General features: G+C 41.5%; 1 protein-coding gene and 1 long non-coding RNA gene across 2 annotated transcripts; both read right to left on the bottom strand.

Moving 5' to 3' along the window:
* Positions 1-14,366: 14,366 nt before the first annotated feature.
* Positions 14,367-15,608, bottom strand: LOC117482114. Its single transcript, XR_004555826.1, has 3 exons — positions 15,546-15,608; positions 15,389-15,468; positions 14,367-14,391 (listed from the first exon to the last, which is right to left on the bottom strand). It is a non-coding gene; the product is annotated as an uncharacterized LOC117482114 (long non-coding RNA).
* A 6,416-nt stretch (positions 15,609-22,024) lies between these two features.
* LOC117482006 (protein NLRC3-like) lies at positions 22,025-61,184 on the bottom strand. Its single transcript, XM_034129951.1, has 14 exons — positions 61,122-61,184; positions 55,909-57,695; positions 54,917-55,087; positions 52,483-52,656; positions 51,225-51,402; positions 49,206-49,210; positions 32,757-32,932; positions 31,773-31,813; positions 31,290-31,336; positions 26,559-26,776; positions 25,568-25,827; positions 25,101-25,217; positions 24,840-24,981; positions 22,025-23,404 (listed from the first exon to the last, which is right to left on the bottom strand). Exons 1-14 carry the CDS (start codon positions 61,182-61,184, stop codon positions 23,070-23,072), a joined length of 3,714 nt encoding a protein of 1,237 aa, XP_033985842.1. The 3' UTR covers positions 22,025-23,069.
* Positions 61,185-72,089: the final 10,905 nt, after the last annotated feature.

Below are 72,089 nucleotides of genomic sequence, written 5' to 3'. Positions count from 1 at the left end.
TGCAGTTGCTCCATGACCTCCGTGAGACTAACCCCATCATTGGAATGGCTACATCATTGGATATAGACAATGAGGAGGAATACCCCGGGCACCCTCCACCCTTCTCCCCACATACCGAGTGTGACAACGAGGACTGCAGGCAGGTGATGCTGGAAAATGTGGCATTGAGGGCTCAGAAGGATGCCCTCAATGATGAGGTGAAGACCCTGCGCTCCAGGCTGAAAAAGGAGCTAAAACCCAGGAAGCAGAGTGCTGCTGTTCTTGAGGAAGAGGACGAATGTATACGATTTAAGGGCCTGGCAATCCCAAGTACCTCCGGCATAAACACAGTAGCCTCAGGCAGCAATACCCCTGTGAAGAGCCCGGTGAAGACTGTCATGCAGTCCCCAGTAACCTCCGGTAGCGAGACCCCTGTGAGGAGCCCGGTGAAGACTGTCATGCTTGCAGTAGCCTCCGGTGGGAAGAGACCGGTAAAGAACCCTGTGAAGAGCCAAGTGAAGACTGTCATGCTTGCAGTAGCCTCCGGTGGAAAGAGACCGGTCAAGAACCCTGTGAAGAGCCCAGTGAAGACTGTCATATTACCAGTTTCCTCCGGTAGCGAGACCCCTGGGAAGAGCCCGGTGAAGACTGTCATGTTTGCAGTAGCCTCCGGTAGCGAGACCCCTGTGAAAAGCCCGGTGAAGACTGTCATGTTTGCAGTAGCCTCCGGTAGCGAGACCCCTGTGAAGACCCCGGTGGAAACTGTCATGTTTGCAGTAGCCTCCGGTAGCGAGACCCCTGTGAAGACCCCGGTGGAAACTGTCATGTTTGCAGTAGCCTCCGGTAGCGAGACCCCTGTGAAGACCCCGGTGGAAACTGTCATGTTTGCAGTAGCCTCCGGTAGCGAGACCCCTGTGAAGACCCCGGTGGAAACTGTCATGTTTGCAGTAGCCTCCGGTAGCGAGACCCCTGTGAAGACCCCGGTGGAAACTGTCATGTTTGCAGTAGCCTCCGGTAGCGAGACCCCTGTATGCCGGAAGACCCGTGCCTCTAAGCTGGCTAATGACTTGCCCTCTCCCTCAAATGACTGGTCCACTGGGTGTGGACGGGGGAATACCATGCGTGAAATCACGTTGCCTAGAAGCATGGAGGCGTACCTTCAGACATACTTGGATCACTGTTTGGGTGTCGCTCCGACAGTAAAACAGAAAGACAATGTTGTGTCGAAGATCAGCCGGATAAAGAACTTCATAGTATACATGGCCCATGGTGTTAACCGCCTGTCAGACTGGCTGTTCCTAAGAAACATGAAGTTGATCCGTGGCTGGAGCGAGTATATTGTAAAGCCGGGCCGGGCAGTCACAACATCAGAGTTCTTCCTGAAGAATGTGCACCAGTTCATGGGGTACATGTGTGAGTAAAAGCCCCGGGGGTGCAAGCTCACCCAGTCTGATATGACCCACATAATGAGAGAGGTGAAAGCCAACATGAAACACTTGAATAAGGCAGTCACTCTACATCAGTTTAAGGTGAAGAGGAACAAACTGGATCGTCTGCCGAGCCAGGCGGAGCTTCTCGCCGCCATGGCGGCCGCTGAGAAGCGCATCCCGGAGCTCCTCGACCTGATGGCCGGCACGCCGACCTCAACCACCCAGAAGCTTCTCTATGGCTATCTCACCCTCCATTGGAGCCTCCTGTATGGCCACCGTACGGGCGTGTACGCAAACATGAAAAACAGTGAGGTCTTAGAGGCAGCCATAAGGGGAACTGCTGAGGGCTACATCATCCATGTGCAGGATCACAAGACGGCCAAGACATGTGGCGAAGCACAGCTGGCGCTTACAGTAGAGGAGTTTAGCTGGGTCATGCGGTGGATGGGGATTAAAGAGGCATTGCTGGGTCCTCAGAATGAATTCTTCCTTTTCACAAGGGGGAATCGGGCCTCCAAGAACCTGAACGCTCACTTGAAGAGGGCATGGGCTGATGCTGGGCTAGAAACAGCCGTCACCTTCATAATCCTGCGCACTGCCCTGGCTGACAATATCAAGCATCACCAAGATCCAGAAAGCCGGTCGATTCTCGCCAGGTTTATGTGTCACGACGTAACCACGGCGGACCGGTTCTATGCGAATGCGCCAGGAATAAAGGAGGCATTGAGAATCCGCTCCATGTTCAGGGCGTCATCAGATGCGGCAGCAGCTGCATCATCATCAGAAGGATGTCTACCGCTGTCAGATGGGGAGACCTCCGAAGAGGGCTGCTATAACAGTACTGCTCTATCATCTTCACCTGATGGGTCATTGGAGCGGCAGCAGCAGCGGAAGCGGAAGCGGGAGGGAAAGAGGCCAATGAAGTCGGGACCGGGGCTGGTTGACACTCCTGATGATGGGGCAGGGGCCGTGGACTCAACCTGTTTGCCCTGGTGCACCGTAAGAATTAGACGCCTAATTTGGTCCCCTGAATCCCGCTAAACATTGTGAATATGTATACCGTGTATATAATTATTATTATAATCCTGTGTATACATTTTGTAAATAGTACAATATCTCCAGGGCGCATAACTGCACTTTACAAGCCAGGGAAGGTGCCAGAATCCTGGGCATACATTTTGTTAATAGTGCAACACCTCCAGGGCGCATAACTGCACTTTAAAACGTAGGTTAAGAAATGTAGTAGTACTGTTATAGCAGCAGTAGTACGTGTAAATAGTTGATGTTTTAGGCTCTGTGTACTGTGGTTTTTGTTCAAATAAAAAAAAAAAAAAAAAAAAAAAACAATAACCTTGATGGTTACCAGGGGCAGATAAAGTGCCACTTTCCATCAGCACCGGGGAGGCACTCTCCTTGGTGCTGAACCCTGTGATGAGCGCTCAAGTGTTGGCGGAGGAGGTGTAAGCCAGAGGAGGGTGAACAAAAGTTAAAGTGTTTGAACCTCCAGCCCGGAAGGGGGGTGGTGGTGCCAATAAGAAGGCCGAATTTGGATGCTGATGGGCAGACATAAAAGCACCACAAAATCCACCCCCTTTAGGGTCACCAGGGGCACGAGAATACCCTCCACAGAAGGGGGGCTGGTGTAATGAAGAAGGCCGAATATGGATGCTGATGGGCGGACATATAAGCACCATAAAACCACCCCCTTGTAAGACCACCAGGGGCACGAGAATACCCTCCACAGAAGGGGGGCTGGTGTAATGAAGAAGGCCGAATATGGATGCTGATGGGCAGACATATAAGCACCATAAAACCACCCCCTTGTAAGACCACCAGGGGCACGAGAATACCCTCCACAGAAGGGGGGCTGGTGTAATGAAGAAGGCCGAATATGGATGCTGATGGGCGGACATATAAGCACCATAAAACCACCCCCTTGTAAGACCACCAGGGGCACGAGAATACCCTCCACAGAAGGGGGGCTGGTGTAATGAAGAAGGCCGAATATGGATGCTGATGGGCGGACATAGAAGCACCATAAAAACCACCCCCCTTGTAGGGTCACCAGGGGCACGAGGTTCTGGTGGGTGTGAATACCTGTGTTTAGTCCGTGGGGGAGTGCTTAACTGTGGGGGCCCGGGGACTCAGGGTGTGCAAGGTTATGGAGGTCCCACTGTTATGGGGACATGCTGGAGGTCTCGAGTCCGTCCTTCGGTGCTCTGTGAGCGGGCAGAGAGAGGTGATTTTCCCCTGGTCTCTGCTGGAGCTGTGAAAGAAACAGAGTCGCACTGTTATGGGGACATGCTGGAGGTCTCGAGTCCGTCCTTCGGTGCTCTGTGAGCGGGCAGAGAGAGGTGATTTTCCCCTGGTCTCTGCTGGAGCTGTGAAAGAAACAGAGTCCCACTGTTATGGGGACATGCTGGAGGTCTCGAGTCCGTCCTTCGGTGCTCTGTGAGCGGGCAGAGAGAGGTGATTTTCCCCTGGTCTCTGCTGGAGCTGTGAAAGAAACAGAGTCCCACTGTTATGGGGACATGCTGGAGGTCTCGAGTCCGTCCTTCGGTGCTCTGTGAGCGGGCAGAGAGAGGTGATTTTCCCCTGGTCTCTGCTGGAGCTGTGAAAGAAACAGAGTCCCACTGTTATGGGGACATGCTGGAGGTCTCTAGTCCGTCCTTCGGGGCTCTGTGAGCGGGCAAAGAGAGTTGGTTTTCCCGGTCTCCGCCCTGGAGGTGTGAATGCAGGTGCCTGCATTTAAACAGATTCACCAGTTTCTAACATTACTTTAGCCCTGTTCAGAGCCCTGTTTTATGGGTAAGAAAGCGATGTGCTGTACCCTGGGTCTATGGCTCTCTGAGACCCTGCTAAAAGCAGTGCCTATGCTGCCTGCATTTAAACAGATTCACCAGTTTCTAACAAGACTTTAGCCCTGATCAGAGCCCTGTTTTCTCAAATCGTATTTTCAGAATCTGACCCTCTGCCGTAACTCCGCTCCCCGAGGTCCTAGAGACTCGGCGATAGTACCGTTGGATGCGGGGTACGTAGAAATGGGGGGGTACAAAAAAAGCCTGAACCGAACAGAGCTTGTTATCAAAAGTTATGGATTAGTAGCAAGATTTCACAATGGAGCTCTCCGGGGTGCTGGAGGTCTCTAGTCCATCCTTGGGGGCTCTGTGAGCGGGCAGAGAGAGGTGATTTCCCCCTGGTCTCTCCTGGAGGTGTGAAATAAACAGAGTGCTACATTTTGTAAATAGTGCAATATCTCCAGGGCGCATAACTGCACTTTACAAGCCAGGGAAGGGGCCAGAATCCTGGGTATACATTTTGTAAATAGTGCAATACCTCCAAGGCGCATAACTGCACTTTACAAGCCAGGGAAGATGCCTGAATCCTGGGGTAAACATTGTTTAATTGTTTAAGTGTTTTTAAATGTATGGAACAGTGTTTTGTCTCTTTCAAAACTCTCCCGTCATTGGCCGGATACATGGGGACGATTTTATATTCACTATGACCGTTACTATTCCAGTGAGACGAAGTACGTCCGGTGACGGGAGTGATCCCATGTTAATTTTGTCCAAAAACCAGAGCATTCCCTTATCTACGTTATCATTATCATCATACTGTACTCATCAACCCATTCAACATCCTGTATGTGATTCCACATCAAGCATGATGTATTCCGTGTTGATGATCAGAACCAAGCTAATATAAAGTCCAAAGACTGTACTTCCTGTCTCCGTGTCAACTCTCTAACCGGAGTGCTGTTTTGGATAAAGCGGCTCCAGCACAAACATCACAAAACACATAAGATTCCCCAATACTATGTGTTCTGATGTTAGTAACTATGTAGGCTAACATTAGTTAGGCTATGTGTTGTGGACTAATGCATTCAAGTTAGTTCACATTTTAGTTGTTATTGCCCCTGCTGACAATTGTGTGGATAATATGTAGCCTACAGTCAATGGCATTTCACATTTTGCTCTCCAGTGTATGTTATTTTAATGTTGACCCATAATACTATATATCTATATATTTTACAGGAGCATTGTTGAAATTCATAGGTCGAACTAAGCCTGCAGAACCACAAGTCAAGAGGACAGAGAAGCCAGATAGCAGTGGTGACTGAGACAGAATAAATAAGGAGAGAGGGCCCATGCAGAGGCAGACATCAGTAGTGAGGAATCAGATCCAAAAGTCACGAGGACAGAGGAGCCAGATCGCAGTGGTAAGGAACGCACTGTCATTTAATTTCACTGTAATTTTACTTTTCACATATCACTTTATTCACTATTCAGCTTAGTTATCCTTGCCATGAAGGAGTGAATGATTGAATGGATGAATGTTCTATATTATTTTAATGACAGATTGAACCACAGCAATATTGTTTTAGAGATTTTATATGTTTAACTGCTATGCCTGTCATCTCTGCTCTGTGTCATTGTGTTGTCTCCTGGGTTCTGTAGTGCCCGGAGTCTGTCTTTTTATTTTTTTCCTCCCAAACCCCATCCCCTCAGGACACCTTTTGCCTCCTGTCAGGTCATCATTGTAATAAGAATTTGTTCTTAATTGATTTTCCTGGCTAAATAAAGGTTCTACTACTATTTATTCAGTTATTTTATTACTGGTACTGCTAATTGCATTATGCGTATTGTTGTATATTGTATATACGTATGTATTTACTACTACTACTTACACAATCGAGGGTTGTAGCTTTGTGTCAGTACATATTTCAGGGTTTTTCTATGCCTTTGTTAATCTAAATTCTAATACTCATAGGCGACTACCACTCCTGCCGATGCCGAGGCCCAGTTCTCCCTTCCCACCACCCCAGGCTCATTGTGCTAGGTAAAACTCTCATTCAATAAAAGTAGTCTTTTAAAGGTGGGGTAGGTAATTTTGGAGAAACCAGCTCGAGTGCGCTAGAATTTGAAAATACACAGCCGGAAAAAATGTGCCACTTCCTTAAGGCCCCTACACACCAGGCTGATATCGGCCGTCTTGCGTTGTTGGGCGAAAACGGGTTCCTTGTCGCCCAAAGTCAATTTGGTGTGTCCCGAACCCTCGGCCGTGACACGCCTTATTTGGCCTTTCACGATCGACACCCGGCCGATTCAACATGTTGAATCGGCCGGGTGTTGGACACAAGCTATCGGGCCAAGAAACCACTCTGATCAGCTGTTCAGCTAGCAAATGAGAAGCGAAACGGAAGTGAGGGACGTAAACAAACGATTTAAATGTCCTCTCTTACCTCCCACACATAGCAGGGACATCTCTGATATCGGCGGGAGCGTCCCCGGCTGTCCTCTGCTGAGAGCTCCGTGATTTGTTTGGTCAAGTCCGGTTTTTCATCTCATCGTAAATTTAGCAAGAAGTGGCCATTATTACATTGCTGACTCAATAAACTACACACCCGCCAGAACACTGCGATCATCAGATGCAGGTCTATTAACTGTGATTTTATAGTATGTCTGCACTTTATGTGCTCATTTCATCATGCATGTATTTTTATATTCTAAAACATGTTTCGAACGGCACCCGCTATTTGTTTGTATATCAGTCTGTTCTTCTTCTCTGTCTTCCGGTTGTTGCCTATTTTGAATGACGAATACACACTACCGCCGCCTGCTGGTAAGGAGAGTTATTGCCACAGCCGGGCCGGCTAAAATGATTGGTTGTGCTTTTTACAGTACCACGGCTTCCACAGATGACATTTTTTTATGGATTTTTTGTCAAAGCACTTCAGATATTCATTGCTATCGGGATGTTAAGAGCATTCCATGGAATATAACAAAAAGTGTATCTCGAGCCGGTTTCTCAAACTTACCTACCCCACCTTTAAAGATGAATGCAATTACATTTAAAAAAGTTTTAAACAGAACTGTTACAGATGCAGATGCTTGGTCCAAATTCCATAAAATATACCAACCAGTAGCGCCACACTCAGACGAAAATGTACAAAGCCTATTCTTCCACTATTTGTATTCCCACATTATTCACCAAGCCAGCCCATGCTTTAATATAGATATTATGGATATTGTTATAATTCCTGCTGTCTTTTGTGAACTTCTAATTATTTGTAATTGTTCTGTTCCACAGATGCTGTAGTAAACCACCATCCAGGGACCAAGACATCAGATATAAGAACATCCATTAACACAAGAATTTGTGAGTAAAGGCACGAAAAAAACAAGATTGACGATCAAATAGGGTACAAGACTGTTTTTTTGGCCCTGTTCCAGACCTTGTTTTAATGAGTGATCAGCTCATGTTTAAAGTTGTCACCAGGTGAAACAAAAAACAAGATTGTTAAATAGGATAACAGACTGCTCTTTTTGGCCCTGTATGAAATAACAATGCATCATTTATTAACTATACCTATGCAAAATGTAATACATTTTCCCTTCATTATGTAATAACACCTCCTTTTGTAATAATTTGCCCATTATGTAGTAAACAAGTTCAATGCAAATATGTAATACATGTCGCCACATTTTGAAATATATTATTACATATTGCTGTGGTTATTACAAAATGAGTTGCAAACAATAACATTACAACTGTTTATTTATTTATTCAACCATGAATCATCCTTACTCATAATTTAAAAATATTTCAGTAGAATATCTTTCATTGGCCAAAACTAGATCAAGTGTTACCATATTCATTAGCCAACATGTATATCAACATCAATTTTGGGATATATTTACAGTTTGGTTATGGTTACATAATGAATATTACAGTTTTTTAAAAGGGCAACTCATGCATTTTGTAATAACCATTGCAAAATGTAATAATTTATTACAAAATGCAGGGAAATTTATTTTATATTGCGTTCAGGCTGTTACAGAATGCAGCAGATTATTACAAAATGTGGGTTTTATTACATAATTACATGAAAATGTTCTTGAGTCATTACATAATGTGTTGTTTATAGGCCTTTTCTTTTATTATTTCCTTGTCCTTCTTTTAATGAGTATTTTGATAACTGTTACACATTGATAGAAAAAAACAAATTAAGCTTCTCATTATTCAGACTCAGCTCTCAGCGCTTAAGCTTCTTTTAAATGTTGATAAAACCAAGGTAATGCTCTTTTCAAAAACTAAAAAAGACACCAGAGCCTGTTTTAGATATTGTAATTACACAAGGAATAAAACTTGAAGTGGTTACCTGTTACAAATACCTTGGTATCTGGCTTGATGATTGTCTCACTTTTAAACTTCATGTCAATAACCTGCTTAAAAAACTGAGGGTTAGGCTAGGTTTCTTTTCCAGGAACAAGTCCTGTTTCTCACTTGAGGCCAGAAAAAGGCTAGTCACTGTGACCTTTTTACCTGTACTGGACTATGGTGATCTGATCTATATGAATGCACCTGCCAATTGCCTGGTCAAGTTAGATGCCGCCTATCACAGTGCACTGAGATTTGTGACAAACTGTAAAGTATTAACCCATCACTGTACCCTGTATGCAAGGGCAGGTTTGCCTTCACTAACTGTACGGAGGCTCAGTCACTGGTAAATTTTTATATACAAAGCCATGTTAGGGAAACTTCCTTCCTACGTCTGCTCCCTGATCTCACGGCGAATTGTAAGTGGCTACTGCCTGAGATCGAATGTTGTGATTTTATTAAATGTGCAAACTGCTAGGACTGTCTTAGGGGAGATAGCATTTAGATGCGCAGTTCCGCTAACTTGGAACAGTCTGAGCAATTTGGTTCCACTAAATGTTTTTAAAGCAAGGATAGATATTATCCAATCGGAAACTGTTGGAACCTGTAAATGTTACTAGCTATGTAAACTGTAGTCACTGTAAATATGCTGTATGATGTCCTTTTTTGTTTTTCTGTTATGTTTATATGTATTCATGTGGAACCTACTTGCAGCAGGTCACCCTTGAAAAAGAGATCAATGATCTCAATGGGATTCACCTGCATAAATAAAGGTTTGAAATGAAATGAAAGATTTTTTTTATCAGAACATGCATTTCTCCTCATTGTGAACATATATTGCACTCATGTTCAGAATATATGGTACGTACATGGTCTTTTATAAATCTGAATATATATAGTGCATACATGTCCCCATATAATTGTGAATATATATAGCGCATACATGTCCCCATATAATTGTGAATATATATATATAGTACATGTCCCCATATAATTGTGAATATATTCTACATACATGTCCCCATATAAATCTGAATATATAGCGCATACATGTCCCCATATATTTGTGAATATATATAGTACATGTCCCCATATATTTGTGAATATATATAGTACATGTCCCCATATAATTGTGAATATATTCTACATACATGTCCCCATATAAATCTGAATATATAGTACATACATGTCCCCATATATTTGTGAATATATATAGTACATGTCCCCATATAATTGTGAATATATTCTACATACATGTCCCCATATAAAACTGAATATATAGTACATACATGTCCCCATATATTTGTGAATATATATAGTACATGTCCCCATATAAATGTTAATATATAGTAAATGTATGTTCACATATATACACAACCAATATATTATATATATTTACATATATTACTCAATATATGGAAAGCGGCAATTACTGATGTATTATCACATATATTACAATATATTAACACAATATGTTATTCTATATATCTTCAATATATTTTCAATATATTTTGTAGATATGAATAAATATGTTTTTCATGTTGATTATTAATCAGTATCACTTGGTGTAGCCAACAGCAAGATTTCCTTTATTAAATCTTTTCAATTAACCAGTAAATCAGAAAACAAAATAATGCAATATATTGACAGTTAATATATGGGGAAATATATTTTCTTTGCGTAAGGGGTGGGGGGCACATGTGATTTTTATGCCTATAGTTTTTATTATTTCTAAATTAATGAAACTTCCAGTTTAATTTAAATAATGATGTAAATAAAACAAATGTATATTTTATACTCCTATTTTCCCAATTGCAATTACATTCATGATGAGGCTTTACCTTTATATTTGAATATAAAGAAAACATTATGAACCCTATCACTGATCCAAGAACATTTTTGTCGGACTACTATGCAGATGATGCGACTGAAATAAACAAGCTTATACGTTTCTGGTAGTATATGAATGCATACAACTTACCTGCCACAACAATCAGATATAAGGTGGAGTTGCTACGTCCTAACTTGTTCTGGGCTCCACAGGAATAACTCCCACTTTGTTCAGCTCTGAAGTCAGTGATGTTGAAGATCTGTCCTGAAGCTTTTGGAGAGTCTTCATCCTCCTTGTACCAGGTGTAGTTAGCTGCTGGGTTAGCATCACTGCTACAGGTCAGAGTCACTGAACTGCCCTCCTCTATCTCAGCAGAGGGACTCACTGACACAGAGGGAGGCTTTGGAGCATCTGGAGATTTAGAAAGACCCATGAGTTTAACATAAGATATTTGCATTTTGTATTAGGGCATGACTCTTGGGAATAAGCGTTTAAAGAGCTATCATTGTCTCTCAAGAAAAAATTAGACAGTTACCGGTATATTTACAATATTTCTGTAATTATTGTCAATAAATGTTCTTGACCACATGTGTTAAACAGGTAGACTGGAGCTACATGACATTCATCCCTTAATACTGGGTCACCACAGCATCATAGTTGCTAATGTGTTATACTCACACTGGACATTAATATATTTAGATGAAGAGTTGAGCTCTCCATATTGATTCTCAGACTTGCAGTAATAGTTCCCTCTGTCCTCAGACCTGATGGAGGTGAAATTATAACTTCCTTTTACTCCCAGGGGCAGTGTTTGGTTCCTCTTGTACCAGGTGTATTTAGCTGCTGGGTTAGCATCACTGCTACAGGTCAGAGTCACTGAACTGCCCTCCTCTATCTCACCAGAGGGACTCACTGACACAGAGGGAAGCTTTGGAGCATCTGGATGAGAAGTGTTACGGAGATAAATCTAGGTTAAGGATGTGTTACTACAGAAGAAGATTTGGTATTTTTATTTTAATATGTAAATAGCTGTGTTCATCAGCATTTTAGAGTTTGAAGGTGCGCTGACAAATGGATGTTAATGTTTGGGTCCCATAACTCCTAAAATCACTTGAAGCTGTTCAGAGAATTACAACAGACTGTAATGTGAACAGCGGAAGAAAGTAGTAAAGATCAGTGAAATCTTCTCCTGGAAAGATTCAACCCAGTCTCACGGCATTTCGTGTTATAGTCACGAAATTAATTTAATCTATTGATTCGTGTTCACCAACACGATTTTCGCATTTTTTTCGTGTCACACAGAACGATTTTAAAAGCAATGTATTTCTATTGGTAGTATGTTTCGTGCCTGCAACACGTCTTTTTGTCCGGTCGGGTCTTGGAATACCAGAAGCTGTGTGGTTCATAAAAACATTGTCTTACTCAATATCTTACCCTAAGCCTAACCCTATCCCTTTTATTTTAAATTGTATAATGTATAACGTTTTTTTTGCCGTCCGCGAGGAAAAGAAATGGCTCAGAGCCTCAGAATACTGAAATCTGTATTTTTTGTCATCTTTTTTGACTTCTAATTTATTATTATTTGGTGCAGGCACGAAACATACTACCAATATAAATACATTGCTTCTAAAATCGTTCTGTGTCAGAATACTGAAATCTGTATTTTTTTAAATGTCTTTTTCCTTCTAATTTGTTATGATTTACATTGCTTTTAAAATAGTTCTGTGTGACACGAAAAAAATGGCGAAATCGTGTTGGTGAACACGAATCAATAGATTAATTTCGTGACTCTAACACGAAATGCCGTGAGACTGTGTTGAAAGATTAGACACATGTGATCTTTATATAAACTGTTTCACTCACATTTCACATCAATAGGGATCACTTCTGATGTCTTCCCCAGCGTGTTCTCAGTTGTACACAAATACTGTCCAGAGTCAGAAACCTGGATGGAGCTGAGGACAAGCTGTGGTTCTGTAGTGAGAGGAGGAAGTCTCTGATTTCCATTTATCTTGTACCAGGTGTAGTTAGCTGCTGGGTTAGCATCACTGCTACAGGTCAGAGTCACTGAACTGCCCTCCTTTATCTCAGCAGAGACTGACACAGAGGGAAGCCTTGGAGCATCTGGAAGAGAAATTAACATTAATTATTTAAATATTAGAATATTTAATGATTTACTATTTTCATTTTTTCATTTGTATTTTAATATGATAATGTAGTTCCTGGAGCTGTCACACATTACACCGTTGCTGTTTGAAACTGAAAGCAATTTTTAACAACTTTAAAAATGTTCTTTTTATATACTGATTGTGTTCTGATGAGTCAGTCCTTACATTCTTCTTAACACCAGGAGTTATTATTATAATTGTTTTCTTTTTTAGGCTGTAAGATCAATCTTTAGTTATGTTTTGTATAAAAACCTCTTGGTCTAAATATACTATTATTAAAAAAAACTATCAAATGATTGGGGTTTTTATACAAATGAATGTCCTGGTTAATGAGAAGGTGACTTTTAACTTTCACCCTTCTTTCATGTTGAAATGTTATCAGTGCATGCCGTAGCTGCCCCTCTAAAGCCCCTAGTTTGAGATAATTATAATACTCTTACATTTTCTTTTAAAGAGGTCCCTCATGAGTAACTTACGTTCCAGGTGTTGGCTGTTTTTACTGAGCTTGTAAAATCCACATTTCTTCATCTTTCTTCTGCAACCGTGAATAACATGCAGAGCAATCTAAAGGTAACCTCATTTGTATCCTTAGGGCAATTTAATGTATTAAGTTTACCGGTTTTTACTATTTCACTTCCACTTGTTCTTGATTTAATTTAACCAATTATAACATTTGTAATTTTCTGGTTGGTTCCGCGGATATCTTATTTTACTCTTACGCTATATTCCAATTGAGGTCTCGAGAAAAACGAGTTTCCAAGTGATCTTATTTATTTCCTCCAGATGGCTTATTTACTGTTGTTATTTTATATTTTTGTTAAATATTTAATATCAACAAAAATCACTTCCAGTTGTTCTTGATTTAGTTTTTTTAATTGCTAAGAATTGATTTGCTTAATTTATTCTTACATTTCTTTTTTAGATGTTCTTGGTGCGTATAGGATTTTCCTTTTATTGTTTACTGCATGTTGCTTTTATTACAATTATGTACAGGTTACAGCTACCTTTTAGTTTTTGTTATACTGCTGCCTCCATATGAAGTTTAAGAATACTGCAGTGAGGTTATCTCTGAAATGTAATTGTAATGTAATGTCAGTGTGTGTGTAGTGGTTAACTCACACACTGCAGGAGAGGGGAAGTCTTCATGTCCTTTCAGAGCACAGGAATATCTGTCTGTAGAACCAAATGTGACTAAACGTGTAGCATATATTGAATCCGTAGATTTCTCTCCGTTCTTGTACCAGACATAATGACCAGAGGGTACAAGACAACTGCTCTGACACTTCATGTCTGCCCAGTTAGTATATTTGGGTTTAACCTGCACCGTGAGACCTGGATTTGTGAAGAAAGAACAGGAATGTTATTTCAGATAAAAACTGTCAACGAGCATTCATTCATACACATTTAAATAATTGTTTTCTCACATTTTTAACAATTAGAACACAATCAACATGAATTAAAATGTTACCTGTGACAGACAAAGTCACTCCAGATTTAGCAGTATATTGATCTAGGTTTGTTTTGATCCTGAACTTGTACTCAGCTGAGTCGCTCTCTCTCAGGTTTTTGATTTTCAGAGTGCAGATGTTGTTTTCACAGAGATCCTCGACACGACCTGCATACTCTGAGTCTGTGGTCAGATCTACAGGTTCACCATCTTTCTGTTTAGTATACCAGAATGTTTTCTCCACTTTGTTAACACCCATGCCTTTCCATGTAGATGGGTATGTGAAGCTGCATCTTATCTCCACTGTTGATCCTTTCACTGCACAGATCTTAGTAGAAGAGTAAGTCTGTCCCCACTCATCCTGACCCTGAACCACTGAAACACAGAGCACATCAGAAACTAGAATCAAAGTTAATCTATAAATTGCTGAGAAATTGCCTGATCAGTACTTTCAACAAAGAATGTAAAAATAAACATGTTACAAACGTTACTGGGATAGAGCAGAAAAACACATGTGAATTCCTTCTTAGGCACTTTAAAACCAATGATACTCTTTGACTTTGTAGTTTCTTAATCAAACCAGGTAGAACAGAAGTCTACGCAAAAAGGGTATGTTCAGTTTGACACAAGATTGGAAAATGCCTTCATATAAATGAACAGTGAATGATTAGCGATCACATTAATTAGAATAGTGTGTGATTCTCTGAACAGTTTCCTCTCTGTTCGCTCTGTGGTCAGGTTGCTGCTGAGGTAAGTGTGAAAATAAATGCAGAACACTGAGGTGTGAGCAGCTTCTGTCTGATATACAGATAAGAAAAAGAAGAAGACTGCTTTTAACTCAGAGAGGTCGGAGAGTAGAGAAGGAACTAGAAGGGTTTGGGGCAGAGTGGCGACATGAGAGAAGTTGAGATAGTATGAAATGACTAGTAAGAAAATATCCCTCTAAAACACTAACATTTTTATGAAAACGACAAACATTTTTTTAACCAGGCTCATCTTAAAAATAAAACATAGCAAAATGTTATAACATGGTGAGGAGGGAACAGTTATGAATGAACAATATTCTCAGTTTGAAGCGTGTAAGAGTAATAAGCACACAGTTACTTTTGAGTGCAAATTACGTGGATCAATACAGGAAAGATATTTTTACAAGTATCCATTACATGTAACACTAAAAAACTGCTAAAACTTGGTAACATCTACCCGTTTCAACAAAGCTACACAAAACATATATTTGGAATATTTCTGGAAAGTTGGCATTTCATCCAACCCCGATCCACTTCTTTCTACAAATGACCTGCTTTTACAAGTCCCACATTTCCCCAGAATCACCTCTGTTCATGTGATGAATGTAAGTGTAGATGTACAGTACCTGACACAGAGAGCAGGAAGACAACTAATCCACTCGCTGCTGCAGTTAGACTCATAGCTGCTCCTCTCATCTCTGTGAGACTATAAAACATGTCAGATTAAATAATGTTCACAGGAGGTATACAGAATCATTACATCAATAAACTGTTTCTACTCACAGTGAAGGAGGAACGATGTGTTTAAAGATGCCTTTCCTCTGTCGTCAATGAGCAGAAGACGGATATCAGGATGTTAAGAGACTAGACCCTCCAGAAAACAGCCCTACTGTACCCGAATATCCGAATATTCGGGTTTCAATTTCGTTATTCAGATATTCGTTTTGTTTGTTTTTTCCCCGTTTTTTTTTTCAAATTGAATTTATTGAAATCTCCAATATCAACGTAAGAGCTTGTGCCTCTTCGGGGGGTGCTAACACTTAACCATAAACTTTATCGTTTACTTTCTCCGTCTTTATATGTAGATATTACTTTTCTCCGTTAATCTCTGTCACGTTGTTTCCAAAGCAACAACAACTTCCTGTCAACTGCGCTAACTCTCCTTCAAAATAAAAGCATGTCAATAAATAGGAAGCCAAGCCAAATTACACTTAAGACGTATACAACTGCAACGAAAGTAACAAACACAATGCGATATCCTTTTCAATTTCAAAGAACACAAATTGGGTTACATTAACAAATAACTATAAAACAACAATACTGTAGAATAACAAAATGAATGCCGTGCATACACCGAAATACACGTGTTGAAGCGGTTCGCTGCTGATTACTACGATTACCGTACAGCCAATCACAATGGGTGACGTCATTGGTAAGCGACGGACCCCGAACACATATGGTAGGGCGAACACATATGGTACTGACACCGGTGAGTTTGCGGTGACTGCCGTTTGTTGTATGCTTAGCATGACAAGTAGCATACATACTAAATGTGTATTGCTGGTTGTAGACCCTTGCAGGGATCCTGCAGCCCATGTCTGCTGCCGCTGCTGAACGAAGCTCTCCTGCTGTGTGTCTTAACTTAGCCTGATCGGTAGGTACGCTTTTTGCTTGTCTCATCCTTCCTGAATAATATGAATGTAGTATTATTATCGTAACATCACCTGCGCTGGAAGCCTAATACAGAAAGACGGCTGTTTTGCCTCAACGTCTGTGCTTCACCGCTACACTGCTGCCTGGCAGGTGTTGCTCTTGGCCTGCATCGTCTGTATTGCCTCTTTGTGTCACTGTGCATTACACTACATGACCACATTTTAAACATTGTTATAGTGGACTGTTCGATTAATTTCTGTATATGATTAGTTATTTCATTGACCCTGTTGAGTTAAGCTTGTTTTGTTTATTTAGTTCAATATTAAGTAGATTGTTGGGTTAATTTCCGTTTCTTTTGTTTAGTTGTTTTCGACCCTGTTCTAAACTTGTTTTGTTTATTTCAGTCGATATTAGTTATATTTCTTAGTATTATTGATTTCTTATTGTGTTTATACTGATCTTATGTGTTGGTTTGTGTATTAATTAGTTTTGACTGTTTCCCCCAGTAATGTGTTTTGTTGGCCCCTCTTTAGTTGCTGAGAGCCAAAGGTGTGTTGGCTCCCCCTGGTGTTGGTGTTCCTTCGTGTGTGTGAGTGTTTAGTGATCACGGGTGCCCTCATTTACTTTGTGGGGATCCCTCTCACCCCTCGTCACCTCCATCCACTGGTAAGCCTCAGCATCCCTTAATTAAGATGTCCCCCTTTATTTCCAGTGTGTATGATGATCTTAATGTGTTTTTTAATGATATTTAATACTTGAAATCAAACATGTGATGAATAGGAACCACCTCTCCTGCCCCTCAGTATTACGAACCTGATGCCTTATTGGTACTTTGAATAATTATTTCCTTGGGTGCAATTCCCAAGGTGGCGTTGTCTGGCTTTTGGTTAAATGTAGATCATAAATAGGAGTTTAAACAAACACTACCACGTGCCGCCACATTAACATTTTATGAGTTTAACCATTTCTACTCAGGTGTGTTTCTGCCAAATCAGAATATGAGCAAGAATACCTGGAATAAGACAAATGAATGCACGAGAGGATAAAGGGAGGCAGGAATGGATGGTGTAGTAGTGAGTTTCCATATAGAAGTGCTCTGTATTATGATCTGTAAACCTTATTGTTGGCTGCGCCTGACAACACATGAAGTAAAGTTACAGAACACTGTCCATAATAATAATAATAGCTTGCATTTATATAGCGCCTTTCAAGGGACCCAAGGTCGCTTTACAAGTAATAGGGCAAAAACAAACATAACAAAACAAAAGTCAGACAGACCAAACAACAGATCGATTAGGGGCCGAAAGCCTTGGCAAACAGATGGGTCTTGAGGGCCCATTTGAAGGCGTCGAGTGTGGGGATGTTGCGAATCTCTGCAGGGAGAGCGTTCCAGAGGGTGGGGGCTGCCACACTGTAGGCTCTGTCCCCGAAGGTTCGCAGTTTGGTGCGGGGGGTGGTGAGCAGGCCAGAGTCTGAGGACCGCAGGTTCCGGGGTGGGGCATGTGGGTGAAGGATGTCCGATAGGTACTGGGGGGCAAGGGCATGGAGGGACTTGTAGGTAAGGAGGAGTACTTTGTAGGATATACGGAACTTGACCGGCAACCAGTGTAGGTGGATGAGGGTGGGAGTGATGTGCTGCCACGGCTTTGTGTGCGTGAGTACCCTAGCAGCACAGTTTTGGACATACTGGAGCCTGTCCGTTTTTTTTTTGGGAACCCCGAACAGGACACCATTGCAGTAGTCCAAGCGGGTGGTGACAAATGCATGTATTAGGGTTTCAGCAACCGACTCCGAGAGTGACGGTCGGAGTCTGGCAATGTTCCATATTTAGAAGATGCAGAAGAGGATCATACCTTTGACACTTGGAAAAGCCAGTTCAGTCTTTGCTCCTGGGTCTGGTCGTCCGCTGACTAACCACCTGCCAATCTCACTTCTTTCTGTTGTCTCTTTGTATTTTCTCCAAATGAATTTCCGTGCATCTTGTTTGGTCACTAATATATGCCTGTGTATGTTTGCTGTATAATTGAATGGGATATTTATGTAAAGTGTGGCTTCATTGACAAAATAACAAAGAAGTTGATTGATGTCCACAAGAAAACCCTTCCACATTAAAAGAAAGGGAGTTCAGGAGACCAGTTTGTGGTGAACAGACCACCTCTCCTCACTGACAAGAGAACACACATCCTAATGGCGGGGCCTCGCATATGACGCACACCTGTTAGCCTGTTCCACCATTCTTCGTTTTCCGAGGCTAGGAAGGATTCTTGCTTCTGAAGCAAGGGACTCGGAAGACGTGTCCTACCAAGCAAGCGTCCTCGACATTGAGAAACACCCACACACTCACACACTTCACTGACTCACTTCACTAACTCACACACTTCACTCACTCACACACTTCACTCACACACTTCACTAACTCACACACTTCACTCACTCACACACTTCACTCACACACTTCACTAACTCACACACTTCTCTCACTCACACACTTCACTCACACACACTTCACTCACTCACACACTTCACTCACTCACACACTTCACTCACACACTTCACTAACTCACACACTTCACTCACACACTTCTCTCACTCACACACTTCTCTCACTCACACACTTTACTCACTCACACACTTCACTCACTCACACACACACACACTACTCACTCACTCGCACACACACACTACTCACTCACTCGCACACACACACTTCTCTCACTCACACACTTCTCTCACTCACACACTTCTCTCACTCACACACTTCACTCACTTCTCTCACTCACACACTTCTCTCACTCACACACTTCACTCACTCACACACACACACTTCACTCACGTCTCTCACACACACACACACACACACACACTTCACTCACTCACGTCTCTCACTCACACACTTCACACACACACACACACACACACACACACACACACTTCTCTCACTCACTCACACACTTCTCTCACACACTTCACTCACTCACTCACACACTTCACTCACTCACTCACACACTTCACTCACTCACTCACACACTTCACTCACTCACACACCTCTCTCACTCACACACTTCACTCACACACCTCTCTCACTCACACACTTCACTCACTCACACACGTCTCTCACTCACACACTTCACTCACACACTTCACTCACACACTTCACTCACACACTTCACTCACACACTTCACTAACTCACACACTTCACTCACACACTTCTCACTCACACACTTCTCTCACTCACTCACACCACTCACACACTTCTCTCACTCACACACTTCACTCACTCACACACACACACACACACTTCACTCACTCACGTCTCTCACTCACACACTTCTCTCACTCACACACTTCTCTCACTCACACACTTCACTCACTCACACACACACTTCACTCACTCACGTCTCTCACACACACACACACACACTTCACTCACACACTTCTCTCACTCACTCACACACTTCTCTCACTCACTCACACACTTCTCTCACTCACTCACACACTTCTCTCACTCACTCACACACTTCACTCACACACTTCACTCACTCACACACCTCTCTCACTCACACACGTCTCTCACTCACACACTTCACTCACACACTTCACTCACACACTTCACTAACTCACACACTTCACTCACTCACACACTTCTCTCACTCACACACACACACACACACACACACACACACACACTACTCACTCACTCGCACACACACACTTCACTCACTCACACACTTCTCTCACTCACACACTTCTCTCACTCACACACTTCACTCACACACTTCACTAAGGCACAATCCCAAACCACTCGCTCGACCCTACCCCTCCGTGGCGGAGTGAACTCCGTCTGTAGCCACACTCGCAGCTCAACGAGGCTCCCTCCTGTCAGATGGAGGGAGTAAATACAGCGGCAAGCTTTGGGACAAACTCCCCTCTCTCCGGCAGAAACAGGAAATGCCGTAACTGTAACAACGGTTTCAAATCAGCATCTCTCAGACAAAAAATGTAAATTAAGAACTCAAATAAAACTCCAAACGTCTTTCATTGTGTTACTTTTTTGTAAAGCTCTTTTAGTTTTAAACCTGATGTTTATAAGCTTCTTAGTTTTTGCAACAGTCTGTAAATATACACAACTTTATAATAAAATGCACACATTTACCTTTTTCTAGACTAAACACAGGTATGATCCTAAGTTAAAAAAAATATGAGGTTATCATGAAGTTGTTAACATCGCAATTTATCAGTGGATGTTTGCTGGAACTGTTTGTAAACAGCGTGTTTCCTGACGGACACACACAGCGTGACTCCGGTCAGGTAGAGACCAGTCTCAAGTCAGCACCGATGCAGACTCGCTGTTTGAGGGTTTGATAGCCCACTCCCCCTCCACACCTCTCCACACTCGTTGGTTTGGAACAGCACTTAATGTGGCGGACCCTCCGCGCGAACGCGCAAACGGAGGGGTAGTGTGTAGGGGTAGGGTGTAGGGGGCGGTTTGGGATTGGGCCTTACTCACACACTTCTCTCACTCACACACTTCACTCACTCACACTTCACTCACACACACACACACACACGTCTCTCACTCACACACTTCTCTCACACACACTTCTCTCACTCACTCACACACTTCACTCACACACGTCTCTCACTCACTTCACTCACACACACACTTCACTCACTCACACTCACACATACTACTCACTCACTCGCACACACACACTTCACTCACTCACTCGCGCACACACACTTCTCTCACTCGCTCACAAACACTTCTCTCACTCGCTCACACACACTTCTCACACACACACACACACACACACTCACACGTCTCTCACTCACACACTTCTCTCACTCACACACTTCTCTCACTCACACACGTCTCTCACTCACACACTTCTCTCACTCACACACGTCTCTCACTCACACACGTCTCTCACTCACACACTTCTCTCACTCACACACTTCACTCACACACTTCACTCACACACTTCTCTCACTCACTCACACACTTCTCTCACTCACTCACACACTTCACTCACACACCTCTCTCACACACGTCTCTCACTCACACACTTCTCTCACTCACACACTTCACTCACACACTTCTCTCACACACTTCTCTCACTCACACACTTCTCTCACACACTTCTCTCACTCACACACTTCACTCACACACACTTCACTCACACACTTCTCTCACTCAGTGTGACAGCCTTCACTCACACACACTTCTCTCACTCACACACTTCTCTCACTCACACACTTCACTCACACACTTCTCTCACACACACACTTCACTCACACACACACACTTCTCTCACTCAGTGTGACAGCCTTCACTGTGTTCTTTATACCTTCTGATGTATCCTCACAAACTCTGCACTTTCATCTCTGCAGCTTGTTTTGTTTAATATTGTTTCCAGTGTTTTTATTTCAAGTGAACACGTGCAATTATTCTATTTAGAAATGACAGATTAGTGACACTAATGCTATCATTAGCATTAGTGACACTAATGCTATCATTAGCATTAGTGACACTAATGCTATCATTAGCATTAGTGACACTAATGCTATCATTAGCATTAGTGTGGACGAGAGTTATGGACATTTCAACCTTTATTGATGAACTCAAACCAGAACAGAACGAGAGAAAGGTAAACACATGAAGTACAGAGCAAAAGACTAGGGTCAGAATAACAGGTGTAACAACAAAGCAAAATAGATAAATGCAACAAGTTGTGATGGTTATGAACTTAAAGAGTAACAAAGAAATTAACTATTTAAATTGGTGATAATGGAACTTTTATATTTACATAAAAAGATGTCAGAATAAGAATGTGTGAACATTAAGGCCGTACACACACCAAAGATAAATGTGCTTTACAGGCTCTTGGTAATGGTTTTCCATCAGTGAAATACGGCTCTTTACTGAAACCTAGTGGCAGCAGAATGAAACTGCAACTACATCAGCAACACATGTTCCTCTCTGATATCCCAATGTGCTTTTCAAAAACAACATGTATTTTGGAATGGATAAAAAATAACACAAACAAGTAGTTGTTGATATTTCAGTCTAGACAAGAAGAAGAACATTGTAAAGAAAAATATTATATTAAGAAAGTAGATAAATGTACAAAACAATGGAAATTGTTTCTTATCAGTAAATTATAACTCTTTAGTAATATCTACATTTTCCAACAAGCCAGCAGTTAGGGATCAGATCTCTTGTTGCAACATCTCTACATTTTGTAATTTCTTTTGGAAAGAATCATGTTACAAAATAAATGTATACAATTGATTACATTAAGTTGTGAAATACTTAACAAATTATTTACATTTGAGCCATTCAGATTAATAAAAACTAGGCTGAAAACTCATTGCCTAATTATTGGAGAGGTCCACCCTGAGACATGTATTTAAAAGATCCATATTACCCTGTGTAAATAGAAATATAAAATATTTCGGTAAAATGAAAAATATTGTTAAAATAAGAACAAGCCCGGGTAGCTGCTCTCCGGATAGAGTCCAGGAGAAACGAGAGAAGGAAAGTAGCCTTCGCTCAGAATCTGTGTTACCTTCAAGGACAAGGGGAAATAGTTAAAGTTAACAAAACACAGGACTAGACTTCAACTGTCACACACACTCCACGAGGTTTTGCTTCAGCTCGAGTCGAGGCATCTGTAAAGACATGGGTCCAGCTCACGGAGAGCATTGATCAGAACCCTGCTGGCTTCAGCTCCTTTATTTCGCACCGTGTCCACCACCTCTCGTGCTCCGTCATTTTGGGGTTTGGTTCTGGCTGACGTCATTTCAGAATCAGTGATAACTCTAGACTCAAAGAGTTTATCCAGAAGGTCCTTCAGGAGAGGTGGAGACACTCTTAGAATGAACTCTGTCCGATGTGAGAGCAGCCATTGGTCTGCTGGGTCTCTGCTCTCTGCTGGGTCTCTGCTCTCTGCTGGGACATTTCTCTGGGACAATTCATGCCTTGGACCTGGTAGATAAACAGGGAAAATACTTACCGGGGGCAAAACGCAACATCTTGCAAAAAACAGCGTCTGAGGGCTTCTTAACATTTAACAACCTATGAATGTGTCATACCCACTTAACGGGAAGAAACTCAGCTATCAGACAATATTAACAATTTTTAGCTAAACAAAACACAAGGGTAATACCAAGCTTCTGAATTAGCCCTGAGCGAAAAATGCTAACTCACATAGCACAGAACTCATAAAATATCCTTATTACTTATTGGATCTGCACAAACAAGACATCAGATTAAAGCTGAGATTCCACAGATTCTAGAAATACAAGTATCATCACTGTGCGATCGCGGCAGGGGAAGCAAACCCAGACAACACACGATGTAGCTTTACGGAGCAAAAACTGGAAATATGTCTTATATGTCTATAACTTTTCTGATCAAAAGTTGTATTCAATGGCATTAAAACAATAAAAACGCTGCTGAAGGTTAATCCAATGTGTCTGTGTCACTTTGAAATTATTACTGATAATCCATCTTCATATTTATGTCAATATCTGAGTTTTCATATATAGCTGCTATGATAGCTACCAGAGTGTTTGACAGCTTCCGGTTTTGGGCATTCCGGCTACGCATCACTCATTCACCAATGGGTAATGTTTAGATGGATTTTAGGAACGTCCCCTCGATTCTATTGGCTCTAACGGTTAAAAAGAGGTGTCAATCATCAATAATGAGCAAGGGAAGCCAGAAATATGGAAAATCCACCCAAATGACCCCAGAAGTGTTTTTTTTTTTTGCTAAACCTCTCTAAAAAAGTCAAATGTCACTTGTTTTGCATCAATCTTGATACAGGGTTCTTATTATATGTTATAGTTTGGATAATTTACCCCTTTTAGAAGTGAAGGTATAGTCATTTGTTCTGGGAATGTCATTTTCGAGCCTGAGGCCTGAAAAACAGGCTCAGGGCTTAACTGGATAACCAACAATCACATTAAACAGATCTGTTAAAAATTAAAGTAACTCAGCATTCCCAGGGGTGGATTTCTGTTCACTTGAAGTTATAATATGTAACATTTCCTCATTAAAATGTCTGAAAACTACTACACCTATGTTATTTATGTTTTGTTGAGCTGTTTACCTACATTATCCCAAATGGTTCAGAGATGTATAATTTTAATCAAGGTAACAGTACGTCTCATCACGGTCTCCTGTAATGGGGCCGTATCCACTTAACCATGAGAAGCTGAAGACTACAACTCCCATGATGCCACGCTGTTTCACCACCACACCACACTAGATTTGACTATGGTTTTAGAATATAACGGGTTGTGTGTTTAATGTCGTAATGATGCGCTGCGATGGAGCCTTAATAGAGATTGCTATGAGATGGAGCTTTAAAGTTATCCAGTCTATCACTGGGTCTGAGCTCAGGAGGAGTCTTTACCTTCCAGTGACGCGCGACAATACCAGACTTCATTTCCACCTTGATCCTGGACCTTCAAAACCACTCTCTCGGTGCTCGTCGTCAGGGAAACTTGAAATGTCGGATGGTAGTTTGGTCCAAAGCTGGAATCAAATGTTTTACTCTGAAAACCAGAAGCAGAAGTTAAACGTTTATCTGTTTATTTCCTGATTGTGATATCACATGCAGATAAATGTGTGTTAATGACCATTGTGTTCCTTTAGAGGAGTATCAGTGACTCACCTCAGGCTGTATATAGAAGCCCTCAGGTTCACAGTGCACACTGTAACTGTGATGAATGTCCAGCTCACAGTCGGAGGAGTTTGTGATGTGCACAGCACGTTTGTGTTTGTCAGCAACCTTCAGTAGGAGGGTAACTTTAGTTATTCTCAGATAGTCAAGGCTACTTTATTTAAAGATCACATTAAACAACAACAAACGTGGACAGACCTGCTCCACAGATTGATGAGATATACAATCAATTACAACATAATTATAAGTATATATTGCCTTTGTAAAGGAATATTCAAAATATATTATTTTAATTATTGGATATAAGCTATTGAAGAAGCTATTCCTTTGGCACAGGGCTCACTTCAGTGTCTGTTTGAGACACACCAGGATTTCAGCTAACTTTGTTGTAATTGTCATTACTAGAGGCTGAGGGACGGGCGTTTCTAAAAAAGCTCACGTAAAGAGGCTGACTTTACCTCCTCCACATGGACGTTGTTCTGCAGCAGATGTACATCCAGTATTTGCTCCTCTCCGGACGGTGTACGTAGAAATACCAGAATTTGGCCTTTTATACGCCACTTTAGAAGCCTTTTCAATGTATCGATGATAAGGCCAAAGAGAGAGAGGTGAGGCACCTTCACCACCACGTGAGTGCGTGTGACCTCCAGCGGCTCCAAGATGCTCCGGCCTTCATCAGTGATGTGGACGACAGACAACAGGCCATCCAGGAGCAACGCTGTGGAGCAAAGAGCTGGTCATCTGTTGCATTGCTGCTAAAACAGCTTCATCATATTCAATGTCACACTGCTTTAGTTCAGAGGTAATGTTGATCTAATGTCATTCACTTTTGAGCCTCACTAGGGTGTACCAGTTTATATCCTTCACCGTTTATTTTAATGTTTAATTATTGATCTGTCCCCCTGTGATCTTTCTGGATGGGTGCATTTACTGTTATGCATAAAAGTTATTCATTATTTTTGTATTTATAAGAACGCTGAAATGTTTGTCAGAAAAGCTTGACTGTGTCAGGTCTCATGTCTGATTGATTCTCTAGATGTGTGAAGAGTTTTCTAAAGCTTTTAGGGCATAACAAAGTTCTGTTGTTTTGTTTTGTACATGGTTCAGCCAGACTGACAATGAAAAGAGCAGAGAGAGCAACATATGGATAACAAATCAAGAATTAATCAAACTGCTAGCTTAGCATCACAACAGTTACAGAGAGTTAGCGTTGAGTTAGCACTGTTAGCAGCTGAGCATGCTGTGGACTGAAAAATCCCAGTTTAAATCTCTTTAAACTCAATTTCTTCTTTTGGGGACAAAACTATTTGAATGTAAATAATACATTTTGTGTCTGAATTATACTAGTTTAATAAAGCTGCTTCATAACCTTTGAATGGTAGTGGATATAAAAAGGTGCCACAGAAACATTATACAAGTGTGTATTTGTTAACACTGCAGATGTCTTACCATCCTCTGTCTCACTGTGTGGCAGGTGGAGCTGGCAGACGGCAGTTTCATCAGAACTCTTCACGTCGAACAGCGGCCCTGCTGCCTTCTTGCCAGCTGATTGGAGGAGGCTCTCCTCCCAAGGGACCGTCCTGTACAGAAGCTCCGCCTCCTGAGCCATGACGAACACCAGGCCAGTCAAAGCACACTGGAACACACCTGGACCAGGACACCTGAACCTAAAGACACACAAGGGACAAGTTACTACACCAAGCGTTCACTGGCTTGTGTTTTGACTGACAGTTGTTCATCCAGCTGGAGTCTGACCTGGAGGGGGGTTTGTTGAAAGATCTGAAACACCTGGTGATTACAGGAACATCATTGAAGATGTGTCCACATGCATCAGTATGTGTGTGTGAACAAACACAATAAAATGAATATAAATGTAATGTGTTTAAAATAGGGCTGTCAAGTTAACGCGTTAATAACGCGTTAACGCAAAAAAAAATTAACGCCACTAATTATTTTAACGTGATTAACGCATGTGTATTTTTTGTCCTCGGCCGCCCCGTAGTTTCAGAGCGCATCGAGTTTAAAATACCATCTACAAGCTGATGCTGACAGCCCCGCTCCTGCCGCCCGCTTGTGGCAGACCACACTTCCACGCTCATCGGCAGGCCCGGACTGGCCATCGGGAGGACCGGGAGGGTGTGTGTATGTGTGGCGCGACTCGCGAGCGAGGCACACCTTACGTGTTGTTGTTGTTGTTGTTGTTAGCACCTGGTGCTAGCTAGCTGCGCTAACGGATATAAGGAGCTGTTTCAATGAAAACAGAGGAGCGACATTTCGCCGACAACTGCGCCGAGCACTTGACTTTATGCAGGTAGCCAGACAGTGGGACATTGTACGAAAAGTCAGCACACTCAGCACGGATAGTGCGCGCAACATGATTGCAGCGTCCAGGCAGCTCCCGTTCGAGCATATATGCCTTGAGCTGCACATAGCTCCAATGATCCATCACAGTGTCCACACACACACACACACACACACACACACACACACACACACACACACACACACACACACACACACACACACACACACACACACACACACACACACACACACACACACACACACACACACACACACACACACACACACACACACACACACACACACACACACACACACACACACACACACACACACACACACACACACACACACACACACACACACACACACACACACACACACACACACACACACACACACACACACACACACTTTGTATTGTATTATATTATTGTATGAGAGAGGTTCCAGGTTGAATTGAGGCAAATATTTGTAATGTTCAGAGGTTGTTGTGTTTAATATTCATGAGAATATTTGTCATTGTTCAAATGATAATAAACAAACATATAAAGCATATTTGTCCACTCATATGTTGATACAGATGGAGCATCTTATTTCAGACTCCAGCTTACTGCTTCCTGCCTACTACCTGCCAGTTACCTGCCTAAGACCTGCCAAAGACCAGTATCTGGGAATGTTAAGCCCTCCCACTATTTTCCAAGAGGGCGTTGCCAGATTTTCAATTTCAGGATTTAACCAGGAGATGGCGCTTCCTTCAAAAAAACAGGAAGAGAACTTTTCATGGACTTTCAGTTTTGTTTAGAAGAGCATTTGAACACATCAATATTTTAGATCAAATAAAGTATATCTAATCTTGTAATTCAATAATATATAGTCTTTATATATTAAATAACTATGGCCAAACTAGGACTTAGTTTTTCACAAGAGAAAATGCAGATATTATATAAAAAACTAAAGTTAAAATCTTGTTTTTAATGCCCCAAGAGCAATAAAAACACTTGGTATAAAAAATCCTGAGTGAGGCTTTCATAAATTGCATTTAGCTGACGCTTTTATCCAAAGCGACTTACTATTTAATAAATGATAAATGATTATTCATAACAAATATGAGTGATTTGTGATTATTATTCATGCTATATACTGATATAGGGCTAAGTAAGCAATCAATCCTGCAAATTAACCCTTAGTTGTTCAATATATTTATTCAGACAATGTGAGTAGAAATACAGAAATTCTGCTCCCACCTAAGGCCAACGTTGCAATATTACAACATTTCCCTAAAAACTTACCAAAACGTAAACATTTTTAAAACTCTTTCATTTCTGCTCCAGAGGCCAGGGGTTAAATTGGGATTTGATATGTGGGGGGGCTCTGTTAGAAGGTGCGACGGGGGGGGGGGGGGTTGTCGGCCGTAAGCGAACCGGGTGGATATGTGGGACACTGAAAAGTCTATGTTAAAAAGCCTCAGTCACCTTAATTCATGTAATAAAAACATCTCAGGTCAGTAACACTCAAAGCTAAATGTGCAATACCATGTTCAGCTATGTTACTATTTATAATTTTATTGTTGTTGCAACAGAAGATGTTTTTCTTTATATTGAAGTTAAATGCATCAATCTGGTGCACTTTGAGGGCAAAATTAAGAGATTTATGGATACAGCTCTCAACACTCATATGAAACAGAACTGTTATAATAATGAAGAGAAACTATGAAATAAGAAATGAATCAAATTAAAATGTAATTATCATATCATATATTATATAGTGTATTGTATTATTAAGTAATATCATGCATTAACCCCATTATAGCAGACGCCACATTGAATGGATGAACACATTTATGCATCAATAATTACAACAGAGTATTTCTAAATACAAGTTGTAAAAATACTTATATGTATTTAATACTAATAACATAATGATTAATTTTACTTTCAGATGATAAAACTTTTCAGGGTTAGGGTTAGGTCTGGTCTGACAGTGCTTAGCTCTCTGCTGCAGAGAGGAAGAGAAGATCACTGCTCTAAACAAAGTCAAAAATCGTACATCCAAACGGAATAAATATAATTAATTATTATTAATACGTTAAGTCTTGTTCATTGTTTTTCACTTTTATGAAATGTTTGATATTTCCGGCACAGACCCTTTCATACCGGCAAAGCGCGATAGAAACAACAGGAACTGCGACAGCATAAATATGCAAACACAAACCTACAGACTGCTGGAGAAGAGATATCACAGGGGTGGGTTGGGACACACACATTCCGATGGCCAATGAGTTTTAAACAAAGAGTATACTCAACATAGGGGGGTGGGGGCTGGTGAACGGTATGGTCAATGTTTGTAAACACTGTGACATTTTGACTTTATTTGATCATTTCAGTTAAAAACTAACGTTCATATTTCTCTTTTTGAGAAGAGAAATATGAATATGTTAGTGGCTGACCCAGCCCCATGGTCTGTCACAGTAGTGCGGGAAAGAGAAGTGCACTGTTTTGCCTGGCTGGACCTGTAATTTACAGGAAAGGAGTGCACGCTACTAAAGAGACACGCTACCATGGAAACCAAACAATGGTGTTGCTGTATTGAAGTCCGAGTGGAAACAGTCATATTTGGAGCGTTATGTTAGAATGAAACAGCCAGGTCGTGACTCACAAAAAAAAAGTGTTACTTCACTAACTGTAAGGTTGTCACTCAGAGTAACCTACAGTTAACTTAACTGTTGGAAAAGAAAGATCAGGGGGGGGAGAGAGCTGTGGCTGATGGGCCATTAGGTGTGTAAACACACAGCTGAGAGCTGCCGTTTCATTCTGACTGGTAACAAACGGTAACAACGGACTATTTTTCTTAGCGGATGCATGTCAATTTAAATCAATACATACAACTATTTTTTAAATCAATAAAAACATTTTCTAAATCCATAAAAGCATTTCAATTAATATTGGGAGTCATGTCGTTACTTTGTTGAGAATGTGGCCATGTAATAAGCGGGATAATTTGCAGCGACTTGGTCATTATGGGGAAAAATAACACCCAGGGATCAAGATCCCTGCGCTACGCGTCGGGATCTTGATCTGCCTGACAAGGCTCCATTAAAATATAAATATTTTTAGTGAATTACTGAGTTTAGGCACGTTAATAACATTTTAATGAAGTTGAATACAGTATATTCATATTTGTCAGTGATTTCATGTCAATTCGGCGAACATAAACATAAATGATCGTGGTGAAGATGATGATTAAATTAGGATTAAAAATCGAGAGCCGGCTGCATTTCCTCTCGTTCGTTTTTTTCGACTAAACAACATTATTTTGTTAAATAACAACATGGTGATATTTTGTAAATGATTACATGTCTTATTTAGCACAGACTATGATCCTATCCGTGACATATGGATCTTAACAAAGATCCGCTATACATTAGTACCAGACATACTGTCCATCCAGTTTACTGTATCGAAGTTGATTTCACATGAGCTCCAGTGTGGAACCCCACTGCACCCCCTGGTGGATCAATGATCCATTGCAGCTGGCTTCACAATAATTAAATGTATTTATCACGGGGGCGGTATCAAGTCAGACTGGGGGCCGGCTATTCATCACGAACCGATCACGGGCCGATCACGGACCAATCACGACCCAATCATGACCCTCGCGTTTCAAACTGTCTGAAATAAGATGCTCCATCTGTAAAAGTATTAAAAACTTGAAAAATATCCCTCTAAGGTACATTTAGAACAGAAAAAAAAAGTGCGATTAATTTGCGATTAATCGCGATTAACTATCGACAATCATGCGATTAATCGCGATTAAATATTTTAATCGACTGACAGCCCTAGTTTAAAATAATGTTTGGTCATGTTATATGATCACCTGTATGAAGATCCAGTTGCGTGTTCAGGTGAGAAGGATTCAGCAGCCTGGAACAAACAAAGTTTGTCAAAACACAGTATTACCAGCCAATCGCAGTATTACCAGCCAATCACAGAACACAAGTACCAGCCAATCACAGCACAGTTTTACCAGCCAATCACAGCACAGTATTACAGCCAATCACAGAACCGAAGTACCAGCCAGTCGGAATATTTCCCATTTCGTCGGGCATCCAGATATTTTAAATGGCATCGTCATATACATTTATTGAATCAACTTGGTGATATGTAATCCTCTTGGGCACACCTCCCATTAAAAATAAAAAAATAAAAATTCAATAGAAATATTCATAACTCATAATCGAATACCTGAATCATTTCGATCAATTGCGAACGTTATAGCGTTTAACTTGACAGCCCTAACAATCATATTTTAATTCAGTGGTGAAATAAATACACTTCACTCTTTACGCTCCTCTCTCACCTTTCTGTCCGTCTTCACTTCCTGTTCCACATTGGAGTCACCTGATGGAAAGAAGAAGTGAGAGGTGAGAAAATTCAGAGAAATGTTGACTGTGTGACTGAAACTTGTGTGCACGTCCCGATGCTAACATTACCCCCGCTGAGTAAGTATTAATAGCATTAGTTGAATTGTTAAGTACAACGAAGAATATCCATACATTTTGTGTGGCTTTGCCAGTCACACATAATTAAACTTGAACAAAGAGAAATATTAGCAGCCAAAATGATTGAATAGAGCTGTAACAAAATGGAATTAAAATATATTGTTGTTGTACTATAAAGACTATTTAAGATCAGATTTAATGTACAATATATTGATGAATAGAGGACATGGTTTCAGTACTCACAGGTCTTCTGGATCTGGGCTCTGATCGTCTCATTATTGATCCTGTAGGGATGAACACAATCCAACAGTTTTAGATCCAGTTTAAAATAAGTGTTTGTTCTTTAAGTCAGCGTTGTTACTCAGATCCTGACTGATCTAATGCTTTACATTCCATGATATCTTCTCTGCAAACTCTACGACTGACTACCACAGCTCTCTGCTGCATTACAGGAAGTAAACAGTCATTAGTCTAGAAACCATGAGTTGGAGTAAATAAATGGAACTGAACTGCACTTTCTGACCAGAACTCCTTTATTTGAGGCCCTTAAGTGGTCAACAAATTCAAGCCGGCAAAATATCAGTCAAATTCATTTCACAACCCATAAAAAACAGACTACCTTTTCCCACTCTTATGTACAATCCCATATGTCTGTGAGAGAGTTGATTCCTTATTAAAGTTTGGCTTGCATCTTCAGCTGGCCTTCTATAGTTTATCGAATAATGAAAGAGCCTGCAGTCAGTGGGTAACATCACTGATCTGTTGTGATTCCCCAGCGAGAGAAACACCTCCCTGTGTTTAATACAATACTGCTGAACCAGCGACGTTGACTCAGTCTCTACCCCTCACTGACCTGAGAGTCTCCAGTCTGCAGTGTGGACTCTCCAGAAGATCAGTGAGCAGCTTCACTCCTGAAACCTGCAGATAGTTGTAACTCAGGTCCAGATCTCTCAGATGGGAGGGGTTGGACTTCAGAGCTGAGGCCAGAGCAGCACAGCTGATGTCTGACAACCTGCAGCTCCCCAGTCTGAATAAAGAAAACATGATGAGGATAAAAATCCATTTATAATCTAATCAGATGTTCAGGTTTAATATGTGTAGCTCAACATTACCACGTCCTAATCAATGAGCTTTTCCCTGAATTACAGTGACTGTCATTCTGTTATTAAGGATCATCATTATATCAGCATTCTGTTTATTTTCTGTGAAAACACATTGAAATTATTTGGAACATAAACATTTCTGTGTCAGAAAGTAAACTTTACGTACAACTAATATTAGTTCAGAGGACCTTCTTTATTCAGACCATTTACTAAAAAAACATACATTTACTTTAACAACCAACAGTGGAAGAGTAATAGTTTCTTTAGGAAACAATCAACTGTTATGACAACATTTACAAACGTATGGATGTAATATATGTATGTAGAAGAATTAGGTTGAATAACTAATGAAACATGAGATCTCCAGCAGTAACAGAGTCAGTGAACTGACCTGAGAGTCTCCAGTCTGCAGTCTGGACTCTCCAGAAGATCTCTCAGCAGCTCCACTCCTGAATCCTGCAGATCGTTGTTACTCAGGTCCAGATCTCTCAGATGGGAGTGGTTGGACTTCAGAGCGTATATCAGAGCAGCACAGCTGATCTCTGACAAACTGCAGTACTCCATTCTGAATAAAGAAAACATTATGTAACTTCAGAAAACAATGTTCCCGTTTGAAATAACGGTAACACTTTATATTAAGGTACACAAATTCACCATCAACTAGTTGATCATTTACATGCATATTAGCAGTATATTGGCTCTTTATTAGTCATAATAAAATACTTATTAATGGTTTATTCTACATGACCGTATTCTACAAGTAATAGGCCATTAGTTGAGAGTTTTTCCTCAATAACCCTCTAATTAGTGCTTATTTATTGCAAGTAAGGAAGTTGTTGTCCATGAGTTTGTCTTAATATGCTCTGCTCAATATGGGCCTAATAAGGCAGTAGTACCACAAGAATAGTAATTCTCCCATAATAACACTTAACCTGTTAAGCACCAAGCCTGTTTTTCATGTTTCAGGCTCGAAAATGACATGCCCAAAACAAATGACTACAACTTAACTTCTAAAAGGGTTATATGAATAATTTCTTTTATCAAAGCAAGGTTACATCTGTGAGTTGGATGTAGAAGTGTCAGAATCAATATAGATGTTTTTTATTTTAAAGAAAATTCAGATTTTACATAGTAAAAAACTGTAAATTATAGTGTCCAAATATTCTTTTATACAGATAGTGAAAACTACCCTTAGATGATGGGTTAGTAGACTAAAAGCTTTAGGAATTCAAGTACCCTGTATCAAGATTGATGCAAAACAAGTGACATTTGACCTTTTTAGAGAGGTTTAGCCAAAACCACCCCACCTCTGTGGTGATTTGGGTGAAAATGTTTTTTTTTCCATATCTCTGGCCCCCCTTGGTCGATTTTGATGGTTGACACCTCTTTCTGACCGTTAGAGCCAATATAATCGAAGGGGGAGAACCCCACACACACACGTTGTGAAGAGAAAAGGTGGGGGCTGCGCGCATGTACATTTGCAGCAGAGTGGACCTATCTCTAGCTCTGGAATTTGGAAACGAAAAAGCAGTTTTATTGCTTATGGATTATCAGAAATCATTTCAAAGAGGACACAGACACATTGGATTAACCTATGGATTAACTGCAGCATCGTTTTTTTTGTCGTTTTAATGCCATTGAAGACCAGTTTTGACCAAGGTAAGCCATGTTAGCGTTTCTAGCTACCTAGCTCCACATGTTATGATGTACGCTTTCGTTTATAGCGTCGCAAATGTTTATCACTGAGTGTTGAGGTGGGCACCCCCAGATTCTGTGTCTCCAGCTGATGCAAAACGATGGGTTGGCTGTGCATCTAGGATAAGTAATAAGGGAGTTAGAGTGAGTTTAAGTGCCATTTTAGGTTACAAAATTCAGATTTTACATAGTAAAAAACTGTAAATTATAGTGTCCGTCCAAAGATTATTTTTTACAGATAGTGAAAACTACCCTTGGATGATGGGTTAGTAGACTAAAAGCTTTAGGAATCCAAAGTACAACATATAATAAGTACCCTGTATCAAGATTGATGCAAAACAAGTGAGATTTGACCTTTTTAGAGAGATTTAGCCAAAAACCCCCACTTCTGGGGTCATTTGGGTGGATTTGACCTATCTCTGGCCCCCCTTACTCGATTGGGATCGTTGACACACCTTTCTGACCGTTAGAGCCAATAGAATCGAAGGGGGAGGCCCACTCACACACTCATTGTAAAGAGAAAAGGTGTGGGCTACGCGTCTAGAAATGAAACTATTTTTGCAGATTTTGTCCTTCTGGAGTTTGGAAATTAAAAAGCCGTTTTATTGCTTATGGATTATCAGAAATAATTTCAAAGAAGGCACAGATACATAGGATGAACCTATGGATTAACTGCAGTATCGTTTTTTTATCGTTTAAATGCCATTGAAGACCAGTTTTGACCAAGGTAAGCCATGTTAGCGTTTCTTGCTACTTAGCTCCACATGTTATGATGTACGCTTTCGTTTATAGCGTCGCGAATGTTTATCACTGAGTGTTGAGGAGGGCACCACTAGATTCAGTGTCTCCAGGACACCAAAAACGAGTGGTTGGCTGTGCATCTAGGATAAGTAATAAGGGAGTTAGAGTGAGTTTAGGTGCAGAGATAGGTTAATTTTTTTCGCTCGTGGCTAATTCAGAGGCTGAGTGCTAGCATTGTGGGTTTTTTTTGGAAAAAAAAAATTAAAAAGATCAGTTAGCTGAGTTTCTTCCCGTTACATGGATATAAAACATTCATAGTTTATTAAATATTAAGATTCCTTAGACGTTGTTTCCTGCAAATGACGCGTTTATCCGCCCGGTACCGGGGGGGCCGTGCGTAACAGGTTAACAAATATGATCTATTCTTATGTAACAAGACATTAAACTATTAGTGTTAATTGTGTCTAAATAACTCTATTGCTGGTGAAGCTGTATCACCAGCAAGACAATGCTGGTAGACCAGCAAGACCAGCATGGTGAAGCTGGTACACCAGCAAGGTCTGATTATGTTAGCTGGTGAAGTTGGATTACCATTTTAGCTAAATAAATAGAGAAAGAGAGACAGACAGACAGACAGACAGACAGACAGACAGACAGACAGACAGCGAAACGACGACACAGCAGTAGTTGAAACAAAACGGTATAAAACGTGGTTTTGACGGGCGCGAACGGTCGGGAGTGAAGATCAGTTGAGCCGTTTCTGTGACCCCGCCCAGCAGCTGCTCTTCTGAGAGGAACCGCTCTGACAGCTCTGTGGGGAAACACGCACCTCCTTCTGGAGGTAAGCAACATTACACAATTTCACCCAGTCTGAGAGTAAAAGCTTTCTCGAAGGTTTGTTTTGCTTTCTTACAACATTACGTTAATGTTAAGTTAACCTTAAGTTTGCTAGTAGGCTATTGTTACTTCCCTTCACAAGAGCTAGCTGTCTTAGCTAACAACAGATAGCAGTTTGTGTTGCCCCTGAAAAACATGATGTAGTTATTTAAGGGCAGTGTTGGGCAAGTTACTTCCAAAATGTAATATATTACATATTACTTATTACTGTCTTTTTAAAGTAATAAGTTACATTACAATATTACTGTCTCTGAAATGTAATGAGTTACACTACTTTTATATTACTTTTGAGTTACTTTCACCAAAATAACCGCAAAAGAATGGCTAGGTATTTTAAATGCTAAAATGTAGTTTAGTGCAGCTCATTATACATCCAGTGAAGGGCAATGTGTTATAGCATAACAACTGTGTAGGCCATTAAGGCTACTAACAACTTTTATTACACGGCTTAGTTGAATACTCGATTCTGATTGTAAATTCTTAACATGTGACACGTTGTTAATACAGTACAGACCACTGTCAAGGACTATAATGAAGGTTGCTAAGGAGGATCAAGAAAGAGAAAGGAAAAGAGGTTAAAAGACGGAGCGCTGGACGTCAGATAAATCACCAGAAGAAGGCAGAGAGGAAGTAAACAATAACAGGACACGGAATGGGCTCTGTATTTGTTTTAGTATATGGCCATGTACAGGCCTGGTTCCAGAACAAAATGACTTGGGGTGCATCTGAGATTACAGGGGGTGCAGCAGTAGTTGGTTTACATGAGCAATAGTGGCCGGCAACAGCAATGAAAAATAGCATTGATGTTATGGTCCCCAATGAACAGATTATGGCATTTGTTATGTTTTGAAACCAAGCAAGTGAGAACATTTCAAGTGTGTTAAAAGTGCAATCCTGAAATATTTCACATTAAAAACTGTACTGATAAAACAAATGAGAACATATTGTAAATCAAGGCAAATATTATTTGAACCAGCTCATGGTTTGAAATGGCAAACATTGAAAAGCAAAAGTATTATTAAAACCATGTACTACATCATCACCTTGGTCCCATCATATACTCTGGGAAGAGAATTTTTACTGTGCTTGAAAACTGGTATCACATCATCATGTGAGGTTGACTTTGTGACCTGGAGAACATTTCAGCTGCAACATTAGCTTGTTGATAAGCTTGGGATATGAGATTTTTTGTAGCCATTCATGGTGAAGGCATCTGTGCTATTGTATGCATTATTTTTGACCCAACATTTCTACAGGCATGGCAGAATATGACACTATTTTTACATTAATATTCTAGCCATTGTCTATTTTATACCACGAGCTGCAAAATGACCGCCTGCCCTTACCCCACTGTACAGGCGGGTACTTGTTTAGATATACCAGGTCAGGCTCTGTTTTGCCGTGGTATCCTGGTACCTGCGGGACGCAGAGGGGCGGCGTAGTTTTGGGCGACGAAGACTGCTGCTCCTGGGGCGAGGGCGGCGAGTCAGGCGGGAGTAAGCTAGTGTCCACAACGGAGGGTAACGTGATGTCCCCATCTGATCTGTTGTTACTGTCTGCAGTAGGTGCAGTGTTGCTGGCGTTTAGTGATGGTTGCTTTAACCATTTTCGTATAAATGATTATCCACAGATGTGTGTCTCTGCTGTGGAAGCACTTTGGAAATGATACACGCACAGTGGAGCAGGTCACGCGCACCTGACACAATTTGTTGTTTGTATTTTTCGCTCCGTTCTCTTTTTTGAATAGAGGGTGCATAACATTCAACTGGGGGTGCACTCATAGACTGTATATATAAAGGGTGCAATGCATGCCTATGCACCCCCGAAGATCCCGACGCGAAGCCTGAAGGGTAAACACCAGGTTTACTAATCTACCCGCACAATTTTTCTCTGGTGTCGGAATGTCTCGCTATGTTAGTACATTCTTAAAAAACAAAACACCATTTAATTTCGGGTTAAAATGTGTTGTAACTGCGTTACTGAGCATTGTAACGGGTAATATATTACCCACATTTCATTAGTAATGACACATTACTTTGTTACAGCAAAAAGTAATATATTACTGTAACTCCGTTACTTTTGTAACGCGTTACACCCAACACTGTTTAAGGGTGAGTTAACTTAACATTATCTTACAAGTTGAGAGAGTTAAGTTATATCTCTCACAGGCTCCGCCCTCTACTGGACTCTATGGGTACTACCCTCTATGCAAGCATTCACCTACTGAGATTTCTTTAGACGGCCTTGGGGCGGGCCTACCTGAATGCGCGCGCATCTCACCGTATAAAAGGAGGCCTTGCCTCCTGACTATCATCCCTTTCTCTTCAGCGAGCAGGCAACAACTGAAGCAGAGATAAGACGTTTGAGAGAAGAAGAAAGAGTTATCATACCTCCAGGGAGTCGCCACTGCTAGAGACCCGGGCCTGTTCTTCGTGCCCTGGCTTAAATAGCGGGCGCCGATCCACACCACCTCTGCTTCGAGTGTTTGGGGGACCAGGATATGGCCGAGGCGGTGCCATTCACGTTCACCATTCCTTCCGGGTCCGGCGTCCATGGAAGTCCACCGCCCAGGGCTGTACTCTCCCTGGATGATGATCATGGCGACGGGTGCGTGGGCTACTCGCTCATTGCTAGAGATGCCCCCCGCCTCACCAGGTCGATTATTGGGCCGCAAGGTCGAATAAGTAGCTTGGTCCACGGGCCTTGCCCCAGGCCCGGTTCCCCCGGGGACCGGTGCTCGGTGCTCAGTGGCTTCACATGATATAGGGTGGACCCTACTTCATCGCAGGCCGCTGCTGCCTGCCGTTTGATGTCCCTGGGGGATCACGCCGCATGGCACTTTCCAAAGAGGACCGTGTTGATCTCCTGGGAGCCCCCGTGTTTACGGAAGGGCTCTTTGGATCGATCTCCTTGCTCACGGGATAAGAAGTAATCGCAGCGTGGCTGCTTCTTGCTCATCCCCAGAGGAAGGAACACTGTCCTACACTCCCCGCCCCCTGCTGTAAACCCCAGTATAGGGAGCCAGCAGTTGGGCGCGTGCACGTGAGTGGAATAAACCGAGTGCTGTCAAAGCACTGTGCGGATTCAAGAGACGCTATTGCCGGCGTGCTGTTGTCAGAAAACACACCTTCCCTGGTATAATAGCTCCGATTAATGCATTTCACCATTGAATGGGAAATACAGCATTAATATGTGGGCGCGCGGCCCTCGTAAGAGGAAGAGGAGAACGGTGGGTTACGTTTGTAAACTCTAGTTCTAGAGTGATGTGTGTGGGGAAAAATGCATTCAGTAAAAACGATTGCATTTATCCCAGAGTAAGAGTCATCTCTCTCCACAATTCCACTTTTCCCATAATGTCCGTTTCAAAGAGACGGCAATGTGACGGGGATGTGGGTACAGGGACATTATGGCCGGCGTATTACTGTCAGAGAACACACTACGCCTAGAGCAAAGACTCCAGTTAATGCAGTTTACCGTAGTGGCAAGGGCTGCATTATGGCGGAGCCCGCACTCACACAAGAGCGCGTGGCGGTGTGTTCAGGGACCTCAGTAGAACACACTACGCCTATAAAGACTCCGGTTAATGCAGTTTACCGTAGTGGTAAAAACAGCATTATGGTGGAGCGCATGCTCACACAAGAGCGCGTGGCGGTGCGTTCAGGGACCTCAGTAAATAATCGGCCCTTTCGGTGTCGACCCTCCATGGGCAAATCTTCCCTTCACGGGGAGTTTTGCGGCGGAACGGGTCACCAGAGAGTATCACAGCTTCATAGCTGCGGCCCCACAACTGAGGGCTTGTCCATTAACACAATGTTATGGGGAATGGAAACTCAGCTGTGTGCTAACAAAGTGGATGGACAGGACGCTGAAACGGGGCTATTCACTCAGTTTTGCAGCATCCCACCTCCATTTATGGGCATGCGAGAGGTAAATCTGTCATCCCAGGAGGAGATGGGTTTCCTCTCAGCAGAGATTCAGGCTCTGGTGCAGAAACAGGCTGTGTCTGTTGTGCACAGAGAAAAGGGTCTTTATTCCATGTACTTCCTGGTTCTCAAGAAGACAAGGAAATTCAGACCTATTCTAGATCTCCGCGGCCTGAATTGACACATTTCCTGCAGGAAATTCTGCATTTTAACTATGAAACAGTTACTGGGGCTTGTGCAGCCAGGCGATTGGTTCACCACCATCGACCTGAAAGACGCATACTTTCATGTAGAAATTGCTCCAGAGCACAGAAAGTATCTGCGTTTTGCCTTCCAGGGGGTAGCCTACGAGTACAACAGGCTGCCGTTCGGCTATTCCCTATCCCCACGCACATTCAGCAAATGTGTGGCCACAGCGCTTCAACCGCTGCGCGCCCACGGCATGAGAGTTTTCTTTTACCTAGACGACCTCATAGTCATGGCTGGGTCCCGGGAACAGGCAATGTTTTGCACAGCACAATTGATCACACACCTAACCAAATTAGGCTTTGCAATCAATTGGAAAAAGAGACGCAGACGCGCTACGCGCCACCCTGTCAGAGAGCAGACGTGCGTCCCTTCTCCGGGCGGTTGACAGGCTGCGACAGGGGGCGACAGTGACAGCTTTAACTGTCATGCAGACTCTGCGTCTCATGGCGGCTGCTCACATTGTGGTCCCGCTGGGGTTATGCGCATTTGGATCCCAAGAGGCACAAACGGCGGCTGGTGACCATCCCCCCCTCAGTGGAGGGCAACCTCCGGTTTTGGGGGTCCCCGGATCACCTCCGGAGGGGATCTCCACTGGGACGGGTGACCTCCTACATCACAGTGTTCACGGACGCATCCAGAACAGGATGGGGAGGGACCTGCCTGAAGAGGGCTATAGGTGGGCGCTGGTCTCTAACAGAGTCACGACACAGCAACCTCCTAGAGCTACGGGCGGGAGTGTTAGTCCTCCGGCATTTCATGTCCCTAATTCAAGGGAGACATGTAATGGTCAGGAGCGACAACAGCACCACAGTGGCTTATATCAACAGGCAGGGCAGAGTCCACTCCGCCGCCTTGTTGACCACAGCAGAGAAACTGTGGTTATGGGCTTCAGAGGTGGTGTTATCTCTGAGAGCCCTCCGCATCCCGGGACTGGAGAACAGAGGGGCCGACCTCATGTCGAGGGGCTGCCAGGCGAGTGGGTGCTTCACCCAGAGGTGGTGAAGCAGATCTTGGCCCAGTTCGGGAGAGCGGAAGTGGACCTGTTCGCCATCCGGCGCAACAGCCACTTTGCCCTGTGGTTCTCCATGGCCCTGAGCGACGACCCGCCCTTGGGGGTGGACGCGTTTGCACACGAGCCATGGCCAAGGTAGCCCTCCACACTTTAGTCCACTCACACTCTGCACGGGGTCAGTGTTTGAGTGTGGGGCATGGGCACTTGCACTCTCCCTGTGATCCTTAGGGACTCAGAGAGGTAGGTGCACAGTGAGCTCATACAGGGCTGGGGATTCTCCCCATCTGCCTATGGGCGGAGGGGTGGGGGGGGGCCCTTAGCACTGTTTTTTGAGCACACTTTCTGCGAGGCAAGCGCAGCAGAGTGTGCTCTGTCAGCCACAGCCCAGACTTCTCCACGGTTACAACCGGGGTAAAGGAGAATGTGGGGCAGCAGCTGCTGACCAGAAAAGCCGGTCAGGGGCAGTAGGGTGGAATGGTATTGTTGGACGACATTGCGCGTATACATCACTGTCTGTCCTATTCCGCTCGCTGAAGAGAGGTGTAGGATGATAGTCAGGAGGCGAGGCCTCCTTTTATACGGTGAGATGCGCGCGCATTCAGGTAGGCCCGCCCCAAGGCCGGCTACGTCTATAGAAATCTCAGTAGGTGATTGCTTGCATAGAGGGTAGTACCCATAGAGTTCAGTAGAGGGCTCCATCTGTGTTAATATAACGCCGGGTTACAATACGTAACCCGGCGTTTTGTTTAAAAACATTTTTTGAAAGGTTTTGTGTTGAACATGAAGTTATCTTACGTTAGCTAACTCTACCAAAGGTTGGCATGTTAAGCGGCAGCTAGCTTAATACAAAGAGGGGTTTTGTGCTTTATTGTAAACTTTTCTTACAAATATGCATTAATCTACCTGAAACTGGAGAGACAGTTTTTTTTCTACTCAACTATTCAGACCAGTGTTGAGGAGATGCAACACATACTTTACATTAGTTGGGTCCGAATTATACTTTGAGCCAGTGGTTCCCAACCTGGGGGGCGCGCCCCACAAAGATTGCAGGGGGGGGCGCCAGGCCTCAGATGATTTGAAGCCAAATATCATATTTAGACTTTTATTTTTTTTTATTCTTTTTTTTTTTACATATAATTGTAACGCAATACATGATTGTCACTAAAAGCCTTATCTCTACATTACAATAAAATATAAAAAATAATTGATTAATTAATTTGAATCAAAATTCAAGTTAGTAGCTATTATAGGCATACAAAGACAGACATGTATAATTCTTTCTTTAATAGAAATGTTTCTTCTGCCCGTAAAGTGTCCAAACCAGGCTTTTCTGGATAAGCGCATGTTTAAAACATAGTCATTGTCCATGCCGGTTTCAGATTATTTGTCACAGTTGCTCCGATCAGATCGGTCTCCTCCATTTTGTAGATTATTTACGACTTTTTAATCCACATAAACACATCGGCAAAATCCGGCTTACTTTGAGCATGTGTTTTAAACAGTTTAATCCCTTTGTGAATTGTTTCCACTTGCGCCGTCCTTTAATTTCTTCATACAGCGGGAATCCAAATTAATTAATCCTGAGTCCAATAACCATCAAAGTCACTCCAATAGTGCTCCTTAATTACGCTTTCATCCTCCTTTAACAAAATACTTCACATTCATCCAGTTTGTGACAGTAGTTGTAGCATTTTTGAGACTTTTAAACTTTAATTACCGCTGTTGCGCCCCCCTTGTGTGTAAAAAATCGTGGTTCTATCGGGGCCAACAAACAGGGCTGAGTTTGCTAAACTAGAGAGAGAATCACTGGCAAGGGGGCTACAACTACAACAAGATGAACATATTTGACCGTGATTTAATTGTAATACACGTTTCAAAATGATGCCGAAGTAACAACATACTGATACCGGTTAGTAAAAACCATGAATTAATGCTTTGACAAGTCTGCAGACAGACGGCAGGTGAAAAACCTTTTAAAATGCGTGTTTTCTAGATGGAGATTGGCTAAGCTAATGCAATATATGCTCCGACCGTCCACACTCACAACAACGGCCTATACAGACATAAATAAACCAGCGACTGTATTCGCCATGACACAGAGAGTCTGTGGTTTGTACTTGTTTAACTTTTGTCTAGTTTCTGAACAGATATGAGGAGCTGTGAGCTTGAGTGCTAACAGCTAATGGCTGTGTTGTTTTTCTGGGGTTCTCATTGAAGATGACGTCACGGCTCTGCCTACACTGCGTTACTATCAGCGACGTGACCTGTCATACTCCAATGTAATGGAAAAACAACTAAAGAAAAACTAAATAGTAATAATAATAAAATGTCTCCACTGATCTGTGTTGTAAGTGTGATTTATGTATGATTCCAATCGCTTTTTATAGTCAAAATCAGCAAATTTGCCGAGCTCCGCTACAACTACGGGGAGCGATGAGAAGTGAGGCAGGGACGTGCTCTGCCTCTCGTAAGCCCACAGTAACTGGCTGGAGCACGGGCACTAATTTAGCGCGGGCACTTATTTTGTGAGCGCGCTCCAGCCAGTTACTGTGGGGTGAGGTGAGGCGAGGCACAGATGAGCTCTGCCTCACCTCAGAATGAGTCACCCCACAGAAACTGGCTGGAAAGCGGGCCCTAAGCGCATGCCTGTTCCCATCTCACTGTATGTCACCAATGTAATGTTTGTAGATCCCTTTATTACATTTATTCTCGCCATCCATAGTCTCTAAATAACTTATTTCACGTATATATGATATTTAGGCTCGCTGGTCTCATCATACAACGGCAATGAAAAAAGCAACAGGGGAGGCAGCCATAACCTCTGCCGCACTGAAGGGGGCGCACGTGAGCCCACAGGTTCTGGTTGCTACTGTAATTCTACGCAGAGACGATACACGCAAACAACAAACTAGACTTTTGAAACTACAGGAAGATAAGGAGGACTTTTACAAAAAAGTAATAGAGATTGTTGTCCAGAAGGATAGCATGGACTTCATCTTCAAGTCAAGGTAAGACCACATTTGTAATGAAAATGGGATCTTACTAAGAAAGAACAATCCAATATTTAGATTTTGGGTATCCTTTTGTTGAACGGTCTGTTTAAAATGAATCGAAGCATCAGACTAAAAAAGCTTTTGAAAATAACCGAATATTTCGATTAAGGTCAAAATATAATATTTGTAAATCTGACTCTGAAAGAGTCAGTGCCTCACCAGCCATGAACCTCACTGCACATCACTGCTTACTATAGTAACTACCCCAGTTCCTAAACTGTAATGGAAGCGCAGCATGAAGTGAGCCGGCCCTAACAAGGCCCAACGCGGCCTAGCAGTACCGAGCGAGGCCGAGGCCGACCGTGTGGTGGAAATGCGCCATTAGAGTCAAACTACTAGCTTATTGGTTATGAACAAGACTTCACTTTAAAATAGGGAACATATTCTTAGATATAAATACCTTATTTTGAGTTATTTAGACACAATTAACACTTATAGTTTCATGTCTTGTTACATAAGAATAGATCATATTTGTTAAGTGTTATTATGGTAGTGTTTTATAATGACTAATAAAGAGCCAATATACTGCTAATATGCATGTCAATTAACAACTAGTTGTAAGTTTAGAAAGTGGAAACTCCAAACAGGTTAAAAACTGTAAGACAGAAAAAGTGAAAAAGAGCTCTAATACCCTGAAGCTTTAAGTCTAATAAGTAATGGCCAGAGTTCAAAATTCTGGGTTAATAAATCATACATTCACGATCAGAATGTCCCCGAGTACAGATGCAGGTAATGAATAGGTAGGCTAAGATGAACTCTTTCTGGCAGGTTAGATGCATCCTGTGCTGCTAAGTAGGACACAGAACAAAGATGAGATGCAGGTGGTTGATGGTGAGCAGGTGTGTGTTAAACAGGTAACAAACTGCTGCTGCTTCATGATGACTGAGAGCATTATATTAGTATGAGCAGAGTGCACATGTGAACAAACTGTCCAAAGTGTGTAGAGCTGTTAAAGCTGACAGCTGATCAGCTGAAGCAGACGTGGCTTCAGTGACGCTTCAGAGGAAAGCCCTCATCCCTCCTCTAGTCTAATGTGCTCTGAGAGAACATTAAGGACTCTCTCAACGACCCCTTCACTTCCTCTCGTGTGATTACAAAGAAACATGAACACATTTATCTAGCATCAAGTGTCTGTCTGTTGTTTTGAAAGGACTTCTGAGAGTTGCCCCCCCGCCCCTCGCTACTATGATCATTTGAGCTTTTATTAAAACGCAAAAAGAGCCTTCTGTCACTTTTCTATTGAATAGTTTTAGAGAGCCACACCATTAAAGTGAAGGTACACAGACTTCTCATTAATATTAAACACAACGTGCTTCTACTTCACATCTGAAACTCTGCTCCATCTACACAAACGCACACACACAAGCACATGCGCACACAGTGCACGCACACACTCATACAGAACAATTGAATGTGTTTCCCGCTCTTATAGCACATCTGACATACAGTACTAAAGTCTGTATCATATCTTCTCACAGACCCCCTATATATAATTTAATTTTTGCCCTGCTATCATTTTACTCCATGAGCACAATGAGTAAGCGACCGGTTAAGCTGTTATCTGTCAGAGAGTTTCTTGACCACATTTTTGAGCCAGATGAAGAAGGGATTGAAGTGGAACCCGAAATAGAGGAAGATGTCTGTACCGACGCCATTATAAGACTGATGTTCCGAGAGCGAGCCGAAAAAAGCACTGTTAGACATGGGCGGAGCCTCTCTGGTGGTTGACTAATCAGAACAGAGTGGCCGAGCTGACCAATCGGAGCACACTAGGCTCACAGGGAGGGGGGGGCAAGAGCTCCAACGAGTCGTTTAGTGGAGAGAGTGAATACTGCTGAATACACACACTTTACAGAGATGCTGTATGCGAAACCAATGTGAGTTTGGAAAATTGCACAGTATAAATCTATTTTAGTATACCTCAACAATGTAATTATGATCAGTGGAAATGGCCATGACATGGGCCCTTTAAAACAAATCCAGAGTTACGTGTTTCTGTAAGAAAGGACAGTAACAGAAGAGCTCTGTGGCTTCAGGCTTGATCGCCATTCAAATTACAGCGTTGGTTTCCCCAAAGATGGGCGGGGCCGTAAAGTGACGTAGATTTTACTCTCATCTATTATTCAAAACGTTTATTTATTCTAACGTAAATTACATGCCAGTGTTTTATCTTTTTATTTAGCGAGTTGTTTTTGCATGTTTAACTGGGAATGTTTTCATGTTGAACCGGAGATACGTCACTTCACTTTGTCTTCTTCGTCCCTTTTACGTTCCAGACAATGCATGGCTCAGCGTAACAGACAGAACAGCGACCCCAGGTGTGTACATTGGAATTACATCTTAATTACTGAAGGAAAATACTTTACCTAGTGTTTGTTAACTGGGTTTTTAATGCAGTTGGCTTTTCTTAATGGTTACAATATTGCTATGAGTTATATCTGAAGCAAATTATGTTTCTGAAGATGTGTAGTCAATTCCACCCTTCAATTTAGCATAAATGTGAACTCTCATTACAGGAACAATACCGGAAACAGACGTAGGAAAGATCCTCAGCTCGCTGATTAGATGTTTTAGCCGCAATGCACGTTGGGATATTGTGTTTATGCGATGTGAAATCCGAAAACATTAAAAAAAATAAAAATAATACTTTATTCCGAGTGTTCTTGCTTTTCTCTTTGGAAGTCATCACATAACGGCATTGTAATACACGGTTCGACTGTATTAAATATTACACATCTGCCGTAGTTCTTTATTTATAGAGCCCTGATGAGAAGACTTCTGGACAAACAGGAAGAAGTGCCACCGAAACTGAATATGTGACATGGATAATAAATATATCAACAATTAAACAACATCTTACATTTCTTTTCACAAAATACGTCTCCTTGCAGTATCAATAGTAATTCGGCTGACTTTTATATTTGATCCAATTGGTAGATAGGTCATATTTACATCATAACGGTGCACAGCTGATAGAAAAGGACTTGTAGTTTTTAAAGATATTACTGATTTTCTTTGAATATAAGAATGTAAATACTGAGTTGAGAGAATAGTCAGGGGATTTGGGTGATGGGAGACACATCTATGGAATCACAATTTCAATAGCTTGCCATTACATGACGGATATACCTTTCTGTCTGTGATGTTTTACAAATCAGATATTAATGTGTAGAAGTAAAACATGAGAAATAGTATAGCAATATCCTGTAAAATTATGTAAAAACATGAATAAAACTACACATCTTCAGATGTTGTACATACATAAGTGTCCTACACTAATAATACAAAGTTATTATTAGTATGCTGTGTGTACCTTGTGTGCACCGCCTAGTTGTTAAAGCACGTTATTGAATTATTTGTGTTGAATAATGTTATTTTTGTTGAATAATGTTATTTGATGAAAATAATATTAAGAGTACATACTTTCATAGGGGGAAAGTAGAAGGTCAATGATAGAAATATAGAATATAAAAAATCAAGAAGATACTGTAAGTGATCTCTACAATAAAACAGTTTAGTGCCGGATGTACAAAGATATTAATATGAGGATGTGCAAAACAGACAAACTAATTAACCTTTATTAAGACATTAAAGAATACTTTAGGTTAAGGTCTTCTTTAAATAAGAAAAAAGCTTTGGGGGTATCTACACATAAATATTAAGCCTGACAAAGTACTTAACGTCTAATATATTGCTTTCCTGCAATGTTAACTATGTTGAAGCACTTATTTCAACTGATATTATACACATTAATTATACTCTTATGTATGTAGAGAGTATAAGACATGTGCAGAATTTGACAGTTTAATGGTGGAGGTATACACACATATTGATAGATGTCTTGTAATGCACTGTTGAGGAACCTGTGACCCAAGTTTTTCATTCATTGCATAACTACACCGTAGTTGTGTATATGTCAATAAACCTTTGAAAATCTTGAAATCTTGAAAGGGATGTGCAAAATAGCCATTATATACAGTTTTTAATTAACTATTAGTAGAGAATAACGAGTAATGAATATACTTTATAGGGATCTGCAGATAAATGTTTAGTCTTCTCAAGCACCAACTATCACATATCTTGCCTGATTGTTGGCACTTGACAATCACCTTTCCCTGAATTTTACTCAGGTGTAACTAAAGTCTGCTTTAAGGGTTGTTTATATTTCACATCATTAATCAGAATCTGCAAAGTAACTAAAATAAATGTAGTGGAGTAAAAATACCAGGTTAACTTCTGAATTGTAGTGGAGTAGAATTACAAAGTAACAATGAGCTGTCATGTGGGTATATATTAATGCTGCCCATTATGTACACAAGCGATTTTCACCCATTTATTAATTACATGTTTTAAATTTGTACACACCAATTTGTTTCCTATCGCCTAAACCTCCAGAGCTGTATACAGTTTAATACTGTCAACTTCTAATTTTGGGAAAAACGAAAACGTCTTTTAAAACTACAATTCCCAGTAGAGACGTGCCATAGAACATGTTGCGAAACACAATAGCCAGCATGTGTAGTTCTGGGGGGGGCGTTCGAGTCCAGTTTTGGTTAGTCTGCCGTGGTTTCGTTCCATTTCAAAGAGCCGTTTGACGCTCGGTGTAACCTTGGCGCACTGCCACTCCAACATCCAATCCCAGAGCTTGAAGATTAATCACGGGGTTTGTCAACGGGACTGTAGTCCCAAACAATAGCTGGGGATTATGGGTAGTGTCTTCGGCCATCCTAAACTCTGAATTTTTTTTCGGATAGCATATCGCATTAACACCATATCCCAACGTGCATTGCGGCTAAAACATCCCGAGCTTCAAGCTGAGGATCTTGGGTAATCAGTTTACCGTCTACGTCTGTTTCCGGTGACTTTATTTACGGCTAAAAAGCATGCTAAAAAGCTCAAGATTATAGAATCAAACGAATAAATAAAAACAAGGATAATTGTGTGTTATTGTTGAGTAAATAACAGTGTGTTAGAATAACAAATTAGAAGGAAAAAAAGATTTAAAAAAATAAAGATTTCATTATTCTGAGGCTCTGAGCCACATTTATTTTCCTCACAGACGGCAAAAAAAGTCCGACATTATACGATTTAAAATAAAAACAATAATCGTGGCTTGGTATTGAGTAATAACATGTTTTTCTGAACCACACAGCTTCCGGTCTACCAAGAGCCGACCGGACAAAAATAAGTGGTGAAGGCACGAAATGTGGCATGTCATATGCACGCAAAACTCGGCCTCAGATCTCAATGGGAATGGTTAGCGTATCATATGCACGCAAAATATGACTTCTGCGTATGTATTGCACACATTTCCAATGTGTAAAGTCGTGTCATTTGTACGCAGACTGAAGAGAGTGGGTTGGTTTGGGGATACGTGGAGAGGTTTGGACCATGTAGACCTCCAAGCCTACATAGGGCTGTTGATTTTGGCAGGAGTTTATCGGTCGAACAATGAGGCTACACAAAGTCTGTGGGATGCAGAGTCCGGGAGGCCTATATTTCGGTCAACTATGTCCTTACAGCAGTTTCATGTCTCTGCCAGTCTGGTTAGGAGTCTGCAAGCCCCAGGCGCTTCTCTGGCCACTCTCCCCCAACAAGGACAGGGGCAGAAAACGAAAAGATGCAAGTTCTGTGCCCCTAGGGACAACAAAACCAGCCTTACTTGCTATAAATGTAATGTCTACGTTTGCAAGGCACACTCCGACCCGATAACAAAATGCCATTGCTGTGTCCGAAAACACACACACACACACACACACACACACACACACACACACACACACACACACACACACACACACACACACACACACACACACACACACACACACACACACACACACACACACACACACACACACACACACACACACACACACACCACACACACACACACACACACACACACACACACACACACACACACACACACACACCACACACACACACACACACACACACACACACACACACACACACACACACACACACACACACACACACACACACACACACACACACACACACACACACACACACACACACACACACACACACACAAATTATATGCATTAACCATTCCAATGTGCCCATCCCCCCATGTGAACCACAACTGGCAGGCACACAGATATACACACACACATACATATACACAGATGAATATTCTTGTTAATGTTCTGATGTTCTTTGAATTTGGTCTCTGTTTTGATTTTTTTTTGTTTACAATAAATGTTAATTACATCACACGAAAAAAAAAATGTGTTCAGTGTCTATTCTTTGTATATTTTCTGCAGTTTTTCATGTATACCAGTAGTCTGATACACTATTTAAAGTTTGAAAGGGTGTTAAATAAAATATGGTGATGATTAATGGTTTTTGTGTCAATGTAATAGCAGTTGAAACAGGAGCGGTCAAATTTGACCGGGAACACCAAAGTAAGGGGGGGAAAACGAACACAACAGGAGGGTTAAAGGTTCGGAGGGATTATGCAGTGAAGGTTTTTTTTGTTATATTTAAATGTAAAGATCAACATGGCTCTGCCACAGTCAGTGAACTAAACCACAGAAGAAGAAAGTAGACTTTAGCATTAAAATACTCAGTGAGGATCAGTGTAATAACCGCCTGATGTCTGGAGAACTGACCTGAGAGTCTTCAGTCTGCAGTCTGGACTCTCCAGAAGATCTCTCAGCAGCTTCATTCCTGAATCCTGAAGATTGTTGTGACTCAGGTCCAGATCTCTCAGATGGGAGGGGTTGGACTTCAGAGCTGAGGCCAGAGCAGAACAAGTGATCTCTGACAACCTGCAGCATATCAGTCTGAATAAAGAAAACATGATATAACTTTAGAAAACAATGTTCCTGTTTGAAATAACTCCAGGTTTAATAATTTGATCAGAGCTGAAGAAGTTTAGAAAGTGGAATCTCCAAACAGGTCAAAAACTGTAAGACAGAAAATGTGAAATCGAGATGATAGTCCGTGAGGTGTTGTGTTATGAGCGGTCAGAAAAATCAATGCGCATCCACATTCATGATCAGATATCGCCGTTTATTTAAAGAAAAACTGAAAAAATACTAAACAAAACTCTAAACTCTTAAACAAAAGATTCTAAGCCATACGGCGTATCTTGGGTATATTTTTTCATCCAGAATTCACCCTGCGGTCTCTATCGTGCAGCTAATAAATTGTTTGCCTTCCACTCATCATGAGCACCTGTCACCTGTCGTCTATTAAACGGCCAAAACCACGCCTATGTGACGCCACCATAATAATACATTGATAGTTGGCATCAATCAAAAACAATAATACATATAAATAATAAAACATCATATATAAAACATTCATAATTTTTCATTATAAATATAAATAAGATAGAAATGCAAAATGGCTTCAACATGCTGTATGTAGTGAGGTTTGTGCTGAAGCGTTTGTCTGACGCGCTGCTGTGGCTCGTTTGAAAGGAAATCCAACCACTGTTAATAAACAATGGCCAGTCAGATTCAGCAAGATATTTAGTAAACGTCCGGTCACCAGAGCGCTGTAGTGCTGCCTCTGCTGTATAACTACTCTATGTGACAGTGTAAGAGAGACGATGGGCACTTCATATTCATAAAGTACCGCCAGTTACATATTTCAAACTTTTCCACCAAACCAACCAGACTTGTATGGACAGTTAGTTCCTGAAGTTAAATCATGCTCCATCTGTTTTAATATTTTTACTCTGAGAGCAGCCGTGTTGCATTCTGGGAGCTTGTTCATCACAGCAGTGGATTTAAGCAGCAGAATGCCGGCACGTGTACAGCCTCTAACCCAAGCTGCAAACATTGCTCCGGTGCTCGAGCGGCACTTTGATAAATACATATTGATCTCAGTACAGTAGTAACAGATGGAGAACTGACCTGAGAGTCTCCAGTCTGCAGTCTGGACTCTCCAGAAAATCACTCAGTAGCTTCACTCCTGAATCCTTCAGATCGTTGTAACTCAGGACCAGGTCTCTCAGATGGGAGGGGTTGGACTTCAGAGCTAAGGCCAGAGCAGCACAGCTGATCTCTGACAAACTGCAGTGCCTCAGACTGAATAAAGAAAACATAATGTAACTTTAGAAAACAATGTTCCTGTTTGAAATAACTCCAGGTGTAATAATCAGTTCAGAGCTTAATAAGTTTAGAAAGTGGAAACTCCAAACAGGTTAAAAACTGTAAGACAGAAAAAGTGAAATTGAACTGATAGTCCGTGTTCTTTTGTTTCAATAGTTATATTTCTTAAACCAATAAACAGAGAGGAGACTGCAGGCTCTTTAGTTTCTGCTTTTAGTCTTATTAAATAATCGAATTATCTTTGGGGAGAGGGATGGAACTCTCAGAAGATAATGAATAACAAAAGCCCTCGCTCAATAACATGGGGGGGAGGCTTTATAAAGAATGACATCATCAAGGCATGTATATTAATATTTCCTTGAGAAATGTCAGCCTATATAACCACAAGGCGCGGTCCGTGGTGAGGTTTGTGCTGAAGCGTTCGTCTGATGCGCTGCTGTGGCTCATTTGAAAGGAAATCCAACCACTGTTAATAAACTATGGCCGGTCAGATTCAGCAGGAGAGTCAGTAAACGTCCGGTCAGCAGAGCGCTGCTGTCTCTGCTGTATAACTACTCTATGTGACAGTGTAAGAGAGACGATAAACACTTCATATTCAAAAAGTACAGCCAGTTACATATATTCAAACTTTCCCACCAAACCAACCAGACTTGTATTGACAGTTAGTTCCTGAAGTTAAAGGTCCCATGCAGGGCTAGACATTATAAATGGCCCGCTGGGCCGGAAGCACTATTTAGACACCCCGGGCCAGCATAACGTACTTTCCACTTGCCCGCTCGGGCCATTAAAAATATTGCTTTAAAAAAAACAGTAAGACATAAAATCACATTGTCCTGTGGTATTGGTATTTTGACAAGCAATTTTGTTAAATTGTTTCGTTTATTAACGCTACAACATAGCATTTCGTGAGGCGGTTGTCGTTGTTGGATGAAAAGCAAACAGCTGTTTGCTGCGGAGTAGAGCGCAGTGCGAGCAGGCTCCCGTACGGGAGCGCGCTCGTTCACTACAGACTTTCGCGCCACCTAACCATTCGCCAAAATGTTTTTAAAACCACCGGTAACCGGCCAAGCGCCGGGCAAAAAACAATCTTCAAATAAAAGAAAGTCATCGGAGGAGTTAAAGGAGAGTGACAGGGAGTATGAGAAGAAGAGGGAGAGAAAGTTTCAGTCACACTGGCTTGATCGATGGAGTTGGCTTCAATATGATGCCAACATAAACAAGGTATTTTGTCAGCTCTGCCAATGCCGACCTATGCTGACAAGTAAGTGAAGAGTAGAAAATATAAAGGTATATTCTCTATAGGGAAATGTCCCAGCAGTTTAGGATAATGAAGGTTCTAATCTAATCTATTACATAGCCATTACATGTCTAACTCCTGATGACAGGAAGGCAGAAAGCGCATTATACAAATAATAATACTCATAGCAGAAATGTCTCCCTCCTTATTTTTCTTTTAACAATGACCACAATATAATAATTTGAATAAACTAAATATGAACAATTGAGGAAAATGAGGAAGAATTGATGATTCAAATGTTGTAGTACAAGTAGTAATCTATAGTTTGTATAAATTATCGCTACGGTGCTCGAGCTCGAACTTTGATATATACATATTAGTCTCAGTACAGAAGTAAAAGATAGAGAACTGACCTGAGAGTCTTCAGTCTGCAGTCTGGACTCTCCAGAAGATCTCTCAGCAGCTGCACTACTGAATCCTGCAGATCGTTGTAACTCAGGTCCAGATCTCTCAGATGGGAGGGGTTGGACTTCAGAGCTGAGGCCAAAGCAGAACAGCTGATCCCTGACAAACTGCAGTCACTCAGTCTGAATAAAAAAAACATGATATAACTTTAGAGAACAATATTCCTGTTTGAAATAACTCCAGGTTTAATAATCTGATCAGAGGTGAATAGGGTTTTAATGTCAGTGATGATGTAGAAACAATCCATTGATAATCTGGAACTTTAACTTGTATCCGATCTTTAACAACTCCTTCATCTCCCTCACAGCTCATCAGTACTCACAGCATCTTCACTGACTCATGGAGCACAGTGTGAGTCTGTGGAAGCTTAAATACTCTCCCTCACACTTTCACCTTCTCTTTGTTATTCTGCTGAATATTCAGTCATTAGCAAAAGTGAGAAAAAAAATATATTTTAAATGTATTTGTTCTCAGGCAAATTCAGAACATGATAAATAAAAACAGATCTGTATGAACTGCAGTCAGTGAACTGACCTGAGAGTCTCCAGTCTACAGTTTGGACTATTCAGTCCAGAACTCAGATTCACTCCTGAATCCTGCAGAGCGTTGTCACTCAGGTCCAGATCTCTCAGATGGGAGGGGTCGGACTTCAAAGCTGAGGCCACAACTTCACATTCAATCGCTGAAAGTCCACAGCCAGTAAGTCTATAATAACACATATATTATAACAGGTGTTCAAAATAAAGGAGACATTATATTAACCTCAAGCATTTAATGAAAAAAGATTTGACATATATTCTGATAGACATTTGCTGTCAGTCCATTTAATGTTATATATAATAATATATTATAATAGAGTTTAATGTGTGCGTTGTCAGTGTGATCTGATCACATGTCTGTGCTCCTGCTGTCAGTGACTGTAAACAAAGAAACAGAAATTAGACAAATCAATTGACAATATTAGAGATGTACATATTTAAATGTTCATTAATATTTGGATGTGAATGATGGAAGAAGGATGCTTAGGCTTCTCTGAGCATCTGAAAATGTACTGCGCACACAAACACAATTAACAAACCAATAAAGTTTCAATATTTTCAACTGAATACCATCAGATATTCCCAGTATATCAGCATTAAGACATAACTCTGTTATTGGTGGGAAATTATATAGATCTTACTTTAAACCCTAATACATTGTGATATAAATGTGTGTGTTTGTTAAATGAAAAATAACTACTAGAAAGTAATAATAACTGCTTTCACTAATAACTGTAAATCCTGCTGTGTGGTGTGATCACATGCTGAGAAACCTCTAAAGTCCTTCATGTGTTTGATATGTCGCCTCCATCACTCAATATGAAGAGAGAAACGGTTCAATTGAACTATTATTATAAATAAATAGAAGAACAGGGTTGGTTTATTTTGCTCTCATAGTATTTAAACAGCAGAAATGTTATAGTGTTTATTTGAATAATTACACTTCTGATCCACATTAGTTTATAAAGTAATCAGATATGGACTTACTTGGCCTTCCTGCAGTTCCTGACAGCTGGAATCAGTCTCCGTCGTCCCTCATCTGATGTTTTGTACTTCTTCAGGTCCAATTCATCAAGAACCTCCTCTGACATCTGCAGCATGTAGGCCAGAGCAGAGCAGTGGATCACAGAGAGTTCCTTCTCTGATCTGTTCTCTGACTTCAGGAACTCTGTGATCTCCTGATGAACTGAGTGGTCGTTCATCTCTGTCAGACAGTGGAAGATGTTGATGCTCCTGTCAGGAGAGATTTGATCACTGCTCATCTCCTTCAGGTTGCTGATGGCTCTCTGGATGATTTCTGAACGGTAGTCTATGCGACCCAGCAGGCCTCCTAACAGTCTCTGGTTGGACTCCAGTGAGAGGCCGTGGAGAAAGCGGACAAACAGGTCCAGGTGGCCATTTTGACTTCTGAGGGATTTCTGCATGGCTCCCTTTAGGAAGACAGGCAGGGTTGGGTAATCCTGGTATTGGCTGTTGCCATAGTCTTTCTGCAGGAAGTCCTTCACTACCGCTGTGTTCCTGTTGGTGTAACAGTGCAACATGTAGACTGCAGCCAGAAACTCCTGAATGCTCAGATGAACAAAGCAGTAAACTGTTTTTTGGAAGATCACTCTCTCTCTTTTGAAGATCTCTGTACAAACTCCTGAGTGCACCATGGCCTCGGTGACATCAAGACCACAGCGCTCCAGGTCTTCTTGGTAGAACATGATGTCTCCTTTCTCCAGATGTTCAAACGCCAGCCTGCCCAGCTTCAGAAGAACCTCCCTGTCAGCCTCCGTCAGCTGCTGTGAACTCGTCTCATGTCCCTTATCATACTTCTGCTTCTTCCTCTTTGTCTGGACCAGCAGGAAGTGTGAGTACATGTCAGTGAGGGTCTTGGGCAGCTCTCCTCTCTGGTCTGTAGTCAACATGTGGTCCAGAACTGCAGCAGAGATCCAGCAGAAGACTGGGATCAGACACATGATGTGGAGGCTCCTGGAGCTCTTGATGTGAGAGATGATTCTGCTGGACAGGTCTTCATTACTCGATCTCCTCCTGAAGTACTCCTCCTTCTGGGCATCAGTGAAGCCTCGTACTTCTGTTACCCTGTCCACACACTCAGGAGGGATCTGATTGGCCGCTGCAGGTCTGGAAGTTATCCAGACGAGAGCCGAGGGAAGCAGCTCCCCCCTGATGAGGTTTGTCAGCAGCACGTTGACTGAGGACTGCTGTGAGACATCAGACACAACCTCATTGTTTCTGAAATCCAGAGAAAGTCTGCTTTCATCCAGGCCGTCAAAGATGAGCAGCACTTTACAGACAGCCAGCTGCTCTGCTGGGACCTTCTGTAAGGTTGGATGGAAAACATGGAGCAGCCTGAGAAAACTGTACTGCTCATCTTTGATCAGGTTCAGCTCCCTGAAGGAAAGCGGGATCACCAGACTGACATCTTGGTTTTCCAAACCCTCGGCCCAGTCCAGAGTGAACTTCTGCACTGAGAAGGTTTTTCCAACGCCAGCGACTCCGTTGGTCAGGACCGCTCTGATGTGAGCCTGTTGGTCAGGTAAGGCTTTAAAGATGTCCTGACACTTGATTGGAGTGTCATGGAGGGTCTCTTTCTTGGAAACTGTCTCCAGCTGCCTCACCTCATGTTGGGTATTAACCTCTTCACTCTGACCTTGTGTGATGTAGAGCTCGGTGAAGATCCTGTTGAGGAGGGTTTCACTTTCATCAGTTCCTTCAGTCACACGTTCACATCTCCTCCTCAGACTGACCTTATGTTCATCTAAAACCTCCTGCAGACCACTATCTGCTGAAAGAGAAGGAAACATGAGAGAATGAGAAAATGCTTTTGAGAATCCAACTATAAAACAATAAAAACAGACAGAGTTTAACATTTTTATAAAACAGCTTACTGTCTATGCTCAACAGTATACCTAATCAAGAACAGAACAACCAGGAAGAATCCTGCTTTACTATCTTCTGTAAAAGTTATTTGCTAACGTTCCCCTTTAGATATGTCCAGTGTTTCTACTAATGAAAGCACTGCCGTCTGTTTTAATACACACTTCAAAAAACAATGCCTGGAAGAAGATCAGATGACACTCTGAGCCAATGAGAGTTCATACAAGAGTAGAGACCCAGCGCCCCAACGGATCTAAAGGCGCTGCATGTGTTCGGCCTCTTACTTTTTACAAAGCTGGTCTGACTGGCTGTCTGCAGTCCAGCTCTGGTTCTGGATCTTTCTCCACACTGGGGACAGGAGGAGTCTCCTGATAGAGGTCGCTGCTCCCAGTATGAGGTGATGCACTGTCTGCAGAACCAGTGTCCACAGCTGGTAGACACTGGATCCTTCAGGACGTCCTGACACAGAGCACAGCTGGACAGCTGCTCCTCCACAGGAACACTACTCTTCCTCTTCCTTCTGTGGATATGAACACATTCTTTATAGCACTTTACATTAGAGGAGCTGATTCTCACCAATGGTACTGTTATGGCAGAATGTTTATCACAGCGTATTTCTGATATATTCATTAATGTCACATGGTTATAATAAGCTATAGTATAGTGGAATGTGTGTTGTTCATTTGGTTTGCTGGAAAATGGCCCATCTATAGGCAACCAGCTGAAACTCTTCACCAGCAGCAGTTGTATACATTGGCATGTGTGGTAGCTGCTAAATAAGGTCATGAAATCTGGGATCATGTAGAACTCAGAGGATGCAACATATATGACTGTATAAGGTTGGAACATGTCCAAGTTCAGGAGAACTGACAATGTGTGTGCGTTAAACATGATTAGGGAACATGTTCGTGTGTCATTTAGAAAACCTATATCTCCCCTGTGTTTTCTTGTGTTCGTGGGAGCATTTCTGCGATTGGTTGCTGTTGAAGCAAGGTAATGTTGTTTGGTGGTGCGCAACTAAATAATAATGATTAATCTCAACTATTTCTGTGTTTGTGTTTCATTGATTCCTCTCCGTTTCATTCTTTCCTGTTGTGTGAGTGCTGGATCGCCACAACAGTACAACAAGGTGGACAATTCTAGTTTGATATTTAAAAAGGTCTATATCTCTATATAATATATCTTAGTGATCAGGTATAGTTTACACTTCACATTATTATGAAAGCAAACAGCATCCCGTCTGGATTCATCACCCAGAGGAGCACATGTTCACTGTATCTACTAAGACACACCCAGCTGTATTAACCTGGTGCACTATAGCATTATAAACACAATATACATACAATCTGCTGTGAATTAATTACAATAAACATAGCATTAAAAGCACAGAGCATAAAAACATTTCAAATGTTTTCTGAATGAGACCGGTTTGATTAAAGCTAGGCTAACATTGTAGCTGCTCCATCAACACTCAGAATGACTTCATGTAGTCATAAGCACAGCAGTGACTATATTGTTACTACCAGTGACGGCCGGTCCATAGGGGCGCTAGGGGCGCCGCCCCACCTCTTCCCATATTAAAAAATAAAAATAAAAATAAAAATAAAAATAAAAAATATATTTAAAAAAATATATATATTTTTATTTTTATTTTTAATGAACAAGGTAAATATTATATAATTGGTATCAGTAAAATGTATAATCTACAATAAAATATCGTTTAAAATTGTGTTACGATGTCTAAAGTTACTGATAAGTCACATGTTTCCTGCCTGGCCTTGCCCGTGTACCTTCTCTCGTCTGGGCGCTAAGAGAGGAGCCCTCAACCAGTGCAGCAGCAGCCACTAGCAGCTGACTGTTGCTATCTGTAACGTGTAAACTATGCCGCGAAAACATAATTTCAGCCAATCAGCGTCGTCAAATATGATGGTCACAGGGCTCCTACGTGAGCACCCGGTGCAGTCTGTGAGTTGTTTGGACTCGTATCCAAGGAGACAAAACAGGAAGCTGTCATACACTCTGGAAGCTACAGCTAATGAAAACTCAGTTTTTGACATAAAAATTGAATTATGGATCGTCAATCATTTTTCAAAGTGACAGACACATTGGATTAACCTATGGATTAACCTTCAGCTGCGTTTTTCTCATTTTTGATCAGAATTGTTATTCTGCAAAAGGTGAGCATATCTCCATGTTTTGCTACCGAAAGCTACGTCGTGTGATGTCTGGATTTGCTTCCCCTGTCGCGAGTTCTGATCGCTCAGTGATGATACTTATATTTCTAGAATATGTGGAATCTCAGCTTGTAAGCTTGTTTGTGCATATCCGATAAGTATATCGATTGATTTTTTTTTTTGTGATCACATTTTTATTGATGTTAATACACAACATGTACAACCACAACAATTTTTTTTAAATGAAATAACTGAAAGTACACAAGAGAAACAAAATGAGATAAAGGTAATTACTTACAAAGAAATACAAAATGCAGAATACAGAAAACGCATGTAAGCTAAAAATAATAACAAGACAATGAAAATAAAACAAACCCTACCCTCCCTCCCAGACATATAAACACACACACACAGACAAAGACAAAGACACACACACACACACATAGGGTGTTCGCTGTTGGGTGCCAGCACTCCATCAGCGCTATCAGACAGGAGTGTATACCATCACTAACACATACACACACACAGGGAAACGCAAAGGTCGCAATTGAAAAGGCTGTGGAGAAATCATTCTAAAAGATCTTTGAAGGAATCGACTGCAGAGCGCCAATTGTTTACATTAGTGTCATTTGTCCTATTTATTCGGGCAGTTGACAACTCTAGATAAACAACATCCAGAGATGCAAGGACCCAGTGTCTGAAAGTGAGGGAATTAGGAGGCTTCCATCGAACCGCAACCATCTTTTTTGCAGCTGTTAGGCCAGCTAGTAAGATGCGCATCTTAAGCTTGGTGATATTGAGCTTTGACAGATCATTCAATAGAAGGGCGGGTACAGTCAACGGCACTGTCACTGAAAGCACACGTGACATGCCAGAAGCCACTTTAGTCCAGAATAGTGTGACTGGGGGACAGTCCCACATCATGTGCATAAACGTGCCAGGGGCCTTCATAGTGCATAGACTACATGAGGGATCGTCTATCATTTTCATGCAGTGAAGTTTACGCGGGGTAAGATATGTTCTGTGGACATAGTTAAAGTGGATCTGTTGGTGATCGGGATTCCGAGAAGCTTCTTTTATGCTTGACCAAACACCCTCCCAACTGAAATCAGTGTCTAAAACTGGGCAGTCACGTCTCCATACTCTGTCCAGCTGTAGGTTATCGTAGGAAGCCTCCAGAAAGAAATTATACAGTGTAGACACCATGCCTCTGTTTTTCCCTTGTACAGTAAACAACTTATAAAGAGGATGAACGGGTATAGGTTGTTGCCATGGGACACCATGTGCCTTGAGAGCAGATCTGAGCTGCAAATAGAAGAAAAATGAGCTACCTGGCAGATTGAACGCACTCTTAATTTCTTGAAAGGAGCACAAGCCCCTGTTATCATAAATGTCACTCAAGTGGTGAATACTGCTGTTGCTCCAATGAGAGGATGAGACAGGTCTCCCACCAATTAGCAGACCTTTATTATCAAATATAGGAGAAAGTGTGTGCCACTTGCAGGAAATCTTACATTGTGATTCAGCTGTGCGCCATATCTTGATGAGATGTGAAACTATAGGGCCAAAGCGTAGTTGACATTGTCTATTTGTTAAATTGGCAAAAAGGATATCATGCAGGTTCCAAGGTTGTACGATATTTTCCTCTATATTACGCCAGGAAACGGAAGCATTAGGGTTAAACCATACCAGTAACGGACGAAGCACAAATGACCAAAAATACAGTTTAAAATTAGGCACCGCCAGACCACCACCCTCCCTCCTCCGCTGTATAGTGGATAATTTCAGCCGCAGACGCTTTGAATTCCAGATAAATCGCGAAATAAAAGAGTGGATTTTTTTCCAATAGTCAACCGGGGGTGAGAGGGGGATCATTGAGCTGACAAAATTAATCCTGGGTAAAATGTTCATTTTGACTATAGATATTCGGGCCCGAAGAGAGTTCGGAAGGCTAGTCCATCTTTCCAAATCAACCTTAATCCTGTTCCATGCTTCTGAGTAATTATATGTTACAATGCGATTTAAAGATGGGAAAATTTCTATCCCAAGATATTTAAAGTGCTGGACAACTGGGACATTGGGTGGAAATTGAAGCATTTTAGCTGGCTCATTAAGGGGTAAGAGGGCGGATTTAGACCAATTAATCCTAAAGCCAGAGAGACAACCAAACTCCTCACAAATAGATAACAATACAGGCATAGATTGAGTCGGTTTCTCCATGAAAACCAGAATATCATCTGCGTATAGCGCCACCTGATGGTGAGTGTCACGAACAGAAATTGGATATATACTAGGGGATTGGCGTATCATTTGGGCTAGAGGTTCAAGGGAGAGTGCAAAAAGTGCTGGGCTCAGTGGACATCCCTGACGGGAAGATCTAGAAACAGGGAATAACGCGGAGGATAATTGCCCAGTGAGCACCAGAGCTGAGGGATTAGAGTACAGCACCTTAACCATATGTATAAAGCCATTACCAAAACCCATTTTCTCCAGCACAGACCACAGAAAGGACCACTCTAGTCTGTCAAAGGCTTTCATTGCATCAAGAGACAGCACCACTGTCGGGTCTTTTTTGTCAACTGAAGCATCTATTATATGGAGAAGACGTCTAACATTATCAGTAGCTAGCCTTGACTTTATAAACCCTGTCTGATCACAGTTAATTAAGGTTGGCATATAATCCTGAATGCGTCTGGCAAGCACTTTTGCAAATATTTTAAGATCCGAATTCAATAAACTTAGTGGCCTGTAACTAGCACAATCTGTCGGGTCCTTATCCTTCTTTAAGAGCAAGGAAATCAGGGCTATGTTCACGTCCCTCGAAAAACTGCCTTTATCTATCGAATACATTATCATATCCAAAAGTAGTGGACCCAGTTTATCCCAAAATGCTACATAAAATTCGGGAGGTATCCCATCTAAACCTGGTGACTTGTTTCGTTGCATGTTGCATACTGCATCTTTTAATTCCTCTAAGGAAATGGGATCATCAAGATGGGTGGAATCAGTGACTGCAAGCTGTGGTAAGTCTAGCTGACCGAGAAAAGCGTCACATCTATTCTTGTCCAACTGAACCTCTGACTTATATAAATTGGAATAAAAGGTTTGAAAAGTCTCATTTATTTGCTTTGGCTCAGTTGTGACATTACCATTCAAAGATTTAATGGAGGGAATATCTGCAAAGTGCTCACTAGACCTGATTTTTGAAGCCAAGAGGTGACTGGGCCGAGACCCGTGGAAGTAATAGCGCTGCCTAACCCTATGTATTAGAAATTCTGATCGTTGTTTCAAGATATCATTTATTTCCTTTTTGACAAGTTTACGTTTAGATGCCGTTTGTTTAGAGTAATTATTCTGCAAAATGGAGTCAAGACTAGCAAATTCTGCTTCCAAAGCCTGTAATCTGGCGGATCTTTCCTTACATACATTTGAAGAGAACAATATGGTGTTGCTTCTTATAAAGCCTTTGACTGCATTCCATAATATTCTTGGGTCCTCAACTGAACCTATATTTAAGTCAAGAAATTCTTCCAATTGTGTCAGGAATTGTTCTTTATATTTTCCATTTCCTAGTAAAGTGGAGTTGAGGCGCCATCTAGTGGCGCGCTTGGATAAATTGCCCAGAGTCGCACAACAGAGTACTCCCTTGTGGTCTGAGAGGGCAATAGGAAGCAACATTACATTATCGACTTTCTGGAAAAGTTGTGGAGAGGTAAAAAGATAATCTATCCTAGAAAAAGATTTGTGTCTGGCTGAGAAAAAAGAATAATCTTTAACCTGTGGGTTAAAAGCTCGCCATATGTCCACTAGTCCCAAACTCCCAGCCCAAGACTGCATCGCGGCAGTAGCCGACTCCTGATCTCTAGAGGTTGTTAAACTTGACCGTTCATTTGAGTCCCATACTGCGTTCATGTCCGCTCCCACCATGATAGCATACTCGGTTAATTCTAGCATTTTTTTAGTTAAGGTATCATAAAAATCCTTATCAAATGTATTTGGGGCATAGGCAGAAATAAGAGCCACCTTTCTCCCATAAACTTCCACCCTGGCAATCGTTATCCTCCCTGCAGTGTCTGCCCACATGTCCAGCACCTTAACGTTCAAATTACGTCTAGATACAATGGCTACTCCTTTGGTTTTGGAGTTAGCTGAAGAGGATGCAATAGTGTGATAGAATTTATTAGTAATACGGCCGGAATCTTTACTCAGAAAGTGCGTCTCTTGTAGGAAAGCCAGATTAATTTTACGGCGATGTAACATAGTCAAAACACTAGCTCGCTTGTGAGCTGCATTCAACCCATCACAGTTCCACACAAGAATAGATAAATCACCCATTGGGCTGCACTGCTCTGGAAGATGTCAACAATAAGCTGAGTAGAATGTCAGATGAATAACAACCATATTTACTAAACCTGTAAACGAGACCAAAATAAAATGAAGTCCCTCTCCACATAAGCAATCCGAGAACATGTAAGCGTTTCCCATAACTGGACAAAGACAAAAACAAGACAATCCCCCATACATTCCCCCAGTAACAAAAACAAGATGATAAAGAAAAAAAAATATTAAAGACGATACTTAAAATAACTAAACAGTACATTCAACGGATATTCTTAAATTGATCCGTGACCTGATTGGATATGGGGCTGCAAAAGGATTATACCTACCCTTCAACCCAGTACTTAAAGCTTACTAAACCGTTGTTAACAGACTAAATGAAATAACCTAAGGCAACAATGAGCTTAGGTATTAGAAGCAATGAGAGCAAAAAACGTAAATAGGTAGCAACATAGCATATACTGTTCCGATAACCAATGCACATCTTACCGGCCATTGTCCATTCACCTCCGACATGCACAGCGGATCCGCCGTGATATAGATCAAAACAAAAAGCAAAGAACCCGGCTGTGTTTGTATTAAAGTGGTGTGGGATCCAAAAATCAAGCAGTAGGCTCGCAAGTTAGTCTGATCAGCCAAACAATGATAAACAACTATCTGTCCCCAGATGAGTCCAGCGTCAGACAAAAACAAATAAAAAGAAGCCTGCAGAGATAATCCAAAACTCTGTAAGAGATCCCAGTCCACGCAAAGCAGTGTGCATTTAGTCCAAAACAGCGACGCTATATAGCCCAACAAGTTCCAAAAGACCGCTATTCGCCGTCAGACGATCGCCCAGGTCTCGGGTCCCCGTCCCCGCCGGTTGGTGCATCCTGCACTCCTGGTAGGGAGACGATGAAGTCTTCGGCATGTCCCGGGGAATGAAATGTCTTAACTTGACCAGCTCCCTTGACTTTCAGTGTAGCGGGGTAAAGGAGGAAAAATTCCACCCCTTTTGCACGGGCGGTATCCATTGCCCGGGAGAAAGCCTGACGACGTTTAACAGTGTAACTGCTGTAGTCAGGGGAGAAGCGAATCTTCCGTCCATCAATTGTGAGCGGGGCTTTCTTTGCGGCACGGAGTATGTCTTGGCGGGTGGTATAACGGAGAACGTTGAAAATCAGAGTGCGGGTAGCGCCCACCTGCTTCTTCCTGTCGTCGCTGTAGATACGATGAGCTCGCATTAACTCGCCCTTTAGATTACTTAAGGAGGGGAACCACTTTGGAAGCGAGTGTGTCAGAAATTGTATGGCGTTAGACCCTTCAACTCCTTCTGCTAGCCCAGTTATACGGACGTTGCATCTTCTGCTCCGGTCCTCCATGTCCGCTAGCTTGAGTTGCATCATGTCCAGCGTAGCCTCGTGGGTGGCTAGCATACCCGCATTTTTCACCACATCTAACCGTATCTTGCCCATCTCTGCCTTAACGGTGCCGATGCTTTCACTCAGTACCACCAAGTCCGTTTGGATAGAAGTCAATTTCTCCTTCGTCTCCTTCCCCATCTGTTGGAGTTGGTCGAAGCGCGAATCCAGATAGCCTCGTTGCTTCTCAATCACTGTGTCAGCTAACGCCTCCATGTCAGACTTCGCCCTCGTCTCGGGACCCTTTTTAGGTGGCGACTTTTTGCTCGATTTAGACATTGGTTTCGATCAAACACTCATAAAGGCTAAAATATATTTAAAAAAATGTTGTCTCAACGGTATAAATTTACAGAATTAGCATCACTGGGTTGAGCGAGTTTAACCTGCTGCCATCTTGTCCAGCTGATCACGTGACTTCCAGTATATCGATTGATTTATACCTAGAGTGCGTTAGCATTTTTTCGCTCAGGGCTCATTTAGACGCTTCTTGTGAGACTTGTGTTTTGTTTCGGTAAACATGGTTCATATCATCAGTTAGATGCGTTTCCTCTGAGTAGGACACATGAATAGTTTATTACAGTTTCGTGAGAAAAAAAACGGGGGAAAAAAGCCCCTTAACAGGTTAAATGGGAATTAAATCAGTGTTCCCAAAGCCCCGGTGTTCTGCAGTTTGTGTGGGCCTACTGTACTGTTGCACAGTTTATGCTGTAGAAACTATGTCCAGGACAAGGTGTTTGGAAGTTTTGGAAGATTCATAGCTAACCACACTGAAGTTATGGAGGTATTGATCAGTCTTCTCATATTTTTAAGCCTCAAATTGTCCTTCTCCCCCCCTCTAACATCACCAGAAGTCATGATTTAAGGGGTCTTTTCTCAAAGAAAATTACCGGGGGAGCATCCCCCCGGACCCCTCTAGTATTGTTTGATCACCATTTCCACAGCCCCACCTAAAATATTTTCCACCAGCCGCCACTGGTTACTACCATAGACATTCTCAGGTACATTAATAACCCTGATTTAATATGAGGTACTGTAGAGCTCTGTTTTCCTTTCTGATTTCCCTCCGACCGTCAGAGACCACAGGAGCAGAATCTCAACACTGACAGGTTTTTGTAACAGACCGTCACAAACTTTATGCTCAAGTTGAAATGTTTCACACTGCACGAATACGCAGGTGACATACATTTCACTTCTTCACTTCATTCGTGTTGCCAGGCAGGCAAGGATCTGGGACTTTGCATTGACTCTACATGTCATCTCTCAAAACTCTGTTATATGCTAATGCTAAACACAACCAGCTCACCAGGTTATCACTATTATTAACATCTTAAAAATACACATCATAAACATGCCCAAGTAGTAAATTAATATTTTCGACGATATATTTTATTTTAAGAACAGTTTGTATCTATTTTATCTATATTTTTGCAATTTAAAACCATTTAATGCCACTGACAATGATAATGGAATTGCATCTTGAAATATCCTTAACCTGTTAACCTGTTAAGCCCCATCCCTCCGGCCCCGGGAGGAAAAACGCATAATCTGCAGGAAACAGCGTCTGAGGGCTTCTTAATATTTAATAAACTATGAATGTTTCATATCCATGTAACGGGATGAAACTCAGCTAACTGATGATATGAACCATTTCTAGCAAAAAAAAACACAAGGCTAACGCTGAGCCTCTGAATTAGCCCTGAGCGAAAAAATCTTAACGCCGTTAGCACAAAACTCTAGCTATACCGATCGATATACTTATTGGATCAGCACAAACAAGCTTAGCTAACATCCTGAGAGTCCACAGATTATAGAAATATAAGTATCATCACTGAGCGATCAGAACTCGCGACAGGGGAAGCAAATACAGACAACACACGACGTAGCTTTAGGTAGCAAAACACGGAGATATGCACCTTAGCTGTTATTCTGATCAAAAGTCGTGTTCAATGGCATTAAAACGAGAAAAAACGCGGCTGAAGGTTAATCCATAGGTTAATCCAATGTGTCTGTCACTTTGAACAAATTATTGATAATCCATAATTCAATTTTTATGCAAAAATCGGAGAATAAAAATTAGCTGCTAATGGTAGCCACCAGAGTGTGTCGCAGCTCCGGTTTTGGCTACGCGCCACTCTCACTCCTTATTTGGTAACCTGTGTGTGTATGTGGAACTTCCCCTCGATTCCATTGGCTCTGACGGTTAAAAAGAGATGTCAATCATCAAAATCGACCAAGGGGGGCCAGAGATAGGTCAAATCCACCCAAATGACCCCAGAAGTGTTTTTTTTTTGCTAAACCTCTCTAAAAAGGTCAAATTTCACTTGTTTTGCATCAATCTTGATACAGGGTACTTATTATATGTTGTACTTTGGATTCCTAAAGCTTTTAGTCTATTAACCCATCACCCAAGGGTAGTTTTCACTATAAGTAAAAAAGAATGAAAACCAGGCTTGGGGGTTAACCTGTTAAGGCCCAAGCCTGTTTTTTTCATGTCCAGAACAAATGACCATAACTACACTTCTAAAAGGGGAACATTTATAATCTTTTTTCTCAAAGTAATGATAAACCTGTGAGTTGGATGTAGAAAAGTCAGAATCAATATAGATTTTTTTTATTTTAAAGTAAATTCAGATTGAACATAGTCAAAGAATTTAAATGATTGTGTCCGTCCAAAAAAAACACATTACTTATTGTGAAAACCACCCTTGAATGATGGTAAGGTAGACTAAAAGCTTTAGGAATAATCCAAAGTACAACATATAATAAGTACCCTGTATCAAGATTGATACAAAACAAGTGAAATTTGACCTTTTTAAGAGAGGTTTAGCAAACAAAAACCAGTTCTGGGGTCATTTGGGTGGATTGGACCTATCTCTGGCCCCCCTTGGTCGATGTTGATGATTGACATCTCTTTTTAACCGTCAGAGCCAATGGAATCGAGGGGAAGTTCCACATACACACACAGGTTACCAAATAAGGAGTGAGAGAGACGCGTAGCCAAAACCGGAGCTGCGACACACTCTGGTGGTTACCATTAGCAGCTAATTTGTATTCTCCAATATTTGCATAAAAATTGAATTATGGATTATCAATAATTGTTTCAAAGTGACAGACACATTGAATTAACCTATGGATTAACCTTCAGCCACGTTCTTTCTCGTTTTAATGCTATTGAACATGACTTTTGATCAGAATAACAGCTAAGGTGAGCATATCTCCGTGTTTTGCTACCTAAAGCTACGTTGTGTGTTGTCTGTATTTGCATCCCCTGTCGCGAGTTCTGATTGCTCAGTGATGATACTTATATTTCTATAATCTGTGGACTCTCAGGATGTTATCTAAGCTTGTTTGTGCGGATCCAATAAGTATAGCTAGAGTTCTGTGCTAACGGCATTAAGATTTTTTCGCTCAGGGCTAATTCAGAGGCTCAGCGTTAGTCTTTTGTTTTTTTTTGCTAAAAATGGTTCATATCATCAGTTAGCTGAGTTTCTTCCCGTTACATGGATATGAAACATTCATAGTTTATTAAATATTAAGAAGCCCTCAGACGCTGTTTCCTGTAGATTATGCATTTTTCCCCCCGCCGGCGGGCGGATGGGGTTCAACAGGTTAAATAATGTTAGCTTCCTGTACTCTACTGTGCACATGACATTATTAAAGAACAGTTGAATGATCAGATAACAAATCTGAATCCTCTTCATGTCAGTTTACAGTAGAAACTCTTACTTCCTGTCTGAGGGTCCAGGTTCAATACTGAAGTCTGGAGGTTCCTCTTTAGACCCGTCACTCGTCAGAGACAGACAGCTGGAGACTGGAGATTTGTCCTCTTCCTCATCTTTTAAATCACTCATCTTCTCCAGTCTGAGAGATAAACCAGTAACATTGGACACACACACACACACACACACACACACACACACACACACACACACACACACACACACACACACACACACACACACACACACACACACACACACACACACACACACACACACACACACACACACACACCACACACACACACACACACACACACACACACACACACACACACACACACACACACACACACACACACACACACACACACACACACACACACACACACACACACACACACACACACACACACACACACACACACACACACACACACACACACACACACACACACTATAATAACACACCTGTTTCAATCATACAATTATAAACTTGGTTAAAACACATTAAATCAGTCAGACTTCAGACGTAACTCTGAAGTCTCAAAAACCAGGAAATAAAAAAAGTTCACAACATTTGAAGAGGTCCGTTGGGCTCTAGGAAATATTTATGAACACATTATGTCTCACATCCAGTATAACAGAGTAAATAATGTGTTAAAAAGCAGATCATGGTGTTAACACTCACCCTGTTGTCCTCCTGCTCTGTCGAAGTGTAAAATGACATCTGGCAGTCTGACTTCCTGACTTCTCTTCTTCTTCTTCTTCTTCTCTTCGTTTTTTGGCGGATTGCAAACAACTTAAAAGGTGCATACCGCCACCTACTGTACATGAGTATGAATCATCATATCATACCAACTCTTTAACCTATGATCTAATCAAAATAAATAAATAAATCAACAAAAAACAAAAAACAAAACATGAAATAAATAAAACAAAAATAAAAATCTATGTTCTTTCTTGACCTAATGTTAAATTCTTTTTCCTACCCCAGTTTCACTCAAGAATGTAAACAGTGCCTTTCTGGTAGCTCTTACTCCCTCTCCTTTTGTTCCCAAAATACCAACCACACTCCATTCCCTCTCTGCCTCTAAAACTTTAGCCTTTAGTTTTTCTCTTTCCGCTTTATATATGTCACAATGTATCAAGATATGTTCTACATCTTCTTTTACTCCACAGTTCCCACACTTGTCACTGTCACTTTTCCCCATGACATACAGCGTACCATTCAATGCTGTGTGATTTATTCTGAGCCTAGCTATCATGATTTCCTCCCTTCTGTTTCTTTCTTTATAAATATGAATTGTAATTGTCTTTTGTACTTTGTGATATTCTTTGCCTTTCTGGTCTTTCTCCCACCTTTTCTGCCAGATCTCCATCCCTTTCTTCTTAATTACTGCTTTTCCTTCTCCTTTTCCAAGTTGAACTGGTAATGTGATTTCCTTTTGTAGTGCACTTTTTGCTAATTTATCAGCACACTCGTTCCCTTTCACCCCCTCATGTGCAGGCACCCAGCAGAACTGCAGATCTATGCCGCCTCTGTGCAATCTTAACAGGCTATGATTCAGTTCTATGAGAATGTCTTCTCTGGCAGTTGTTGTTGATTGTATGCTTTGTAATATGGACAATGAATCTGTGCACATCACCACCCTATCTGGTCTGACCTCTTCAACCCACTGTAATCCTATTATTACTGCCAGCATTTCTGCTGTGTCCACTGATAATTGATCAGATGCTCTTTTTGAAATAGATATTTTAAATTCTGGGATGTATATACCAATTCCAACACACTCTTCCTTGTTCTTAGAACCATCTGTGTAAATTTGTAGGCAATTGTAATACTTTTCATTCAGATACATACTTGTTTTAATTCCCACTTCATTTACTTGCCACTCTTTTTTCCTTTCTACAATACTCATATCTATTTTAGCTTCTGGGAAAAGCCCTGGAGGAACACTGCTAAATGGGGTTGCTTTGGCAAACGTGATATTGTCCACTCCATATGCCCTCGTTCTCTCCTTACTCGTCCAGCCAAACCCACGTCCCTGGAATTTTGCATATTCCCAGCAATCCTGTAATATTCTGTTTGAAATATTTCCTTCTCCACTTCCTTGTAGCCTGACCCAGTATGACAGAGCAAGTTTCTCTCTTCTGATCTCCAGAGGTGTCTCTCCTGCTTCTATCAGAACTGCATTGATAGGGGATGACTTTATCGCTCCAATACACAACCGCAATGCTTTATATTGTATTCTATCAATTTTTAAAAGCGATGTTTTTGCTGCTGCTCCATACACTATACAACCATAATCTATTGTGGACCTCATAATTGATCTGTAAATGTCTATTAATGCTTGTTTGTCTGCGCCCCAGTTGCATCCAGCTACAGCTCGCAATAAATTTAATACTTTTTTGCATTTTGTTTCCACTTGTTTAATATGCATTTTCCATGTATATTTGCTATCAAACCACAGTCCTAGGTATTTGAACTCATTCACCTTTGTCATTGGACGATCATATAGTGTTAGCTGTTGGCCATCAATCTTGCGTTTGTTTGTGAATACCATGTAGCATGACTTGCTTTCTGACATTTTGAATCCCCAGTTATATGACCACCTCTCCACTTTTTTAATCGCTCTAGCTATATTCTCCAT

This window comes from Trematomus bernacchii, unplaced genomic scaffold (genome assembly GCF_902827165.1).
Source record: "Trematomus bernacchii unplaced genomic scaffold, fTreBer1.1, whole genome shotgun sequence".
In the NCBI taxonomy this organism is placed as follows: Eukaryota; Metazoa; Chordata; class Actinopteri; order Perciformes; family Nototheniidae; genus Trematomus; species Trematomus bernacchii.
The sequence above is the reverse complement of the archived record's forward strand: the minus strand, read 5'-3'. Positions and strand labels throughout refer to the sequence as shown.

Excerpts from the sequence above, each read along its gene's own strand:
- LOC117482006 (XM_034129951.1), bottom strand. The coding sequence starts at position 61,184 with ATGGTGTCTACACTGTATAATTTCTTTCTGGAGGCTTCCTACGATAAC. Across the intron at positions 51,403-52,482 it reads TGCAGACTGGAGACTCTCAG|ACTGATATGCTGCAGGTTGT; the intron begins GTCAGTTCTCCA and ends TTCTTTATTCAG. Across the intron at positions 25,828-26,558 it reads ACACAGTGAGACAGAGGATG|CGTTGCTCCTGGATGGCCTG; the intron begins GTAAGACATCTG and ends TTTGCTCCACAG.